The 72089-nt window shown below is 37.1% G+C and overlaps 3 protein-coding genes across 4 annotated transcripts; 1 reads left to right on the forward strand and 2 right to left on the reverse strand.

The window, feature by feature from the left end:
* The first annotated feature begins 37265 nt into the window (after nucleotides 1-37265).
* Nucleotides 37266-46525, forward strand: LOC104231058 (rhomboid-like protein 19). Of its 2 annotated transcripts, none has more exons than XM_009783982.2 (8): nucleotides 37266-37471; nucleotides 37576-37710; nucleotides 43931-43991; nucleotides 44402-44568; nucleotides 44859-44964; nucleotides 45079-45281; nucleotides 45378-45518; nucleotides 46223-46525. In XM_009783982.2, exons 2-8 carry the CDS (start codon nucleotides 37583-37585, stop codon nucleotides 46323-46325), a joined length of 909 nt encoding a protein of 302 aa, XP_009782284.1. In that variant the 5' UTR covers nucleotides 37266-37471; nucleotides 37576-37582; the 3' UTR covers nucleotides 46326-46525. The 2 variants fall into 2 exon arrangements, with proteins under 2 accessions (XP_009782284.1, XP_009782285.1); XM_009783983.2 differs by having other exon boundaries at nucleotides 37275-37471; nucleotides 37582-37710.
* Nucleotides 46526-47110: 585 nt separating this feature from the next.
* LOC104231060 (MLO-like protein 6) lies at nucleotides 47111-53972 on the reverse strand. Its single transcript, XM_009783984.2, has 15 exons — nucleotides 53695-53972; nucleotides 53444-53501; nucleotides 53186-53340; nucleotides 52991-53107; nucleotides 52848-52908; nucleotides 50842-50930; nucleotides 49782-49856; nucleotides 49581-49675; nucleotides 49409-49458; nucleotides 48804-48844; nucleotides 48533-48706; nucleotides 48136-48171; nucleotides 47969-48036; nucleotides 47728-47788; nucleotides 47111-47638 (listed from the first exon to the last, which is right to left on the reverse strand). Exons 1-15 carry the CDS (start codon nucleotides 53806-53808, stop codon nucleotides 47234-47236), a joined length of 1599 nt encoding a protein of 532 aa, XP_009782286.1. The 5' UTR covers nucleotides 53809-53972; the 3' UTR covers nucleotides 47111-47233.
* A 10031-nt stretch (nucleotides 53973-64003) lies between these two features.
* LOC138869058 (uncharacterized) lies at nucleotides 64004-64819 on the reverse strand. The gene is made up of 2 exons (XM_070146648.1): nucleotides 64429-64819; nucleotides 64004-64344 (listed from the first exon to the last, which is right to left on the reverse strand). The coding sequence occupies exons 1-2, from the start codon at nucleotides 64817-64819 to the stop codon at nucleotides 64004-64006; spliced, it is 732 nt and encodes a 243-aa protein (XP_070002749.1).
* Nucleotides 64820-72089: the final 7270 nt, after the last annotated feature.

Below are 72089 nucleotides of genomic sequence, written 5' to 3' on the forward strand. Positions count from 1 at the left end.
AGGACAAATCGATTGATGACGTCTAATCCGACACATCTAATTAAAGCATAGCAAAATCAATTGCAATAATAAACTCAACACAAATTGGGGTAGAATCGCATAAGAATTATGTGTATGCTAAGGTGTCAAGGTATGGGAAAACTTGATAATTCTTAAATGTAGTCTCCTAACAAAAGAATATTTATCAAATTACTTCTAAATTACTATTCAAACTAGGCTAGAAATTTTATTGAACACGTAAAATGCAAGCAAAGGTAGTTTATTTTCTAATAAGAGAAGGACCAGGTTGTAACCTCAATATGGAATAATTAGTTCATGGGCGTACTTAGCTTGCCTAAATATTTTGAATTAGTGATTATAGTTCAATTATTATATATCCACTAAAATTTCCAACTCTAACAAGCTTATCCCTAAAGAGTTCTTCCAAACCTAAAGGATTGTATTAAAAACTAATTAATAATGGCCCAAGTGGAAATTTCTCTATTCGTAGTTTAATTTAATTAATCCAGATTCATTAATTTTGTAGTAAGCATAAGTGATTGCCATTTGTTAACTACCCAATCTAATTTTCACTTTTCCCAGCAAGAATCAATAATAAGGGCACAATCTATGTTTGCAGTTACCAGATTAACATTAAAACATGAAAATAAGTAGATAATCACAACTCAATTAATGATAAGCAAAATAATCAATGCCCATTCACACTGATGTCATAAGAGTTTACAACCACAGCTATAAATCTTAGTTACTCATGTTAAAGATAAACGTTATTAGTTAAATTAAGAAGATAAATATGATTAAAAATAAGTAAGAACATTCAAATACAATGACAAAAATTCTTCAAATTCTTGCTAAACTAGGTTAAAAGTTATTGTCTTACACCAAAAAATAGAAGATGACCTTAGTAAATTAGCTAAGGGTCTATTTATAGTCATCTAGAAATTGTGAAAAAATTGCCCCCCTCCCCCCGGTCACCAATAGTGAAGCTGATTGATAATCGTCTCCATATTTTATTTTAATGCTTCAGGTGTAGGCTAAGCTTTAGGTGACTTTGTATCCTTGTTTGTGGAGCCATTACCATTCATGGCCTCGTGGCTAAATATCTCCACGATTCAGATCATAGAACTAGGTAGATGTCACGACCCAAAATTTTAACCAACAAGGATCGTGATGGCTCCTTGTCACGACCCTAACTCCAATCCTGGTCGTGATGGCGCTTCTCGTGAAAACAAGGCCAGTCAGTTTAACCCAATTCATCCTTTAAAGTAGTTAATCAACACAAAAATAGTCTAAACATCATTTAATAATACCGAATAGCGGAAATATCGATAACAATGCGGAAAATCCAACCCGATACAGCCCTAACCGGGGTGTCACAAGTCACGAGCATCTCTAAACCATAATACAAGTTTGTTAAAGTCATAACTAGTACAAATGTTTGAAAGAAAATGGAATTGATAGAGGAGTAGAGCCACGGGGCTGCGAACGTCAACAACTACCTCGTAATCTCTGAAAGTCGCCTGGAACTGGAGGAATCAGCACTCAAGAGCGGTACCAGCTACGCCTGAATCTGCACACAAGGTGCAGGGAGTAAAGTGAGTACTCCAACTCAGTGAGTAACAAATGTAAATAATGACTGAAAGTAAGAAAATACGTAAACCACAAGGCATTCTATAGTGAAGCAGTGAAAATCACTTTAAAACAGTAAAAAACTGAAGAGTCAAGTAAAATCCCTTTTCAACAAGTAGAACAAGTAATTGACAGGTAAGTAAACAAATAGAAGTTCACCCCTCGGGCACAGTATCAACAAATCCGCCCCTCGGACAACATCTCAGAACAGTACCAGCCCCTCGGGCTCAATCTCCCATCACAATGGGTACCCACGCTCACTGAGGGTGTACAGACTCCGGGAGGAGCCCCTTACAGCCCAAGCGCAATAACAAGTCATCTCTTGTTACAATCAGATCCGAAAAATGAGAAATCAATCAAAATGGACCTGAATTGAATCATGACTATATAAGCTATTCTGATATTAAGAGATTTAATATAGATTTAATTCGTGGAAGCGGACCTTTGATTTCCTTGGACCACGTAAGAATTCGTCGTCCGATTGAATCTGCTTTTTCCTGGATGCTCTATAGGAATCCATCGCTATTCCTTTCCTCCACCGATAAAGGTTCATCCCGAGTCACAAGAGCAATCTCTTTTTTTTTTTGAATTCTTTTTTCTTTTCGTTATGGTAATGCAATGCAAGAGGTCGGAAATCAGGTTGTTTCTGATGATGAAAAGAGCTTTTATCTTATGTGAAATTTATGAAAACCCGAAATGTCGGTAATGTTAGAAGACGACCTACGGCATCTGATGGTCAGATGCCTACGGTCGGTATATCTTTGAAAGCTCAGACGGAGAGAATAAACGGACTCCTCGAGGGCTACTTAAGCCACTTTAGTGCAAACCAGAAGGACTTACGCTGTTGGATGTTGCTCAGTCCTGCTATAACTTAACAACCAAAAAGCTCTGCGTCGAACTTCAGCCTCAGTGTATCCTCACAACTAGGCCACCAACCTTACTCAGTCCGAAAATTATCACAAGCCCCTCGGGCAATAGTAAAACAGTATTTCTCAGCCCAAAATATCATTTAAAATATCATTTAAATCTTAAAACTAAGTAAAAATAGCTGAATAGTAAAACAGTGGAAAATAAGATGACAGAGTTCAAGTAATAAATCAAAACAGTGAGGAAATAGTAATAAAAATCCCCGAAGGGTTCAAATAGTTGGCACGAAACCCAAATATGACAATCAGCGCAAATCATGATGATAGCAAATAAGTTTCTGTCAAATACGCGATAAAATCATCAATCGGGACGGTCCAAGTCACAATCCTCAATAGTGCACGACCCCACTCTCGTCATCAAGCGTGTGTCTCACCTCAATATAGCACTACGATGTGAAATCCGGGGTTTCAAACCGTCAGAGCATCATTTACAATCATTATTCACCTCTAACCGGCTAAATCTCTAGCTCGCGACACCTTTGCCCCTCGAATCAAACTCCACGCGCGTCAAATCTATCCAAAATCAGAACGAGGACCTCAAAATATGCTAAGGGAACAAAGCCCAAGCAAAAACAATCAATAAAGGGCACAAATCCCAAAATTAGCAAAACCCGAGCCCCGGGCCCACTTCTCGAAACTCAGAAATTTTTACATCAATAGATTCCTCATATCCCCAAGAGTCTATGCATATCAAGAATACCAAAATCGGAGTTCAAATGAACCCTCAAATCCTCAATTTAAGGCCTCTGAAACTCAAGCCCAAATCCTCCATTTTTAGCCCTTTAATTCCTTTAATTTCAGTCTTGATCCATGAAATACTACCATAGAAATGTGTTATAGGTCCAAAATCCTTACCTAACGAAGTTCCCTTGAAATCTCCCTTCCAAATCGTCCAAAAGCTCTCAAGCCGAAGTAAAAAATGGTGGAATAACTCAAACTCGCAAAATGAAATAACTTATATGTTCTGTCCAGGCCTTTCCGCATCTGCGGTACCGCATTTGCGGTCTAACCTCCGCTTCTGCAGAAATCACTTAAGGGACCAAATTCTACATCTGCGATACACCCTCCGCATCTGCGACTCCGCAGGTGCGGCTATCCTGACTGCTTCTGCGGTCCCTGACAAACTCCTCCTCGTCCGCTTCTGCAGCCATTCCAACGCATATGCGGCACCGCACCTGCGGTCCCCAAACCGCAGGTGCGAAAATACCAGAAGCAGCAATATCAGCTGCTGCAACACAATTCCAATTTCTCTGTTAACCACCCGAAATCATCCCGAGGCCCCGGGACCTCAACCAAAGGTACAAACATACCCCAATACCTTATTCAAACTTGTTCCAATCATCAAAACACCTCAAACAACATCAAATCTTCCAAATCACATCGATTTCAAGCCTAAGTTTCTAAAATCTTCCGAAATACGCTTTAGATCAAAACCCCAACCAAACCATGTTCGAATGACCGGAAATTTCGCACACGCATCCCAAATAACACAATGAAGTTATTCCTACTCTCGGAATTCCATTCCAACTCCTATATCAAAAATCTTGCCTACCAACCGGAAATCGCCTAAATATCAACCTCGCCAATGCAAGCATGTTTCTATCTGAACCTCCAAAACCCATTCCGGTCGCACTCCTAAGTCATAAATCACCTCCCAAAGCTAACCAAACCATCGGAACTCACATCCGAGCCCTCTAACACATAAGTCAACATCTGGTTGACTTTTCCAACTTAAGCCTTCTTAAAAGAGACTAAGTGTCTCAAACTTCACCAAACTCATTCCGGACTCGATCCGACCAACCCGATACCACAAAACACGGATAGCGAAGCATAAAGAAGCAGAAATGGAGGAAGCGGTGCGGTAACTCATGAGACGACATGTCGGGTTGTCACATCCTCCCCAACTTAAATAAACGTTCGTCCTCGAACGAGTCAAGAAACATACCTGAAGCCTCAAACAGGTGAGGATATCTGCTCTGCATCTCCTGCTCGGTCTCCCAGATAGCCTCTTCCACGGGCTGACCTCTCTACTACACCTTCACTGAAGCGATTTCCTTTGACCTCAACTTCCGAACCTGATGACCCAAAATAGCTACTGGCTCCACATCATAGGTCAAATCATCATCCAACTGAACCGTGTTGAAATCCAGAACATGAGACAGATCTCCAATATACTTTCGGAGCATAGAAACATGAAATACCGGATGCACACTCGACAAGCTGGGTGGCAAAGCAAGATCATAAGCCACCTTCCCAATCCTCTAAAGTACCTCAAAAGGCCCAATGAACCGAGGACTCAATTTCCCTTTCTTCCCAAATCCCATAACACCCTTCATGGGTGAAACTTTCAATAGAACCTTCTCGCCAACCATGTAAGACACATCTCGAACCTTACTATCAGCATAACTCTTTTACCTCGACTGTGTTGTACGAAGCCTTTCCTGAATCACCTTCACTTTATCCAGAGCATCCTACACCAAATCAGTCCCCAATAGCCTAGCTCACCGGGCTCGAACCAACCAACTGGAGATCTACACTGCCTCCCATACAAAGCCTCATATGGAGCCATCTGAATGCTCGACTGGTAGTTGTTGTTATAAGCAAACTCTGCCAGTGGTAGAAACTCATCCCATGATCCTCATAAATCAATGACACAAGCACGCAACATGTTTTCCAATATCTGAATAGTGCGCTTGGACTACCCATCCGTCTGAGGATGAAAAGTTGTGCTCAACTCCACCTGAGTACCTAACTCTCTCTGTACAGCTCTCCAAAACTGCAAAGTAAACTGAGTACCTCTATCTGAAATGATGGAAACCGAAACACCATGCAAACGAACAATCTCCCGGATATATATACCCGCCAACCGCTCTGAAGAATAAGTAGTACACACAGGAATGAAGTGCGCGGACTTGGTTAGCCAATCCACTATCACCCAAATAGCATCGAACTTCTTCAAAGTCCGTGGGAGTCCAACAACAAAGTCCATAGTGATCCTCTCCCACTTCTACTCAGGAATATCCATCTGCTATAGCAAACCACCCGGTCTCTGATGCTCATATTTCACCTGCTGACAATTGATACACCGAGCTACAAATCCCACAATATCTTTCTTCATTCTCCTCCACCAATAGTGCTGCCTCAAATCCTGATACATCTTTGCAGCACCCGGATGAATGGAATACCGCAAGCTTTGGGCCTCCTCCAGAATCAACTCCCGAAGCCCATCCACATTGGACACGCAAATCCGACCCTGCATCCTCAATACCCCATCATCACCAATGGTCACATCTCTGGCATCATCATGCTGAACTCTGTCCTTAAGGACTAACAAATATGGATCATCATACTAGCGCTCTCTGATGTGATCATATAAGGAAGACCGAGAAACCACACAAGCCAACACCCGACTGGGCTCCAAAATATCCAACCTCACAAACCGATTGGCCAAGGCCTGAACATCAACTACAAGAGGTCTTTCCCCAACTGGAATATATGCCAAACTCCCCATACTCACTGCCTTTCGACTCAAAGCATCGGCCACCACATTGTCCTTTCCCGGATGGTACAATATAGTGATATTATAATCCTTAAGCAACTCCAACCATCTCCGCTGCCTCAAATTAAGATCCTTTTGCTTGAACAAATGCTGAAGACTGCGATTATCAGGGAACACCTCGCAAGATATGCCATACAAGTAATGCCTCCAAATCTTCAATGCATGAACTATGGCAGCCAACTCCAAATCATGAATGGGGTAGTTCTTTCATGGGGCTTTAACTGATGAGAAGCATAAGCAATAACTCTACCCTTTTGCATCAGCACACACCCAATACAAACTCTAGAAGCATCACAATACACGGTATATGAACCTGAAGCTGATGGCAAAATCAACACTGAAGTTGTGGTCAGAGCTGTCTTGAGCTTCTAAAAGCTCTCCTCACACTCGTCCGACCATACAAATGGAGCACCCTTCTAAGTCAACTTGGTCAAGGGCGATGCGATAGATGAGAATCCCTGAACAAACCGGCGATAATAACCTGTCAAACCAAGAAAGCTGTGAATCTCTGTGGCTGAGGATGGTGTAGGCCAACTCTGAACCGCCTCTATCGTCTTTGGATCAATCTGAATACCCTCGATGGACACCACATGGCCCAAGAAAGCCAATGAACTAAACCAAAACTCATACTTGGAGAATTTTGCATAAAGCTTCTCCTCCCTCAATCTCTGAAACACAACCCTCAAATGCTCCGCGTGCTCCCCCTAACTATGTGAATACACCAGAATATCATCAATGAAGATTATGAAGAATGAATCGAGATAAGGCCGGAACACGATGTTTATCAAATACATGAACGTTGCTGGGGCATTGGTCAGCCCAAATGACATTACCAAGAACTCATAATGACCATAACGGGTCTTGAAAGTCATCTTAAGAATATCTGAATCCCTGATCTTCAACTGGTGATAACCCGAACAGAGATCAATCTTGGAGAACACTCTTGCTCCCTGAAGCTGATCGAATAAATCATCAATGCGAGGCAAAGGATACTTGTTGTTAATTGTTACCTTGTTCAATTGCCTATAATCAATGTACATTCTCATTGTGCCATCCTTTTTCTTCACAAATAGAATCGGCGCACCCCAAGGTGACATAGTAGGCCGAATGAACCCCTTATTTAGGAGTTTCTGAAGTTGCTCCTTCAATTCTTTCAACTTCGCTGGTACCATATGATACAGCGGAATAGAAATGGGCTGAGTTCCTGGCACCAGGTCAATACCAAAATCGATATCTCTGTCCGGTGGCATGCCCGACAGGTCTGCAGGAAACACATCAGGAAAATCCCTCACAACTGGAACAAAATCAATACTGGGAGTCTCAACTCCGACGTCCCTCACAAATGCTAGATATGAAAGACAACCCTTCCCAACCATACGCTAGGTCTTCAAGAAAGAGATCACTCCACTAGGAACATAATCAGTCACACCTCGCCACTCGATCCGTGGCACACCCGGCATAGCCAAAGTGACTGTCTTAGCATGACAGTCCAAAATAGCACAACATGGAGATAACCAATCCATGATGAAAATGACATCAAAATCCATCATGCTCAGTAATAATAGATCCGCTTGGGTTTCTAGACCCCCAAATAGTCATTACATACGACCGGTATACACGGTCTACAACAACAGTATCGCCTATCGGGGTAGATACATTAACAGGTAAAGCAAGAAACTCACGAGGCGTACCCAAATAACGAGCAAAGTATGATGACACATAACAAAAGGTAGAACCGGGATCAAATAATACAGAGGCATCTCTGTGGCAGACTGAAACAATACCTGTAATGATAGCATCTGAAGCAATAGCATTTGACCTGCCTGGGATGGCATAGAAATGGGCCTGACCACCCCCTGATCGACCCCCCTCCCCTGGGGTGACCCCTGGCTGGCTGACCTCCACCTCTAGCTGGCTAAGCAGGTGGTAGTGAAGAAACTGGCACTGAAGCCGACGATTGACCCCTCTGCTGGGACGAACTAGCAATATGACCAGGACACTGCCTCCACTTGTGGCCCATTCTCCACACTCATGACAACTACGAGGTGCTGGAGAAGGGGACTGAAGGGAACCCCTCGCACCGGAGTGGCTAGCAGATGCACTCCGCATAGAAGAACCCTGAGATGATAGAGCACGAGATGAACTCTGAGCTGGAAGGGCACTGAGTGATGATTGGACCTACTAAGATACATGATAACCATGACCCGAAGATGCCCCACGATAACCTGAGCAAGCTAACTGAGCAGGCCTGAATGAACGGCCTCTGCTGTGCTGAAACTGGCCCCTCGTAGGAGCACCACTATAGCTGCCAGATCCTCGAGGCATTTTGGCCTCCCTCTCCTCTCGCTCCTGACGGTGAACCGACTCAATCTCACGAGCGATATCAACCACCTCCTTGAACGTATCACCAATCACCCTCTCCTTGGTCATAAGAATACAAAGATGATAAGTAAGGCCATCAACAAATCTCCTGATCCTCTATCGATCTGTCGAAGCCATCCAGATGGCATGACGAACCAACTCAGAAAACCTCAACTCATACTGTGACACAGTCATATCCCCATGTCGCAACCACTCAAACTGCCTACACAGCTCCTCTCTACGGGACTGCGGCACATACTTCTTTAGGAAGAGAATGGAGAATTGCTGCCAGGAAAGGGGTGCTGAACCAACAGGCCTACGCCTCTCAATATCCTCCCACCAAGTAAAAGCAGCTCCTGAAAACTAATAGGTGGTAGAAGCGACCCCGCTGGTCTCCAGAATATCGGCAGTACGAAGCATCCTCTAACACTTATCCAGAAAGCCCTGGGCATCCTCGCCTTCTACGCCACTGAAGGTTGGAGGCTGCAATCTACCAAATCTCTCCAACCTCCGCTGCTCATCCTCTGGCATGACAGGAACCACAGAGTCACGAGCAGCTACAACCAGCTGGGCTGGATGTGCCCCCGGCATCTGAAGTCCCTGCACTACCTGTTCAGGTGTGCGAGCGGCGGGAGTCTGATTGCCTCCCCCGGCTTGTGAAGTAGCTACGGTTGTAGTGGATTAAACCGCCTGAGCTAGGCCAGTGCAAACCGACAAGATCTGTGCCAAGGCCTCCTGAAGACCCGGAATCACGATGGGCACAGCTGTGCCTGAACTGGTGTTATCAGAGCATCCATAGCTGGAGACAGATCCTGAGCTGGGGCAGCTGGTGGATCTACAGGTGGTGACCTCGCTGCTCTGCCTCTACAATGACCACGACCGCGTCCACGGCCTCTGGTGGCCACAGCCGGTGGAACTGGTGGTCGTCCACCTCGTCTGGTAGCTCATGTCCTCACCATCTGTGAGAGAATGGAACAATAGAAGTTTAGTACTCCGATCAATAAGTTTGCACGACAAGAATTTCAAGAATATGAAGTTTTCCTAAAGGTTCTGCAGTCTCTCGAGGATAAATATAGATGTCGCCGTACCGATATGCGAGACTCTACTAAAGCTGCTCATGACTCGTGAGACCTATGTAACCTAGGCTCTGATACCAACTTGTCACGACCCTAACCCCAATATCGGTCGTGATGGCGCCTCTCATGAAGACAAGGTCAGCCAGTTTAACCCAATTCATCCTTTAAAGCAGTTAATCAACACAAAAATAGTCTAAACATAATTTAATAATACCGAATAGCAGAAATATCGATAACAATGCAGAAAATCCAACCCGACACAGCCCTAATCGGGGTGTCACAAGTCACGAGCATCTTTAAACCATAATACAAGTTTGCTAAGGTCATAACTAGTACAAATGTTTGAAAGAAAATGGAAGTGATAGAGGAGTAGAGACACGGGGCTGCGGACGTCAACAACTACCTCATAATCTCCGAAAGCCGCCTGAAACTAGAGGAATCAGCACTCAGGAGCGGTACCAGCTATGCCTGAATCTGCACACAAGGTGCAGAGAGTAAAGTGAGTACTCCAACTCAGTGAGTAACAAATGTAAATAATGACTGAAAGTAAGAAAACACGTAAAGCACAAGGCATTCTATACTTAAGTAGTGAAAATCACGTAAAAACAGTAAAATAGTGAAGAGCCAAGTAAAATCCCTTTTCAACAATTAAAACAAGTAATTGACAAGTAAGTAAACAAATAGAAGTTCGCCCCTCGGGCACAGTATCAACAAATCCGCCGCTCGGGCTCAATCTCATAATAGTACCAGCCCCTCAGGCTCAATCTCTCATCACAATGGGTACCCGTGCTCACTAGGGGTGTACAGTCTCCGGAAGGGGCCCCTTACGGCCCAAGCGCAATAACAAGCCATCTCGTGGCATCAAATCTAGGCCCTCGTCCTCATATCAATCAAGCCACTTCGTGGCGTATATATATATATATATATTAGGCCCTCGGCCTCAAATCAGTATCAGTATATCCTCACAATTGGCCATTGGCCTTACTCAGTCCGAAAATCATCACAGGCCCCTCACGCAATAGTAAAACAGTATTTCTCAGCCCAAAACATCATTTCAAATATCATTTAAATCTCAAAACTGAGTAAAAATGGCTGAGTAGTAAAACTGTGGAAAATAACATGATTGAGTTCAAGTAATAAACCAAAACAGTGAGGAAATAGTAATAAAAATCCCCGAATGGTTCAAATAGTTGGCACGAAGCCCAAATATGGCAATCACCCCAAATCATGATGATAGCAAATAAGTTTCAGTTAAATACGTGGTAAAATAATCAATCGGGATGGACCAATTCACAATACCCAATAGTGCACGACCCCACGCTCGTCATCAAGCATGTGTCTCACCTCAATATAGCACTACGATGTGCAATCCGGGGTTTCAAACCCTCAGAGCATCATTTACAATCATTACTCACCTCGAACCGGCTAGTCTCTAGCTTGCGACACCTTTGGCCCTCGAATCGGCCTCCACGCGCATCGAATCTATCCAAAATCAGAACGAGGATGTCAAAATATGCTAGGGAACAAAGCCAAAGCGAAAATAATCAATAAAGGGCACAAATCCCGAAATTAGCAAAACCCGAGCCCCGGGCCCACTTCTTGAAACTCATAAATTTTTACATAAATAGATTCCTCATCTTTCCATGAGTCTATGCATATCAAGAATACCAAAATCGGAGTTCAAATGACCCCTCAAATCCTCAATTTAAGGCCTCTTAAACTCAAGCCCTAATCCTCCATTTTTAGCCCTTTAATTCCTTTAATTTCAGTCTTAATCCATGAAATACTACCATAGAAATGTGTTTTAGGTCCAAAATCCTTATCTTAATGAAGTCCTCTTGAAATCTCCCTTCCAAATCGTCCAAAAGCTCTCAAGCCGAAGTGAAAAATGATGGAATAACTCAAACTCGCGAAATGAAATAACTTATATATATTCTGCCCAGGCCTTTCCGCATCTGTGGCACTTTAACCGCATCTACGGTACCACATTTGTAGTCTAACCTCCGCTTCTGCGGAAATCACTTAAGGGACCAGATTCCGCATCTGCGATATACCCTCCGCATCTGCGACTCCGCAGGTGTGGCTCTCATAACCGCTTCTGCGGTCCCTGACAAACTCCTCCTCATCTGCTTTTGCGGCCATTCCAACACATATGTGGCACCGCACTTGCAGTCCCCAAACCACAGGTGCAAAAATACCAGAAGTAGCAATATCAGCTGCTGCAACACAATTCCAATTTCTCCGTTAACCACCCGAAATCATCCCGAGGCCCCCGGGACCTCAACCAAAGGCACAAACATACCCCAATACCTTATTCAAACTTGTTTCAATCATCAAAACACCTCAAACAACATTAAATCTATCAAATCACATCGATTTTAAGCCTATGTTTCTAAAATCTTCCGAAATACGTTTTTGATCAAAACCCCAACCAAATCATGTCCGAATGACCTAAAATTTTACACACACATCCCAAATGACCCAATGAAGCTACTGCAACTCTCAAAATTTCATTCTGACCCCTATATCAAAAATCTCGCCTACCAACCGGAAATCGCCGAAATATCAACCTCGCCAATTCAAGCATGTTTCTACTTTGAACCTCTAAAACCCATTCCGGTCACACTCCTAAGTCATAAATCACCTCCCGAAGCTAACTGAACCATCGGAACTCATATTCGAGCCCTCTAACACATAAGTCAACATCTGGATGACTTTTCCAACTTAAGCCTTCTTAGAAGAGACTAAGTGTCTCAAACTTCACCAAACTCATTCCGGACTAGATCCGACCAACTCGATACCACAAAACACGGATAACAAAGCATAAAGAAGTAGAAATGGGGGAAACGGAGCGGTAACTCATGAGACGACTGGCTAGGTCATCACACTCCTAAATCTCTTGCTAGGCAAGCCAACACACAAAAAAAAATATGAAAGAAATGCAACTAACAATTAACAACAAGATGATAATATAGTCTAATATCAACTCATAAGTATACTTGATAAGTTTGCGGTCCACACTATCGTTCAACCATCCTAGGGCGTGGAGTCACAAGTACATGATCTTGTAGAATTTACTAAATACACTGTCTTGAAAGAAATAAAATTCGATCTAAAAAATATAAACAGAACAACCAAAACGGAAAGATGAGTCTAAGGCATGCGAAGTGTCTGTGACTCTATCTCAAGTCATCTACGTGGTATCTACAAAGCACCTCTTGGGACTCGGCCAATACCAATGTCTGAATCTGCACAAGGAGTGCAGAAGTGTAGTATGAGTATAACCGAACTAATATACTCCGTAAGTGTCGATCCTAACCCCAATGAGGTAGTGACGAGGCTAAGACAAGAAACCTATAAATAAACAAATGCAGTTATATATATATATATATATATATATATATATATATATATGTATGTATATATATATGTATGTATGTATATATATATATATATATATATATGTATGTATGTATGTATGTGTATATATATATATGTATGTATGTATGTATATATCAAGAAATAATGAGATGACAAGTGACGTATCAAGTACAGTAACAGATTAATAACATGTGAGAGAGATAATACGTACATAAGTAAAGGAACATAAAACGGAAAAGTAAAGGAAGTTGTTACTGAGTAAACCATAACTCATGCTTTTACAACAACTCTGAATAATTTTTCAAAAGTAAACACGAAGCCACAAGGCTAAGAGTAATGATCCGACCGATCGTTTTGAGCACTTTACATTTCGTTTGGTGGATTAAGTCTTGAGTAGCTTTATATAATATATTATGACTTGTGTGTATGTTTGGTTTTTGATTTTCGAGTAGTTCGAGATTGATTTGGAAGAATGATTCTCAATTTAGATGCTTTAAGTTGGAAAAGTTGATCAAGTTTGACTTTTGTGTATTTGACCTTGGGTTAGAGTTTTGATGGTTTTGTTAGGTCCGTATGGTGATTTTAAACTTGGGTGTATGCCTGAATTTGTGTTTGAATATTTCTAGAAGTTTTTGGCTCTATTTGACGAAAATAGGCAATTTGAAAGTTTGGAAGGTTCATAGGTTGACTGGGAGTTGACTTTGATAATATCGGATTTGGATTGTTATTCGGAAGTTTGAATATGTTCCATTTGTCATTTTGTACTTGTGTGCGAAGTTTGGTTGGATTCCGGATTGGTAAGGCTTGAATCGGATGTGTGGTTCGAAGTTTGAAGTTTATGAACTTACGAAATTGATCTTGATCGACGATTTGCGATTTTGATATTATTTTGTGTGATTTGAGTCCTCAAGTAGGATTGTGTTATGCTTTGGGACTTGTTGGTATGCTCGATCAGGGTTCTGAGGTGCTCGAGTGGGTTTTTGGACCACCCGGATGGTGGTTGCATTTGGCTGAAGGTTGGTAGGCCAGGTTCAATATCTGCGGTATTTAGTGTGCAAAAGCGAAAGAGGTAGACTTGGAGTAGAGTCCTCAAATGAGGAGATTGAACAAAAAAGAAAAGTGCAGATGCAGTTAAGAGTCCGCATATGCAATGTTAGCGGAGGCTGGGTGTGTGCACAGATGCGTAGGTATTTCCGCATCTACGAGTTCGCAGATGTGAGCGTGTGTCCGCATGTGTAGTTGATCAGGGCATAAGTGATTCCCATATCTCTGATGGTATTTTCGCAGATACAGTACTGCAAAAGCGTGATTTGGTTCGCATATAAGATAGTGTTGGGCATAACATGTTATATTCGAGGGTTGAGTTATTTTATCACACTGAGTTTGGGAGCTCCAATTTGGACAGTTTTGGAGGGAATTTTCACTACTTGGATTGGGGTAAATATTTTTACTCGGATTTGATTATTTTACATGATTCCATCTTTAATTTTTCCATTTGATTGATGAATCTAAAAGAAATTTAGGGTTTTTGTTAAAAACTTTTCTAAAGTGAATAATTGGGTTTTGAACGTCGATTCAGAGTCGAAATTGGATGAAAGTAGTATGGTTGGACTCATATTCGAATGAGTTATTAGAATTTATGAGTTTTGTTAGGTTCCGAGGAACGAGCTCGGGTTGACTTTTTTGTTGACTTTGAGTATTTGCTTAAAGATTCGTCCTTTATTGCTTGGGTTTGTTTCCTATGGCATTATTTGATGTTTTAAAGTTACTTTTGGCTAGTTTCGATTCGTGCGGGATGACTTTTCTAGAGTATTGATTTGGGTTGCTTGAGATAAGTATCTTACTTAAAATTGGTTGAGGTACTAGTTAACTGAGTGAGTTATTTGTGATAGCTACGTACTATGGGTGGCTCACATGTGTGGGGTTGAGACCATATGCGTGCACCAGTGTATTATTCATGCTCAAGATAGTGTTAAGGCTATGATATGCCTTGGATTGATTGAAAAGCTTAGTTCTGTGATGTTTCTCATATTTGTACCCTTGTTGTGAGCTATTTGAACCATGTTTGAGGTCACATAGAGGTTAATCTCCTGATAGAACCTGATAATTGCACTTTTAGGATGCAATTGCCCAATTTGAGTTATGATATCCCACATTGCATATGCATACACCTTAGCATGAGGAATGACCTATTTTCATGCCTAAATCAGGAGTTTACGGGCTCTGTAGTGTCTCCATATATAGGCTTACTTATACCAGTCCAGGAGTATGAAATTTGATATTCATTGATCATGTACATGTATTCTTGTATATCTGCTTTACGTGTGATATGAAATGGACGGGTAGCACATGACCATACTGCGTAGATTGTGATTATGAACACGTGACCATGCCATGCGAATTATGATTATGAGCATGTGATCATGCCGTGTGGATTATGATTATAAGCATGTGACTATGCCTTGCAGCTTATCATTATTAGCAAGTGACTATGTCGTGCAGTTGATATTTATGGCACGTGACTATGCCGTGCAGTGTATGAAAATGGATCCATCCCCTTAAGGTCACCCTCTCATGTTTATTCTTGATGGTGTACACGTGGTTGAGAAAATTTGATTAGTGGTTTGGTTCGGTTATTGAAATTCTAAGGAAAAGTTGGCAAATGTTTGATTTGATTATTGCATTTCATCTTTACTTGTAATTTCCTTGGTTGTTTACCTGATTTATTCGCATATCGTTTTTATATGCTGGATTGTAGACTGAGCAGAGTACGTTAAATAATTGTGTGCACCAAGGTGGTTTTATCGATGATTCATGATGTGATCAAGTTATTATTCTTTACTTGTTGGAAATATGAACTATACAGGTGATTGGCGAGTATCATTTATAATTCTTTCTTCTATTAGCTCACTGAAGTTAGTTATGATACTTGCTGAGTACATGGGATTGGTTGTAATCATACTATACACTACACTTAATTATACAGATCCAGGTATTGGACTGAGCCACCAGTAGCTAAGTCTTGTTGCTGAGTTATCTTTGGAGAGACAAGGTAAAACTGCATCTCGACCGCATTCTTGGTGTCTCTTTTTATTTTTCTGTATTTACTAGTTCTGGGGGATTATTGTATCTTGACGTAGTTGTTTATATCATTGGCATTAGACATGTACTATTTCTGCTAATTCTGTTATTATTTTTCGTTATTTTGTTGGCTTGACTAGGAAGTGAGTTAAGTGCAATCACAACCGATTGGTGGTTTTGGGTCGTGACACCAAGTTCACAAGCCGAATAACAATGTAAGGAACAATAAAACCAAATAACGGTAAGACATAACCCTTCGTGCTTTTACTCTCATCTCACGTTATAATATAATAGCAAGCACCAAAACACCTTTCCTGCATATTGTCACTTTCTCTCAAGCATGGAAACATTCTTCGTGCAATGATATTGATATATGAATAAAGCACAGAAATACCCTTTGTGTACAATCATTCTTCCCACAAGAATGACAACACCATTCATGCATTTTGCTCTTCCTCACTAAGCATCATATATAACACAGTACCAAGCAAGGCAGGAAGCATAATCAATATCAATAGTAGTATTTGAATATAACTTGCCAATGAGAATTTACCAACACTTTGCACCAACAACCAAATTACAATTTAACGATTTCAATGACCAATTCTCAATAAGCTCAACATAGAAAATAACATGAATACAAGAAATCAAAGAGTCTTACAGTCTATTAAGGCATGGAAGACATAATACACAAAGTAGCATGGCACAAATAAGACTAATTTCACCCGCATTCTTATCCCATATCCAACGCAATACACTTGTCACCTTGTATATATGTCACCCCAACACATAGATCACATAGAAAATAGACTCAATTATACCCTAACTTCTTCAATCAAAGTTAACCAAAATACTTAACTCTTTTCAGAACAAGATCAATAATCCAACACTGCTTTCCCTTTAGAATAAGCCTCCAAACTACCCGAATCTAGTCAAATATTATTCGATAAGTCAAAACAAGCTTTAGAATCTACCCTTGTACGAAAAAAGTTTGATCTTTAACATAATTGGAAATGTCAACAAAAAGTCAACCAAGGCCCATGCGGTCTAAATCCGAAATTAAGATCAAATCCCGATTATCCATTTATCAGCGAGTCCAAATATGTGATTTATTTCGAGATCAAACCTCAATTTGAGATCTAAATCTCAATTTTACAAAATTTCTAGTTTCTACCCAAAACTCCCAATATTTTACTCTGTGAATTTTAGATTTGATAATGAAATTCATGAAAAAGTATTGAAAATTGAACAAACACAAGGTAAGATTTTGAACCTATGAATTTGGGAAGAAATTGCTCTCCAAAAATCGCCTCTATGGAGTTTAGGTCTTAAAAATGGTGTAAAATGAGCTAAGTCCCAAAATCTCACTCTTTTACCCAACTGCGAATATCATAATTTCGAACCCTCGTTCGCAAAAGCAAAACACTGATCGCAAATGCGATCAGTTTTTGAGCCCCTCAGATGTCGCAAATATGACACAAGCATCACAAATGCGAATGCTAGAACCATCGCAAATGCAAAATGTGCTTTGCAAATGCGAAGCAGTCCCTCTACTCGCCAGAGTCACAAATGCGACCAAACCACTGCAATTGCGAAGGCCACCCCTTCGCAAAAGCGAACATAGCTTCACAAATACGAAGCTGCCCAGCCCCTCCAACATCGCAAATGCGAGGCTCATATTTGCGAATAGAACCTCGCAAATGCGAGATCTATAGTCCAGCAACACCATCAAACATAACAGTTATGCAAAATACTCCGTAACATATCTGAAACTCACCGGAACCCCTCAGACTCCAATCCAAATATTCACACAAGTATATTAACATCAACCAAACTCACTTTCAAGCTCAAATTGCCAAATTAACATCTTAAATCAAGAATCGATCATCAAACTCAAGATTTTAAAAGTTCAAACTCAAATTTCCAACTTTTTACATAAAGTGCTAAAATGGCATCCGGTCATCCGGGGCCCCAACCAAACGTGCATACAAGTCCAAAATTATTATACAAACCTACCAGAATTGTCAAAATACCAATTCGATATCATTTACCAAAAATATTGACTATGGTAAACTTTAGCCACTTTTAAAGTCAAATCACATTTTTTTTATAAATTCACATTTTTACTTTCTGAAAATCAACACGGACCACACGCACAAATTTTAAATCATTAAATTGAGCTATGAAATGTCTCGAAACACAAAATTGGGAACTAGTACTCAAAATGAGTTATCAGATCGTTTCATTTTCTACCTCTAAAAGAAATGTTCGTCCTCGAGCGGACATAGAAATGTACCTAGACTTGTAAAAAGATGCAGGTATCTTTGCCTAATGTCGAACTCGGACTCCCAATTATCCTCCTCAATTAGCTGACCTCTCCAACACACTTTTACATAAAGAAATCTTTAGATCTCAACTTTAAAACCTACCGGTCTAGAATAGCCACTGTCTTTTCCTCATAAGCCAAATTCTTATCAAACTACATCGTATTGAAGTCTAAAACTTGTGACTTATTTTAATGGTAACTTCCAAAGCATGGAAATGCAAAATACCAAATTTACCCATACTATTCTAGGAGGCAATGCAAGCCTATATGCAACTTTCTCAACTCTCTCCAAGATGTCAAATGGGCCAATAAACTTCGAGCTTAAGTTGCCCGTCTTTCCAAATTACATCACGCTCTTCATAGGCAAAACTCAAAGGAGAACCTTCTCACCTTCCATGTAAGGCACATCGCAAACCTTCCTATCAACATAACTCTTTTGCTTGGACTGCGTTGTACAAGGCTGCTCCTGAATCAATTTCATATTCTTTAAAGCATCACGAACCAAATTTATGCCCAACAATCTAGCCTCACTGAGCTTAAACTAACCAATCGGAGAATGACATTACCTCCAATATAAGGCCTCGCATAGAGCCATCTGTATACTCAACTTATAGCTATTGTTGTAGGCAAACTCTACCTAGAGGTAGAAATTGGTCCCACTGACCCCCTCAATAGAGAATGGCCTCAACATATGCTCCACAATCTGAATGGTCCTCTCATACTGCCCGCCCTTCTGAGGGTAAAACATGGTACTCAGCTCAACCTGCATGCACAACTTATGATACACAGCTCTCTAAAAGTGTAAAGTGAACTACGTTCCATGGCACACCATGCAGGAGAATAATCTCTCGGATGTAAATCCGATCCAATCGCTTTGAAGAGTAGAAAGTCATCACGGTAATAAAATGCATCGACTTAGTTAACCAGTCCACAATGACCCAAACATCATCATTCTTCCTCAAGGTCCGCGGTAAGCCTACCAAAAAGTCCATAGTGAGTATCACCAACTTTTGAGTCAAACCACCAAGTTTCTGATGTTCGTACTTCTTTTTTTGATAATTCAAACACTGAGAGACATTTTCAACAATGTCTTTCCAATAATGTTGCTTCAAGTCATGATACATCTTTGTTACACCTGGAGAATGGAATACCGTAACTATGAGTCTCCTCAAGGATCAACTCACTCAACCCATCAATATTTAAAACACATATTCGGCCCTAAAGACACATAACACCATTATGCCCAATCACGATCCTCTTAGCTCCACCCAGTGTCTTTCAATACCAATAAGTGAGGATCATCAAACTGGTGAGTCTTGATGCACTCCAACAAAGATGACTATGCCACAGCACAAACGAGAACCCTGCTAGGCTTCAAAACATCCAACCTCACAAACTTGTTTGCCAAAGCCTGAACACCCATGGCTAATGGCCTCTCACTGTTGGTATAAATTCCAAACTGCCCATGCTATCCACCTTTCTATTCAAGGCATCAGCCACCATATTGGCCTTCCTCGAATGATATAATATGGTGATATCATAGTCTTCAATAACTCTATCCATCTCTGCTACCTCAAGTTAAGATCCTTTTACTTGAATAGATGCTAGAGACTCTGATTATCAGTATAGACCTCACATGGAATTAATGTCGTATAAATAGTGCCTTTAAATCTTCAACACGTGAGCAATGACTGCTAACTCCAAATCATATACATGGTAGTTCTTCTCATGGACCTTCAACTAACGAGATGTGTATGCAATGCCAAGCCCAATATGCGATGCATCACAATATACAGTGTAAGACCCCGAACCTGTGGTCAGCACCAACATTGGGGTTATGGTAAAGACATTCTTGAGCTTTTGAAAGCTATTCTCATACTCGTCAAACTATATAAAAAGAGTACCCTTCTATGTCAACTTGGTCAATAGGGATAAGATGATGAAAACCCTTCCACGAATCGGCGATAGTAGCCTGCCAAACCTAAGAAGCTCCGAATCTTTGTAGCTAAAGTAGGTTTAGGACAATTTTGGACTGCCTCAATCTTCTTAGTATCCATACTGATACCATTAGAATAAAAACATGACCCAAAAAGGCAATTAAGTCCAACCAGAACTCACACTTTAAAACTTTGTATATAGCTAATGATCTTTCAAGGTCTAAAATACAATCCACAAGTGCTCTCATGCTCTTCCCTACTACGGGAGTAAATTAGGAATATCATCAATGAAAATTATCCAAAGGAATCCAAATAAGGCTTGAACACTCAGTTCATCAAGTCCATGAAGGTTGCTGGAGCATTAGTCAAGCCAAATGACATTACTAAAAACTTGTAACGATCTGCCCAGTCATTTTGAGTATTTTAACTATGTTTCCCCTATTTGATGTTTTACATATGTATCTTTGTGATTATGTGACTTGTGGGGACAGTTGTCTTGGTTTCGAAAGATTTTTGGATTGAATTGGAACACTTAGTCCATTGGTTAGAGGCTTAAGTTGTAAGAGTTGATCGGAGTTTGACTTTTATGTAGATAGACCAAAATAGTATTTTGATGGTTTAGATAGGTATGTATGGTAATTTTAGACTTAGGCGTATATCCGTAATTGGATTCGGAGGTTCCTAGGTTAATTTGGTTCTATTTAGAGAAAGTTGGAAAGTTGAAGGTTCATAGGTTTGACCTGGAGTTGACTTTGATAATATCGGGCCCGAATTGTGATTCTGGGAGTTAGAATAGGTCTTTGTGTCATTTGGAACTTGTATCCAAAATTTGAGGTCGTTCCGAGTTGTTTAGGCATGTTCGACGTAACTTTTAAATTTGGAAATTTTGATTAGTTCCTTAGGCTTGAATTGAGGTACGATTCGTGGTTTTGATGTTGTTTTGTATGATTTGAAGCCTCTTGCAGATTTATGTTATGTTTTGGAATTAGTTGGTATGGTTGGATGGGGTCCCGGGAGCATCGGGTGTGTTTTGGATGAGTTGCGGATCATTTTCATATTTTGCGCAGACTTATTCTGATGTTTTTACACCTGCAATGGATAGGCCGCAGGTACGAGTCCACAGATGTGGACCTAGGGTCGCAGTAGTGAAGCTGTGCTAGAGGAGGCAGGGACCACAAATGTGTAAGGTTTGGCGCAGAAGTGATGCCGCATCTGCAATGAGGAGACCGTAGAAGCGGGTGCGCAAGTGCGATTGGGGTGACCGCATATGCGGTTGGTTGGGTTTAAGTGAGGCTTGTAGATGCGAGATTTTGGCCGCAGTTGCGGTACCGTAGAGCAGATGCAATGTTTTGGACCACAAATGCAGGATCGTTGGGCATACTATAATATTTTGAGGGTTTTGGTTAGTTTTCATTATTTGGAGTTGTGGAGCTCGGCTAAAGGAAATTTTTGGAGAGTATTTCACTGCAATTGAAGGGGTGAGTGAAATTTACTTGATTTTTATGTCAGATATTGATTATCCATAGATTATTACACCTAGTTTCTGTGAATTAAAGGTGGAATTTGGGGGGTTTTGACTATGATTTTGGAGAGTGAAAGTTTATGATTTGAGGGTCGATTTGAGGTTGGATTTGGATGAAACACACATATTTAGACTCATATTGGAATGGATATTCGGGATTTGTGAGTTTTGATAGGTTTCGGAGTGTGGGCCTGGGGTTGACTTTTAGGGTTGACTTTGCATATTTGAATCAATATCTTAGCTTTATTATTTGGAGTTATTTTGTATGGCTTTTATTGATGATATTAAGTTATTTTTTATTAGATTCAGGTCGCTCGAAGGTCGATTCACGTGGGAAGGCCTATTTGGAGTATTGATTCACGCACTTTGAGGTAAGTAACATGTCTAAACTTGATTTGAGGGTAAATTTCTCTATTTGCTATGGTATTTGAGATATGTTGGGGCGACGCACGTGATAGGGTGAGGGTGTACGTGCATTGAGGTTATTCATGGATCAAACAGAGCTTAGGTTATTATATGCCTTGTTTGTTAACATCCCTCGTTATATCCATATTTTCTCTACTTGTATGATTATTTGAGGTATGATTCATGTTAGAAATCTTGTTTAGACTATGTGCTTATTTGTTAGACATGATAGGGCTCATTCTTCTATTATGAGCTGTTTGCCTTAATTATAGACATACTCTCAGTCATGATGTTATATCTATGTATGATATCTCTATCTCAGTGTATTCTTACTGTGATTTATCACATGTTGTTGATGCCTCATATATGTAACACTGTTGAACTGAGTACTGTGATATGTGGTTAACTGAGACTTAAGTGGTTGGTGACTGAGCTTGGGCCTTAGAGCCAATTTGGTATTGATTTTAAGGTGCATATTAGGCTATGTGGTACTGACTAGGGGCCGACGCATATACAAAGGCCCCACGATTGGGCTATGTGATATTAATTATTGGCTTATATTCGATCAGCGCTTGGGCAAGGATTCGCCCCTCCGGAGTTAGCTATTAATAGTGAACGCAGGCACATAATCATATGTATGTGCTTGAGTGAGGGACTTATGTCAGGCACCCGTGCAGTGCCTGTACATGTGCTGAGATATAATATTCTTGATGAAATAATCGCGTTATTTGTTAATTCTAGCATGTTTACACGTCATGCAGGTGCCAACTTGTGATTCTCCTTTTATATTTGGTGGTACTAAATGTACTTATTTGGTATTTTGTAGGGGCGAATGATGTTACATCCTGCATTTTCATATGTTAAAGTTTTGTCGTAAGTTAATCGACGTAAGTTCGGGGATGAGATTATTTTGAGATTTTAAGCATTATGCTATTCCAAACAAGTGATAAGTAAATTCGTGAAGGTGAGAGGGGAAGCAAGTCAAAAAAAATGAATTTTCGTCCAAGTTTGGCATTTTGGGATAAACACACGGCCCGAGCTAAAATATTTGATATTTATGGACTAGTGCCATACAAGGTACCATATGGACATAAGAGTAAGGTGTATAAAGTGTATTAAAAGTGAGTAGTATTTTAAGTAAATTGAGATAATTCTTAATTATATGGGTAATTGGTTAATTATTGGATAGTGGAAGATTATCAAGTTAATCAAAAGAGTAGTGGTTAATTAATAATAATTTTGGATAAGGTTTAACGTGGCTGCCAAAGCTTTTATATAAGGGTGACTCTTTATTTCACATGAAATGTGGCAAAAAAATGGAAAATCTTTGGCCAACTAAGCCATGAGTGGGGCCCACATCCCACTTAGTAAAAAGCTTATCAAAAATCAAGAAATTATTCTTGAATCAAAATATAACCAATTTCAAAGATAGCAGCATGAATTCAAAGATCAAAATAGAAACAATTCCAACGCTAGCAGCATGAATCCGACGAGGTTTCTTGAAAAAAATTCCAACGATGTTTCTTAACATCATATCAATGTAAAATTTTGCGGTTCTAAAGGAGTAGGATGCATGCTTTTCCAAGAATATCGTACAGATTTTTTCCTACTCCAGGTATGTTAAGGCTAAGCCCTTCTTTCATTTTAGCATGATCTATACGATACAAATGAAACAAGAAAATGCATAACTTCCATAAATGACTCTATTTGTAGAAATGCTAGAAATTATAGTATTTTTCCTTATCAAGACTTTGTATTCAATTAAGTATTTCCTTCTTCCAGTCAAGAGAGCAGAGAGACTCTATATACAGTATCACAGTATTTTCATTACCATCGAGCTATATTTGATGGGCAGGCCCCTATTGGGCAACCTCTGATCAGATGGTAAGTTATATATCAAGCCTACTGTGGCTGAGCGCCTATGAGCAAGCCCAGTTGGTCGAGATACAGAGCCTAGTATGGCCGAGCGCCTATGAGAGAGTCTACTACGGCAGAGCAGTTATATATGTATACCGAGACTTATAGGGTCGGACAGCTATTTTACTTACTATATTGAGAGAGTTGAGTCAGTATCAGCAGGTAAGCATATCTTCAGACGTACTTACTATATTATCAGTTCAGGTTTAGCTTTCAGTATATTTCCTTACATACTCGATACATTATTTCGTACTGACATCCCTTTTCTAGGGGCGCTACATTTCTTGCGTGCAGGTTCAGACAGACATACCGGTAGACCTCCTCATTAAGTGTTGCCCGAGTTCAGCTTGATCGGTAAGCTCCATGCCTTTCGGAGTTGTCGGGTCTAGAACCTTATGTACATCTTGTATATATATGTATATATGTTATAAAAAGGTCGGGGAACTGTTCCAATTACAGTATATCCATCAGTAGAGGCTTATAGATATATCCTATCAGTTAGTGCATTATGTTGGGCTTGCACGCCTTGTAGGTATATTTGGTTGGTTTGTCAGTTGTAGTAGTTATGATGGCCTTGTCTGCCCAGCTTTATATTGATATTTAGTCAGCATTCGTAGTTGTCTTGCAATGTGGCCCATGTCCAAAGTATGACATCATATGTTCAGAGTTCCTTAGTCGCAAGTTGGTACGCAAGGATAGGTGAGGCACCAGGTGCCGGTCTCGCTCCCCAGGTTCGGGGCATGACAAAAGTGGTATCAGAGCAGTTTCGTCCTAGGGAGTCTACAAGCCGTGTCTAGTAGAGTCTTATTTATGGGTGTGTTGTACACCACACTTATAAGCAGGAGGCTATAGGGCATTTAGGACTGCCACTCTTTCTTCTTACTCTAGATCGTGTGGTAGAGCTCACTTATAAGAATTCAAATTCTGAACTTCTATTTTATTTGTAATAAGACGATGCCTACATTCAGAAAGATGATCGATAAGAGATATAGCTGTGGAAGTTTTGAGTTAGAGGAACTCGATTTTGCATCTTGCTTATGATGAGTAAATGAGAGTTCTTCAACAAATCATGCGTGTACTAAAAGGTGTATGGTTCTTGATAATGAGCTTTTAGGAAAGAATACTTATCCATTCTTACAGTAAAAAAGAATAACGATCGAAAGCTAGACACGAGTTGCAGTAAGTAAAAGAAGCAAGCTGAAGAAGGGTACGAGGTACCCAGTTAATAAAGATTATCATTATTTACCATTTAGGAAGGGAGATATAAGCATTTTGAATTACCTTCAACAGTAATAGATGTACGTACAATCAGCCACACCTATCTCAATCATGCCCTATAGGAGCTAACAGATATGGTTTAAGAGAAGGACATGATAGCAGGATCTGGCTGGGGTTAGAGTAACCCAAAATAATGAATGAATGGTTTGCGTTAGTTGACATTTCTAAAGGATATTACAAAGGTGCTAATTGATCTCCGTGTGAGATACCTAGATGGTGCACTCTAAAATAGTACAGCTAGATATGAGTACGACAAAGACGTGCACTGGAATCCTGGAAGGGGAAAATATAACCTTAGTGTGGCTCCCGTCCCCAGTAGAGAAAGAATGTTTGGAAATTCGAAGAGCCAATGGATGGAGCAAGGGGAGCTAAAAGCAAAAGAATGTTTTGTTCGAGTTTTCAGAATAAAGTAATAGATAGAAATATTAGCAGGTAAGTACGAAGAGGGATAATGAAGCATTATGAGTGAGATATGATACATGGATGACAACAGTAGAGTGTTACAAAATCTATAGTCAAATGAAGAAAGAGACGAGAGATGATGGGCCTTAAGACAACAAAAGAATATAGGCCATACAATCACATCCTCATTTCAAGAAATAAGTTCGCGACTCTAACGTGATTAACAGAAGGAAAAGTTAGACCCTAGAGTAATAGAAATCGGTATGGATTAGTGAACAAGATAAACTAAACATGAATTAGGAACTGAGTAATTTGATAATAGCCAGCATCATGAGAATTTCATATTGCATTCCGGCAATAATAGAATGGACAATAGAAGAAGATCCATGATGAATTCAGAGAATGGTCATTCAGGGAGACGCTTCCCTAAAGCAAGCAATATGAGCAAAGTTAAGCTTAAGGGACTTATGTGCCAGTTACACTAAGTATCACCATCACGAGTAAGGAATTTTATTATCCTTGGTACAGAAGGATTACCGCAAGGCGAGTAAGGGTCATGGATGATGTGAAAGGACGCCAAAGATGAAGAGGAAAAACATCTATAGGCAGGTCGTCGTAGCTCCAACTCTTAGTACTCCCCTAAAGGGGGGAATATGGAATGATGTGGCATTAAGTCAGGATTAAGTGGATCTAGTAACTATGGAATGATAAAGGAAGAATGCGATAAAAAAATGAGAAAGGGATGAGATTGCACTTATTTAAATGTTACAGATATGTTATGACTCCAGAACATTATGTAAGCACGACGTCAAGAAAAAGAAGTAAGGGTTCCTGCTCTGGATGTTATTGATATATAAGGATCCAGTACATGAGGTAAGTTAAGAAAAAGGAAATAACCCAAGAAAGATTACGCGGAATTTGGAATATGAGAATGGGCCGACGAGTAGTTAGTAGTTGATTCAGGAAGAGTCTAGTCATGACTAGACAAGATGTTACAGACAAATCAGCAAATCATGCAAGATAAATATAGTAAACCCCAACATGGACAGTTCAGCCTCGCAGTAATGTCGTTATAATACTTTAGATATACTTAAATAAGAATCGGAGTAGTTAAAGGTACCATATGAATGTTACGGGGATAAAAGAGAGTGTCACTAGGAAGACTGTCAAAGTATCAGTTCAGAAGCAACCCTACAAGCACAAGGGCATGGAGGTAAGCAACTGCGGATAATTATAGGCAAGGAAGGACATCAAAAGGTCCGTAATAAGCTCACAGCTTCACAAGAGTTAAGGGTTCTCCCTAAGTAATACCAAAAAAAACTAGCTGAGGAAATAAGGGAGAAGACTTCAACCTAAGCACGAGGACTTAAAGAGGAAATGATCGTGTAACAACAGTCTCACAACAACATTGTAAGCACTCAGAAGGGAAGTGGCACCTACCGTGGTTAATGAACGGGAAGTAAAAATTAAAAGTAAAATTTGAGATCATATGAGTTGCACAAAAACTCTGGCATGTGTAGGCACTAAGATAAGCTAAGTATGGACGCAATAAGGGGGCAGAAAGACCAGGAAAAGTAATAGCTTACATTGAAAGAAAGCTAAGATGGAACGAAAGATTCAATCAATGATCCAAAGTTGGTTACGTTATGAACACACTTAAGGGTTCGGAGTTTTATACATGCAACATATACAGCCGTAGAAGATTCTGGTATACGTTAAAAGAAAAAATTGAGCCCAGGTCATAGACGAAGGATTAAATTGTTAAAGAACTGTATCATGCATATTCCTCAATGCCCATGAAAGGCTAAACAGAATAACTAATACCATAAACCACAGATCAGGAGATAACCTAAGCCTACATAAAGGCCGATCAGAAGAAAGAGGAAACTTAAGAGTTACATCAACAAAGTAAATCAGGAATCTGATTATTGCACCCAGAAAAACATCGTGATTGAGAATATTACAGAATCACTCTTAATATCAAAGGTGCACGAGAGATAGTACAGTAGCCATATTTTATAATGGCTCTATGATAAAGCCAGTTAGAAAAATTCTAGCCTCATAAGAAGTCAGTATGAAGCTCCCACCAAATTATGTATGCCCGGAGGTGCAAGTATTATAATAAAGCTTCAAGTTGTGAACGTGAATTATACATATGTGGAAGGAGGGACATGAAAGTGAAAGAAGATACGGTGCAAGATTTTATGGTAAGGAAGGTAAAGGGGAACACCATACAAGATACTCAAATGCAGAAGGTTATAAATAGTCCATACTGCAGATAAAAGGCTAGGAGCACAGGGATTCAATATCTAAGAATGATAGCAGCATCGTCGGTGGCATACCTTCCAGCCTATGGTTTTTAAGTACCGAAAGGTCTAATTAGAGAGTAAAAGAAGAGTTAGAGACAATGCGATGTCTCGCTTGGGGTCCTAGAAAAGCATGAGGAAATCGATCGCAAGCTAAAGTACGATAAATCGGTAGGTTTTAGGAAGACAGGAGTAAGGATAATAAAGGGCGAGTGAGGAGTTGACAAGAAATGTATAAATCCTCGGAAATTAACCCCGAGAAAACAAGGGAGCTAATGGTTTCTCTAAGTTATAGAAAAGTGCAGTATAGGCTGAACGAACTAAAAAGAGTCTAAGACTAGTAGCATTTAGAAAACAAATGGAATGCTACCCTGGTAGTAGAATGAGGGTGTGATTGTGATAGATAAAGGATAACGTTTGGGTCTTCGATAGAGTAATGACTTGAAAAGGATTTCAGGAATTGTAAGGGACTAAAATACCCATATAAGGTGAGTCACATTGGGACACTATAAAGTACGGTTATGTAAGTATAGTATCACCCATAAATGGATCAACCTAATTACTCCAGATGTCCCCGATGAGACGTGGGCCCTAGCGGCAATGTATTACGTAAGATGTTTCAAGTTTTCAAGTGATGGATTGTAGATCAACATTAAGGTGAATCAAAAAGAAACAGATACAAGTTACAAAGTATGACATAAGATTAGGCCATCATTCTTAAGATAAACGGTAATGAATAAGCATTAAAGGATTGAGATTTTTACCTTTAGGATAAGAGACAAAAGCAACCTGGAGTTGGTATCATACCTCAGTAGCGATAAATTGAAGTAAGGATTATGGTATAGTATGACCTATCTTGATGCAGCAAAGTCATACGAAGGGATGAACGAGTCTATGAAATAAGGTATAGCAATATTCGTAAGTTCAACAAAGTACCGAGCGAAGAACTTCAGTATACCTATAAATTCCCAGAGGGACATCTTGTCAAGCTCTGTATATGTTCACAAAGTAAAGCCTGGAGATTTGCTAAAAGCTGGAGGAAAAGGGAGACAGGAGACGCATAGGCGCACTTACACGGTCATAGTCGCACAGGCTGCATGATATAAGGTAGCAACAGTTACAAGACTGGAAGGATTCCGACCATAAGTCGTGGTGTGAGAAAGGGGCCTAAAGGGGGGAATGCCCTGACCTTTGAATTTAATCACAGAACAGTTGCCTAGATGTCAAGGAGAGTAATAAAGTATTCGAAAAACATAGGCTATGAAAATGATAAGAGCACCAGTCAACATTCGAGGACGGATGTTTCAAAGGGGGGAATGATGTTACATCCCGCATTTTCATATGTTAAAGTTTCGTCATAAGTTAATCGACGTAAGTTCACGAATGAGATTATTTTGAGATTTTAAGCATTATGCTATTTCAAACAAGTGATAAGTAAATTCGTGAAAGTGAGAGGGGAAGCAAGTCAAAGAAAACGAATTTTCGTCCAAGTTTGGCATTTTCAGATAAAACACGGCCCGAGCTAAAATACCCAATATTTATGGACTAACGCCATACAAGGTGTCATATGGCTATAATAGTAAGGTGTATAAAGTGTATTAAAAGTGAATAGTATTTTAAGTAAATTGAGATAATTCTTAATTATATGGGTAATTGGCTAATTATTGGATAGTGGGAGATTATCAAGTTAATCAAAAGAGTAGTGGTTAATTAATAATAATTTTGGATAAGGTTTAACATGGCTGCCAAAGCTTTTATATAAGGGTGACTCTTTATTTCACATGAAATGTGGCAAAACATGGAAAATCTTTGGCAACTAAGCCATAAGTGGGGCCCACCCCCCACTTAGTAAAAAGCTTATCAAAAATCAAGAAATTATTCTTGAATCAAAACATAACCAATTCCAAAGATAGAAGCATGAATTCAAAGATCAAAACAGAACTAGGGGCTCTATACTTTATTACTCCTCCAGAATTCTTTTGTGATGAAAGTGTACATAATATATATGATGTTGTTCAGGATGGAGTGTGTGATGAGGACAAGCTGAAAACTATTCTTCCTGAAGAGTTGGCAGTGCATATAATTGAGCATATACCTCCTCCAGTCGTGCATGAAGAACTGGACAGTCCATTTTGAACATTAGAAACGCGAGGTAAATTCACAGTAAAGTCGGCCTGGGAGTTCTTAAGGAAAAGATGTGATCCAAGTAGTGTATACAACAACATATGGGTTAAAGTTTTACCCTTCAAGATATCATTCTTCATGTGGAAATTATGGAAAGCTAAGTTGCCCCTTGATGATGCTTTTAGGAGAATGGGATATTTTATGCCTTCAAAGTGTTGGTGTTGCTTGGTTCCACAAGAGGAAAACATTTCCCATGTGTTCTTTAACTCTAATGCTGCCACTAGGGTGTGGAAATATTTTCTATCTTGTGCAGGTCTAACATTAGGAGAAAGCTTACACCAAACAGTGATTAAATGTTGGACAGTGCAGGTGAGAACTAGATTGAAACCTATCTTCCAAGCTTTGCCATCTATCATAGTATGGGAGTTATGGAAGAGAAGAAATAGCTACAAATATGGGGATGCAGTCTCTATCGATAGGGTGATCTATCAAGTGGCTAATCTTTTGAAAATGCTGGAAAACTATCTGCCAAAGCTGAAGGTGGATAAAGTACTGTGGGAATTTCCTAAGGAGGGTTGGATTAAAATCAATACTGATGGTGCATCGAGGGGAAACCCAGGCAGGAGTGCAATTGGTTTTTGTGTAAGAAACGCACATGGTGATATTATGCATGCTTATGGAAAGGAGATTCATGAAACAACAAATACAGAGGCAGAGACATTTGCTATATTATAAGCTTTGAGGTACTGTCATCGTCGTCATCTAGGTAATGTATGGCTGCAAACAGACTCGATGCTACTTACAAATGTTATCATGGACTGTTGGGATACACCATGGAGTATAGATGCACCTGTGGAAGAGATAAGAAAGCTGCTGGAGGTGTGTAATGAGAGGGTAACTCATATTTTTAGAGAGGGCAATAAATAAATTGGCAGATTACCTGGCCAACTATGCACAGGATAGTGGTTCGATTGAGTGTGATGAATAATTTTCTCAAGTAGAATCTATGGGGAGGAGGATTGTGAATGATGATAAGCTCCAATATCCATATTTAAGAATAAAAGTTGCAAGGAGTTAGGAGGGGTGATGGAAATGAGACTAAGGGTTGGAGAAGGCAGTGCTTTTATCCATTATATTCAAATATTTTTGGAGGAGAAAATGATGGAATGGTTTATTACTAACGTTGTTCTCTTTTTTACAGGGAAAGTTACTGTGAACATTCCTTATCTAATGACTCAACTCCAAAGGGTGGTATTAGCACCTAGTGCTCATTCCCTTGGGAAAGAATCATTGATAAGCACAAGCATGTTAGCTAAGGAAAGGACAGGGCAGGGTTGTCTAATGCTAAGATTGGAATACAAATCCAGTCCATAGAAGACAATACTGCCCCTGTACGTCAGGTTAAATGAACAAGCTTCAGTGAAGAAAAATGGCTAACAAAAATGGGATCAAGGGATGTACGGTGGAGTGAAATCCTAGTGCATTACATTGTTTCAACATCCCATGAATGGTTCTATACAGAAATAACATCAGAAGACTGCTGGAATCCACATGAGAAGAGCATCAAAATAGGCATACTCGAGTTGCGATGCTGCTGGAATATAGATGCTATAATGAACTCGTGTGGCTGTGTTATGTGTTATATTTTGCAGGTGCAATAAAGGACTCAGAACATCATGAGAAAGGAATGGTTTGGGAAAGAATTGGACAATGCAACAACACGGCTGGAAAACAGCTCAATGGATATACACTGCCTAGATACTTTAAATGGGCTATTTGTGGAAAATACTGTTGGTGGAACTATACTGCTACATTAGATCGGTTTTGGGGATTTGCAGAAGATATTAATGGATCCAAAATGAGTACAAGAGCTTATGCACAAAAGTCAATACCACTAAGGCAATGCATGCGCATGCAACAGATTTATGGCCAAGCTTGCAAATTGCGAAGGAGGACTATTTGCTGCAAACGAGATTTTTGGAAGGGGCTAGTTTTTATAATGCTTTTCATCGTCTATCTAGTTACACAAGGTATACTATCATTGTTGAATACATTATTCAACTTTGATAATAGGACTTATGTCATCTTCATTAGCTATACTTTACATTTTTTATCTCTACATGACATTTGTTTCTTTGTTTTTTTTAGATATATATATCTATATATATATATATATATATATATATATATATATATAAAAAAACTAGCCCTAGGCACTTGCCTAGTGAATTGCTAAAAAAATAAAAATAAATATATGCCTAGCGTCGATCAGTAAAGAACATGCAAAGAGTTTTAAAATGACTACATTAAGGTGATATTTTACAATAAATAACTTAATATATAAAAAAAATATAGGGAGTTGTCATTTGTTAAAATGAATATTAAAAAAATGACAACTCACTCAGTATCATTTTAATTTGTCTTATATTGTTTCACCCTTATTGTGTAAAGTTTGCATTTGTACCAATTTAACTTGTAATATTATATTATAAACCGATTTATATGAAAATGTCAAAAAAGGTGATCTATTTTTATTTTTATTTTTGCAAGTTAGTTAATTCAAAGACTCTTTTTGGTTAAATTGATTCAAGGACATAATATTTTGTTCTTAACTTATGCAAAAAAATATATTTATATTGATTTAAATCTCAATGTTAGCCCATCCTAAGTTTTAGTTATTTAACTGTACATCTATATTATAATTATTATTCAATAAGAATTCTATGTTCAAAAGAAATAAAAACAAAAGGCACTGTGAGAGATTCTTTATGAACGATTAGTGTTATTCACTCTTACCAACCAATCTCTTTCTTTTATATTCTTAAAATTAAAATATTTTATTAGTTAAGTTTGATACTTAAATTTTAGAAATTTTGAAACTAATGAATTTTCAGATTACTGCCAAGCATGGTTTAATAACCAAAATTTTAGTTGATTTTAAAATATTAGAAAAATAACTAATTAATTATTTTATTATTTATAAAAATAGACATAAACCTTAGAAAAAACTCCTAAAGTTGGAAAAAAAAGAGAAAAATAAGGACTCCTAAGCAAAGAAAAGAAAAACAAGGACTACTAAACTAATAGTCGTAAATATTAAACGAAGACACCTAAAACTGCTAAATCTAAATGGTTGATATGAAGGACCCCTAAAAGTGGAAGGAAATTGAAAGTGCTGGACTTTTATATCAAAATTTTAAATATTAGAGAAATAATTATTTGATTATTCCAAATATTAAAGAAATAGTTAAATGACTATTTTTATATATTAGAAAAATAACTTAAATTTGAAAATACTTTTTACAAGATAAAAAAGAGGATCTTACCTCAATGCATAACATATAGGAATATGTAACTTCTATACTTCTTGAGAAATTTCTTTGTAGAAATCTTGGGCATGTCATAAACTGTTAATATTAAGTATATGTTATAAGCAAAAAAGAACCACAATCATACAATAAAACAATACTTAGTTGCTTAGTTTTCATACCATCTTTGTCCTTACTCCAAATTAGGGGTGACAAAATAGTTAAAAGAAAATAGCTAACCATCCCATATTATCCACTAAAAAATGGGTTGGATAATGAACTTTTTAAAAACGGACCAAATATGTATAAGAACCATATTATCAATTTAGAAAATGGATAACCAATGGGTAGCCAATAGATAACCAATGAGTAACCAATGGATAACCAATGGGTCTAACTTTTATATTTATAAAGCCTTAAATTGGGGGTTCCTTAAGTTAGGGATACTAAGAATTCTCCCAAAAGTTATCATATGCAAGAAGTCACGGATAATATGGTTACTCATATTATCAGCCGGTTAACTCGTTTTTTATTCGTATTAAATATGGATCGGATCAGATAATTTATTCATTTTTCATTACCCGTTGTCGATCCGAACTATATCCGACATGATCCATCCGTTTGCTACTCCTACTCCAAATACTCAAATTGAAGTAGCACCGGAGAAGGATCATTCTCAACTTTATCACCGACGAACTCATGGCAAATAAATTACTTGATAATAGGTACAAGCATTATTACCTTTGGCCCAAAACACACGGAAAATTTAATATTGATTCACTACTTATTCAAAAATCTAAATTAGGTTGATGAATGCATTAGCCAACCATAATAGTGTTCACGGAGAATAAACAGTTTTTAACCTCTTTAATCGTGATATTATTAAATAGTACTCCCTCCGTTTCAATTTAAGCAAACTTATTTGACTAGGTACGGAGTTTAGGAAAAAATGAAGACTTTTGGAATTTGTGGTCCTAAACAAGTCAAAAAGGCCCCCAGAGTGTTTGTGTGGTTATAAAAACTTCTCATTAAGGGTAGAATTGTAAGTTTAAGCTAAATTGTTACCAAATTTAGAAAGGGGTCATTCTTTTTGGAACGAACCAAAAAGAAAATAGGTTCATATAAACTGGAACAGAGGGAGTAATAAGCTTCATACCTATATTCTCGTATTCTTTTTTGAGATTTTTTCTTTCATATACTATATATGAAACTTTATTACCAAAAATGTGCATAGTTTCTAATTTACCCGCCCTTTTCACATTTTTTCTACAGTTATTATACCAATATTTAAATATTAATTAATAGTAGCTGAATATTCCTAATTTGTCGAGCTAAAATTGAGGAACAGAATATTCTAAAAAGATTTGGCGTAAATCAGATCAAATCATATTCTTCCAGATATTCCTATTTAGGCGCGTTACAATTATGGAAGTAAATATTTTTCCAGATATTTTCCACCATTGATAACCATTAAAAAGCTTGAAAGCTTTGAATTCAAATTTGGGTTTTCAAAAATCATTATTTGTTTGGATTGGGTGTTGTTGAAAATAATCGGGAATATGGTTTGGAGTTTATATCTCAATTTTGAGGGGTTTTGGTGAAGATTAGACTTGGTTTTGACTGAATTTCAGATTGAAACTCGAAGAAGAAGAAGAAGAAGAAGAAGAAGAAGAAGAAGAAGAAGAAGAAGAAGAAGAAGAAGAAGACATATTGCAGAAATTGTAGATAAATTGTACTTAGATTATTTGTATTTTGATTGTAGATGCTTTATTTTCTGTTTTCACAAATAAAAAACGGCTAAAATTCCTACAAATCTTCTGAAAAAACGTAATTATATCAAAAATCACAATTATGCTACAATTGGATGGGAATTGGGATATAAAAATTCAATGTACCTAGTTTGTAAATATTTTGTAGATAAATTGTAGATTATTTGTATTCTGATTGTAGATGCTTTGTTTTCTGTTTTCACAAATCAAAAACGACTAAAACTTCTACAGAACTTCTGCAAAAAATAGTCTACAATTTATCTACAATTTTTCTACAATTTATCTACAATTGTTGCAATTCTTCTTCTTCTTCTTCGAGTTTCAATCTGAAATTAAGCCAAAACCAAGTCTAAATCTTCACCAAAACCCCTCAAAATTGAGATACAAACTCCAAAACATATTCCCAATTATTAACAACACCTAATCAAAACAAATAATGATTTTTGAAAACTCAAATTTGAATTCAAAGCTTTTTAATGACTGTCAATGGTGGAATTGCTGTTCTCTTGTCTTTTTGAAGGTTTGTTCTTCTTCATTGAGAAAATTTGAAGCTGAAGGTAAATGTGTGTATGAACTTTGAAGATTTGACTTCAATTTTGATGAACTTTATTGTTCTTCATTGATGAACTTCAACTGGAGTAAAATGGGGAACCAACTTTGTTGAAGAGTTTCTTCAATTTTCTGTGAATTTAGAGGGAGAATTTGGTTTCAGAAGATGGAAAATGGTAAAAAGAACGTGGGTATGAGTAAAATGTGGGTAGGACTGAGGGGTTAGGAGAGATAAACGTGCAGAATCCTTTAATTAAGGAGTAAAAAATGTACAATTAACTATACCCTTAATTACATATGGTATGGAATTGGTAATTTGGTATACTAAGTCTAATTAAGTCAAACCTTAAACATTGAGGGTAATAAGGTTTCCTATGTGGCATATGAATGTAAAAATTCCTTCTTTTTCCTTTTGAACCTGCATAATTTTGACTTCTTTCATTGGCATATTATATTATATACTCCATATGTTTCAATTTATGTAAATTTATTTCCTTTTTGGTCTGTTCCAAAAAGAATGACCCCTTTCTAAATTTGATAACAATTTAGCTTAAAATTACAATCCTACCCTTAATGAAAAACTTTTATAATCACACAAATACCCCGGGCTCCTTTTTGACTTGTTTATGACCACAAATTTAAAAAATCTTCATTTTTTTCTTAAACTTTGTGCCTAATCAAACATGTTAACATAAATTAAAACGGATGGAATAATAAGTTTCCTATTATAATATCCTATAATTTTTTAATTTCCTTTTCTTAACCTACGATAATCCCTCTTCGTATAGGATATCTACTTTTTTGGATAGTTTCCCACTTATTTTCTTCTTCTTTTCCTTCTGTCCTACGATATTTTATTTTTTGCTATAAACTTTTTTATTTATATTTATATTTTTATCCCACTTAGGGGTCATTTGATATGAGGTATACGAAGGTATAGGGATGATATAAAAATTTAATATCACCTTAATACTCTGTTTGGTTAGTAAATCAGGTATAAGTTATTCCGATGTTAATTTTAACACCGGGATAACTTATACCTTCTTCTTAGAAATTATACAATTGTCATTCTTAATACAACATACCAAACAGTGAATAAATAATAATCCCAACATAACTTATCCCAATATAACTTATACCGGCATAACTTATACCGGCGTAAGCCCTATTCCAACCAAACGACCCCTTAGAGTGCACTTAACGAAGGATAAAAATGACGAGCGATATTTCGCTAAGGGTTTTTGTACTTTTAATATAATATAGATATATATATAAATATAAATATAGATATAGATATGTAATAAGGGTGACATTTTGATGATGTTATATGATATTAACCAACTCATTGAGATCCTATGCATTTTAAACATTGCTATTTATGAGTACTAGTAAAGAAATGATTATTGTCCAAAGAAACCGTTTTCCCTTGTGAACCCTTCACGTTAATCCCCCATCTACCTCTAAAAATTATACAGTGAAACAGGGGGCTAAAAAGAAAAAAACTTACAGCAATTTAAGTCCATCTTCTACCTCGATCTCCCAACAGAGGCAACCCATCTCCCACTCCTCTGAAGCACGCATCACCATTACACCTCTCTGCTCTCCGTAATCACTCGTAAGTTTGCGTTACATATGCATATGATCCCAATTTCTTTGTATTGTTAACCTCAGATCTGAATTTTGATTTGGTAGTTCGACAATTTGTGTGTTTTGAAATAGGGGCAGTATGACTAGCAATATGTATACGGGGTTCACGAGGCTTTGCAAGGGTCTTGCGGTTGTGCTTGTGGGCGGTCACATTGTTGTCCAGATTCTTCCTTCTGCTCTTTCCTATCTTGCTCTCATCCCTGCCAAGTATTCTTTCTATCTCCTTTTTATTCACTAGTATTTAATTCAGCTTGCTTTTTGGTTGGATCGCGAGATTTTGGAATAGGAATTAGAAACTTTATATCCAAGTTAATGGCATAACGCTAATCAAGTTTCTATATCTGTAAATGCTTCAATCGAATCTCCACTTCATGGATCATGTGCTTAATTTTTAAAAGACTTTTGTTTACTGACGCTCGTGTCATAAAGACTTGCTTGGCGAGCTGTGAAATTTTTGGTGATTTACTGAATAACTCTTTAAGAAATGGAAATTTTGGACTGGAGCATATGTTGCTTGTTGTTGTTCTTGAATTGAATTTCAATTACGAGGCAGCTTCCTTGTGCATGATTTCCTGCATTACTTTAACAATGCCATCAACATTAAACTATCAATATACTACATTTATAACCAAATTATAGCTTTAAAGTCTCTAGGACCCATAAAGAAATTGGCTTACTTTCATAGTAATTCACATTCCTCTTAGCAACAAAAAACATGATTGTTCCTCTGTATAGACTTCTTCAACAAGTTATTCGTGCAAGAAGGCATCTTTTATATTCAATTGATTAAGAGATCAATGATACATGACTATCTTTGAGCCAAAGGGGATATATAATAAAGACACATATGCTATTTTTTACCACTGGGAGAAAGAATCACCGTAATCAAGATTATATATTTGAGTTTTTTTTTGGAAACCAAACAAGCTTTAAGGCGATCAACCTTCCCATCTGGTTTTTTCTTGACTATTAACATCCAATGACATCTAATTGTAGCTTTATGATGTGGTAAATGAACTATCTTCCAGGTACCATTATCATGTAAAGTAGTCATTTACTCAATCGAAACTTGGCGTTAAGCCGTTAACTAAGCCTGTTGCTTTCCCACAATCTTTGGTGTTTGGACTATGGATTAATTTGTAACAAGAGTATGGTATAAAGGGAAGCCTGGTGCACTAAGCTCCCGCTATTTGGAGGGTCTGGGGAAAGATCGGAGCACATGTTGTGATAACTCAAGAAAATTTTAAGTAGAAGGCGAATTGCTAGTTGATTGAGTATCTTGGGTGCACAATGGAAAGAGTAGCATCATTCATTAAGGGCTCAACATGTATAGAAGATGATTCTGAAAAAGGTAATGAGTCACCAGAAGCACCTTATAATCCTTGTATCATGAGACAACAACAACAATCCAGTAATAGTCCCACTAGTGGTGTTTGGGGAGGGTAGAGTGTACGCAGATATTACCCCTACCCATGAGGGTAGAGAGGCTGTTTTCGGGAGACCCTCAGATTAAAAATAAAAGATCTGTAACAACAACAAAAAACATACAAATAAGATCAACACCGTAAATAACAACAAATAAGTGGGAAGGACAATAATTATGGCAATAATAAAAATTGAAAATAAAAGTAAAAAAATAATAAACAAAAAATAGAAAGTGTGATGGAACAATAACCGCTAACAGTCCTATATAAAACACTATCAGACTAACCAGAACAACGAAGAAAAATGCTCAACTAAACCCTAACCTACAACCCTAATGCTCGACCTACACACCTCCCTATCCAGGACCATGTCCTCGGAAATCTGAAGTTGCGTCATGTCTTGCCTTATCACCTCGCCCCAATATTTCTTAGGCCCCCCTCTACCTCTCCTTGTACCTGTCAAAGCCAACCGTTCACACCTCCTAACCGGGGTATCTAGGCTCCTCCTCCGCACATGCCCGAACCATCTAAGCTTCGCTTCCCGCATCTTGTCGTCCATGGGAGCTACGCCCACCTTCTCCCGAATATCTTCATTCCTAATCTTATCCAGCCTAGTGTGCCCGCACATCCATCTCAAAATCCTTATTTCGGCTACTTTCATCTTCTGAATATGAGAATTCTTGACTGGCCAACACTCAACTCCCTTGTATCATGAGAATATGAGAAAAAAACTTCAATTAGGTTAACCAATGGATGATTTTACTGGGACTGTCTTAGAGCCAAGCGAAAGACGAGAGTTTTCAAAGTAGGAATAGTTGGAGGAAGATTTGTGTGAATATGACTATTTCATTAAGTGGATTTAATGAGAAAGCTCCCTTAAAGGTGTCTTGTTTTTCTTGCTTTGCTTGTGACTGTTCTGAAAAGAGGATTTTGACTTTGTAGTAGATATTCTCTTTGTGAGGAGCAAACAGAAGATGTTAATCATAGTTTTCTTCGCTGGAAGGTTATACTCAAATTGTGGGGCATGATTTTTTTTCCATCTCGGGCATATCCTAGACCATGCCAAATTCCGTAATGGATTTTCTGAACTGCTGTAATAGCAAAAACATCTCAACAAGAAGGCTTCAAGATCTGGAAGACAATTCCCCACGCTATTTGGGAGACAATTTGGAAAGTTACAATTTTTGAAGGAAAAAATAGCAACATGCTTAGCCTTAAACAGAGATCTATTTTTTTGGCTAGTTTTTGGTGCAATCAGTTTTTTTTACATGATATCGATGCCATGTTAAGGATATGATTGGGAATGAGGGTATTCGGGACAAGGTGGGAGCGACTTGTGTGCCGGACAAGATGCGGGAGGCAAGGCTGAGAGGACATGTGAAGAGGATATGCACAGATGCCTAGTGAGGAGGTATGAGAGGTTAGTGAGGAGGTATGAGAGGTTGGCTATGGTGGGTCCAGGGAGAGGTAGAGGCAGGTCAGGCAGGACATGACATATTTTCAGCTTACCAAGGACATGACCCTTGATAGAAGGGTAAGGAGGTGGAGGATTAGGGTATTAGGTTAGTAGATAGGCAAGTGTGTTTCTTTTATATCTGTATTCTTTTCCCTTATTCTCGTATTTTTTGTTCCTAGATTTCTATTATTACTTATTGTTTCTTTTGCTTTGGTAATCTTAGTTTTTTTCCTGGCTATTGCTACTGCTCCTCTTACATAACTTTTTCACACCGTCTCTCCTTTTCATAACTGTTGTGACTATGATTTTCTTGAGCCGATGGTCTATCGGAAACAGTCTTTCTATCTTTACAAGATAAGGTCTACGTACACACTACCCTCCCCAAACCTCACTTGTGGGATTTCACTGGTTATGTTGTTGTTGTTGAATGATGCCATGTTAGACATTATTAATGGTTTATACAAGGTGTAACTATGTTTTATGCACTTAGTGCCTGTTTGGTTGCATCATTGAGATGTTTTAATACCGGTGTGAAATCTCCCATTAGCTATACAATGATTGGTTATCTTTTTATTTAGGCATAAAACTCATTATTACGCAATGCATTGTTTGGCTGTCATTTTTGTTGCCTCTTAAATAATACTTGTATAAGTTATGCCGGAATCTCTGTATTGTTTTAGGTGTGATAGAAGGTGGAATAAGAATACGAGGATTAGTAATTCATGGATTAAAACGATACAAAGATTTCAACATAATATATGCATTAGTAATACATGGATTACAGCGGATGAATTACAATGTAAGGATTGAGTTTGTTTACTTTTAAAAAAGAATACATAGGGGTTATTTTGTAGAAAACCATGTTGTAAGGTTTTCTATCTTTTTGGTATACTTCTTGTATATTAACACGATTTCCCCCCTTCTTTTAATGAAATTTATTACTTTATCAGAAAACATGAGGGTTATTTTGTTGCTTTAATCTATGATTTATTTGTTGATTTCGTATCAAAAAGTAATACATGGATTTAAACAATAAAATGACCAAAATAGCTCTCATGTATTAAACAATTTTTTTAAAAGCAAACAAAACACATAATTAATCCTTACATTACAATTCATGCATTGTTATTCCTTGGGTTACATTCTAATCCCTACATTACAACCCCTACATAACTAATCCTTATATTATAATCCCTGCATTACTAATCCTTACATTATTAATCCCTGCATTACTTGTCTCTAAACTAAACGACCCCTTAGTGTTGTATCATTAATAACAATCATCATTACTTATCAAAAGATGTTAACATAAGAAATTTGGAGGATAGAAATAACTCAAATCTTCTTTTTATTGGACGTAACATAGTGCAATTAGAATAGTCATCAACAAATGTCATGAAGTAGTGAAAGCCTAGATACAACTGACTCGACTTGCAGTCTAGAACTCTGGATACCCAAATGAACAACTTCAAATATAGATGTCCCCTACTATTTACTCGCCTTGAGAAAGAAGCATAAGCTTGTTTTGGAAACTGACATGGCACATTTGAAACAAGTCGAATCAGAAAGATTTGGGATCTCTTTCATAATTTGGAGATACTTAAACTCTTAGACAACTATGTAGAAGAGCAAAAGAAGCCACAAAAGTAAAAGTAACAGTCCTTTTTTGGGCGATACCATGTGCGATTTCAATCATCAGTCTCATACTCCATCCATGCAGAAGGCTTAATGCCCATCTTTTGACTATTAATGGCAATTTTCCATTTTCCTTGGGAATTTTGCTTGGGATATAACAACAAGCAACAACAAACCCAGTGTAATCCCACAAGTGGGGTCTGGATATAGTTTCTAAAAAACTTGCCTTTGAAATCTTCCAACACCTCCCCTTTATTTTAACTTTTCCTTTTTCCTTTGCCTTTGCCCCTCCTTTTTTAATATTTTATCAAACTTTTAATATCCTCCACTCAATAAGGTGGGGGAGAGGACGGAATTAAAAGTAATAAGTAGCTATTATCATGTTGTAGAATAGCAAATAGAATATTTCATTTTGAGAATTCATATAGCCAAAGCAACTTGCTCGTAGTTAAGCATGGTTGTTATTGTTGTAGTATAAAGATTTTTGCTATTGCCTCATAAGCTTCTTAATACATGGGTCTTACAGCAACGTTTCATGCCAATCGCATGTTAGAAACCACAATTTTTTTTCTCTTATGTCTTTATAAAAAAACAATATCATTTTCGTATGTCAAATACGTTTAAATGGAGCAACATGCTATGTGCGGATTCATATAGCCGACCCAAGTTGTTTGGGACTGAGGCATAATTGTTTTTGTTGTCAAATATAATATAAAGCAGCCAAGTTGCATGCATGTCAAGCTTGAAGTTATGCTTTATTTAATATTTTGGACAGGAGATCTGGTGGTGCAAAGTAACTTTTACATGCAGCCAGAAACAATTATCCCCTTTCTCATAGTGAGACTATACTCAGTAGATCCAGCCTTGACCACCTATTTATTGGAAAGGGATCTTCAATGAGTTCTCCGAAAAGATGGTCATTTCTGCTCTGTAATCCTGTATCAGTAGGGCTGGGAGATTTCTCAAAACTTGTGACCTAAGTAGGGATGGCAATGGGGCGGGGCGGGTTGAGCAATTTTTAAAATTTTTAAAGCGGGGCGGGGTGGGTTGGGGGTTTAATGCGGGGCAACTTTGAATTTTATTTTTTTTGAAACAAAGCAATCATTTCAACTACAATTTCACATTCTTCTTCACTAGCACGAATACTATTTCAATTTATAATTAACTAATTTGCATAAGTCTCACCAAAATGATATTACATAAGTTAAGATATCATTATTGATGCCTTCATAAATCTTTTTCATATGAAGATTTAGAAGTCTACATACAATAAATAAGATGTGCATCTTAATACGTTGCTGCTAGTTTGCTATATTGGGATAATAGCTCCATTTTGACCTTTCTGGATATGTACTCATAGTGTTCAGTCCCTCAATGCTATCTGTTTTATAACCATCTACAAAAATAGTTTTACAAATTCAACAAAGACAGGTATTTATCTTTGAATATATAGCAACATGTTGGTCAAAATCATGACATATAGTTTGACGAGACATATTTAACTCCTTTGATCACCAAGAATGAAATATCCTCCAAACTTTGACGAGAACCATATATTAATTGCACTGTAAATGTGCAAGATGTTCACTGTAAATGTTTATGTGATATTGTGCAAGATGTTCACTGCAAATGTTTATCTGATTCTATTAAACTCTCCATTTTAGAAAATAATAAAACCTCAAACTAGTTTGTTTTATAAAAAAAATTAAAGAAAAAAAGAAAAAAATTAAGTGGGGCGGGTTGAAATTTTTGTGGGTTTTGCCAAATCCGCCCCGCCCCACCCCATTGCCATTCCTAGACCTAAGACATCCTATACTACTAGGGCATGATGTATACTGTTATAATCTGGGAAAACAGTTGTATCCCTTCTGCTGAACTCTTTCTTAGGTTTGATCTTTTCTGTTTATTGCAGGACTATTCCATTTGCATGGAATCTTATAACAGCTGGTTACACTGAACAAACAGTGTATGGGGTATTCTTCTTTGACATTAACTAATTATGTCTTTGTTCTAATTTGCATTTTCGCTGCCATAAAGAGAAACCCAAGGGCTCACGTTTTTATCAAGTCATATTTTTTGTATTTGTTGAAGTTCGTAACTATCTCATCTAAAAGCTTAAGTTGTTAGAGAAAGAATGCTTTTGTTTACTTATGTCTTCAACATGCCATTTCACGTGCGGGCCTGATTCTTTTTTCATGGCCAAGCACGTGAAAATTCTTTTTGATAGTAGGTGGTGGTGAGACTTGAACTAGGACCATACCATGTTGGCATGTGTCACTATTTCATCTAAAATTTTAAGCTGTTAAAGGAGACTTTTATTCAGTTAATTGTCTTCAACATTATTCTTTGTATCATTCTCCTTGACATCACCTTCTATGTCCAGGCGATCATCAGCACTATCGGACTTCTTTTCCTGGGAAAGCTGCTTGAGCCCATCTGGGGTTCCAGGGAATTCTTGAAGTTCATCTTTGTTGTCAATTTTTTGACATCGGTCTTTGTCTTCATCACAGCTATATCATTGTACTACATAACAAGACTAGAAATCTACCTGTAAGTTGCATGGACTTGATACTATCAGTGATTTACTTTGCTTGCCTGGTTACTCTCCACCTCCCTGGTTATTATTTTATTAGTTTAGGGTGTAGGAGTTAGTGACTCGGAGGAGTTTCCCTATGAATTAGACCTGCTTATTTTGTTTCCGGTTGTCTTCATACTTATGGATTCCCTGTTTTGTCTCTGCACAAACACAGTTGTCTACGCTTTAGTATGAAATCTTTTAAAGTTTATAGGAAGTACTGCATAACTTCTGAATTTATGCCTCTGCCTATCTTATTTGTCAGTTATATGCCTATTTCCGGCTTCCAAGGAGTTCTTTCTGGTTTCTTAGTTGGTGTCAAACAGATCATGCCCGATCAAGAGTTGTCTATTTTGAAACTGAAAGCAAAGGTACAACCACTGGAATTACCAATTTGATTTTTACATGCATCTCCATACACTATTATCTCACAACTTAAAATGTGGTCTAACATCACTTGTGATTGCTGTTTGAACTCTTTGCAGTGGTTGCCTTCCCTTGCATTGTTGCTCTCAACTGTTATAAGCTTTTTCACGGCAGATTCTGTATCATACCTTCCAACAATAGTATTTGGGACATATTTAGGCTGGATTTACCTAAGATACTGGCAGAAGAAACCAGAGACAAAGCTGAAGGGTGATCCAAGTGATGAATTTTCCTTCTCTTCTTTCTTCCCTGAATTTTTGAGGTATTTTCCAATATTCCCTCTTGCTATGGCCTACTTCTCTTAATTAGTCTGTGTTCTCAGTAATCCCACAATGACATCTCATTGGATGTAATGCAGACCGGTAATTGATCCAATTGCAACAATATTTGAGCGGCTGCTTTGTGGTAGAAGATCTGATATTTCTAATGAGGAAACCGGCTATACTCTAGGTGGTTCCACATTGCCTGGTTCTGATCCCATTGAAGCATCAAGGAGGAGGTATAGCGATAATTTTTGTAATATCTCTTGCCAGTGCTTTATCAAAATTCCCCAGAACTGATTAGATAAGTATATGCACGTATTCTAGAAAATCCAGTTCCTTTTCATTGGATATCTGTGTTTGAAAATGTATTGATTTTTGTCCCAAGTACTAAAGAAGATGGACTAAGTTGGGTGCTAGATGCAGGACACATGGTCATAGAAAAGTGCTATCCCATTTGCAGTTTGCTCTAGATGAGAAAACTACACCTCATATTTTATTAAGAGTTTCTGACATTTATTCTATAATTGTTAGTTCTAAATTTTACACGCACTTCGTATCTTAAACATTATCAAATGAGAGTTTATCTTGGACGTGCTCCAGTCTGAAGCAAGTTAAGTCTTTCATTATAAATGAATGAGTTGTTTTGGATGCATGGATAAGTGAACATCACTTTCTATTTAACCGGAGCTCCTACAAAAGAAATTTTCTCGCGCATGTTATTTGTGAGAAATTAGGAATACTTATGTCATTCCAAGGACACAGGATGGGTTACTGAAGTATAGCTTTGTATCTCTTAGTTATTCTTCTGCTTTTCATCTTGCAAGCTGATGTTGTATATTACAGCTAGAAGGATAGTTTTTCATGTTCTTATTGTATGATGGTTCATTTAATTAATTGGTAACCTCATAGTTATTTTACGCGGTTCACTCGTAAAATGCAGGGAAAGGGGTGCCAGAGCACTTGAAGAAAGATTGGCATCTGAACGTTTGGCTGCTGGAAAGAAGGCTGAAGAATCAGAAAGAGATCCCACTGATAATGTGTAGAAGCTGGTCATCAATCAATATATTTGTAATTCACTTCCTTCGCAGAAAGTATGTTTGTCCGCTAGAAGCTAGAAGATTGTGCACTTTTTTCGCAGTGTACTCTTTTGGATTCTTGACGGCAATTTTGTCACCTGTTGTTTTATCATCCCTGTGGTGAATGTACATTTTTGTCTAGTGCAATTTTCACCTTCCTTTTTACATTTTACGGACATATATTTATTTAAGTTTCTGGACAGTCACCATGAAAGATAGCTCCTTGATATTTTGCAGATAGAGTTGTTTCGATTTCACCTGCAGAAAAAGCACCTCCATCATGCATTACTCCTTTTATATGTGAAACTTATATCTGTATGAAATATAAAGTTGCTAAGGGGAGTTTGGTTGCTTTCAACAACCATGAAATTTCAGATACAGTTGATGAAAGAGCATATTTTCCTTGAGCCGACGCTATCCGTTTTACTTTCGAGTTAATTTGAGTTTTTGTTGATCAGTGACTAGCTAATTCTACATCAAGGTTTTAACTAAAAGATTATGCTTTTCTATCAGACGTCCTATCTTAATTCTTACACCGTTATATTATGCAGTTGATAAATGGGGAACTCTTTTTTTATTAAACAGGTGGAATTACCTAAAAATATCATTTCAAGTACGACGTTTATGCTGGTTAATTTCGTTGCCTTCAAACTTAAATCGATGATCTATTTGGTTTGTTAATGGATAGATTTATATTTGGTTTAATAGTTAGATCATAGTTTTCATGCATATTAGGTTCCCTGGCCCTTACATTTCTCTGTGAAGTTATAGATGCTATATGCTTTCAGTAGATGTCTTCTGACATACAATAATTGGCGTAACAAGCAGATATGTGCTCTCTACGCTGAGACAAACAAAGAATGATGAACGTAATCTCAACTCGTTTTGTTGCCAAATGTGAATTCTGACAATGTAACCTCAACTTGATGCTGATCAGGATGAGGACGTTGCATGGAGCTGGAGGCATGGATTTCTCCCTCCTGATGATCATCATCTTTAGTATTCTCAATTTGTCTACGAGGAGAGGTTGATATTTCATTAGCCCAGCCTTCATTTTCCGCATTGGATGTTCGACTCTCCTCATTGCTATATTGTGGGTAACTGCGTAATAAGTGAACCGGGGAGGTACCATGCAACGGTGTGGCCGGTCTGCTGGAGACAGGGGTGTTGTTTCCCGATAGCCGGCCGTGTTTCACCCGCTTTTTCGCCGTGTTGTGCCAGCTTCTAAGAGCTGTTGCCACATTATCACCAAAGATTATAGGTTTCATTGATGTTCCCATCTGCAAATTTCACTAAATCTCTCAGCACTAATTTATCTTTATAACAGTTTTTATTGTGAAAAAGGAAGACTAGTTTAGTTATAGAGTACCTGTGTGACCAAGGCATAAAGAGGGAGAGTCACATAGCTGCAATGGACCTGTATGATCACCCTGAAACAAGAAACAAAAACTATCAATATAAAACGAATTAAAATATGCAACTTTAATTGTTCGAGTATTGATTGACCAATGTTTTTTAATATAGATATTTTAGGAAAATCATGTGGCAGAAAAGAACATATATGAATATGACATTACATAGATAGTGTGTTTTCTGGCAGTGAAACTTACCCCATGGTCAGCCTTATGGCTATATCTGCAGCATTCTGGTGGAAGCAAGATGGGTAACCAAATTTCCACTGAAAAGTTGACAAAGGAAAAATATTCAGGATTAGGAATTCAAATTACATTAGAAAAAAATAACACCAAAAAAGAAAATTTGTATTCCAACTCCTTACCCAACTCCAAACGAAGAAAGCAACTTGAAATGCATTCTGAAAAACCACAAATATGAAGGAAAAAATCATTATGGAATTCCAAGTTGGGAGTTTTCACTATTACTCCATCCGTCACAATTTATGTGATGCAGTTTGAATTTTGAGAATCAAATTTCTCAATTTTAAATGCAAATTCGATCATAAATTTTTTTAAAATAAGATTTATATATTTGAAAACTAAATAGAAAGTATTATAAGTCATAACGATTAACAATTTAAAATATTTATAAGGCATATGCAGATAACGCAATTAAAAAAAATTCGTTTGACTCTTAAAACCTGAACTACTGCATCATATAAATTATAGAACAAGGAATGAGTATTATTTTATTTTAAAATGAAAAAAATGGGGAGATACCTGAAAGAGCACAAAGTTAATCAAGAAAAGGACAAAGGCAGGTCGGTTGAACCAAAAAAGATGGTCACCTGTCTCCACCACTGGTACACCTCTCACTATGTCTCCCCTCTTTGAAATCCTTACTCCCATTTCTGCTATTATCATTTCAAGTTTTGTGCCAACTAGCAATATTATCTGCCCAATTATATGTTAGAAAATATATTCTTAGTAACAATTATATATACTTTCGTCCATAATAAATGAATAATAACTAAATGAACGAATTACTTACTACTAACGGGATAAATGGCACCCAAAGGTACGAGTACAATCCTGTCCACAAAGAGGAAGAGATTCCATTTAGTTTCAATTGGATATGGTTTCTTTAAATAATTCTAATGCACTCTTTGAGTTACAAGCATTTATGGGTTAATTTCAACGTTGGTCACTAACTTTACTTTTTGTACAATACTAAAGTTACAAAATTATTTTTTATAACGGTAAAGTCACTAAACTAGTTTTTGTAACAGTTAAGTTACTAAGTTATGTTTTAGTTGCACAGACAATATATATCACCGGATAATCAAATTTCCGCCACTGGAGAATGACATGGCATTGCAAGGTCATCATTTTGTCACTTTGTTTATGCCACGTGAGAATTTTTTTTTACATTTGCATAACCTATTTTAAACATCAATAATTAATGAAACACTAAAATTTAAAGAAACAAAAAAAAATAGTTTAGTGACTCTACTATTACAAAAGCTATTTTTATGACTTTAGTGTTACAAATAATTATTTAGTAATTTTATTGTTAGAAAAAACATACTTTTATAATTTTAGTATTAAAGAAAATAAGTTTAGTGATATGTGATAGGGTCAGTTAGATAGTCTTACCATTGGTAGTGGTTAGAAAATATAGTACTGTGAAGAGCCATAATGCTGGACTGCACAATAAACGAGGTTATATTTAGTAAGTTTTAAAGCAATGGCAAGGCAATATTTAATAAAAAGATTCTGAAAAAATGTAAGAGAAAAGAGAAACAAAGAGAAAGAGAGAGATGTACACCTTATTTCCACAACAAATTTGAAGTCTTTTTCAACTGCTCTATTGATGTATATCTGGAAATCAAAATTTTCTTGATTTTGTGGAGTTAAATGTGCCTGGTATGGACAAAAGTTAATTTAGGAATTAATGCATGCAATATATGATAGTATATATTATTTGGGATATTGCATAATTTTTGTATTGCAAATTAACGTGACTTACTATCATGAACCCATGTCTAAGGGTTAGATAGTCAACTTTTGCTACTGATGAGAAGAATTGTCTGAAGAAACAAACCTGTAAATATAATCCAAAACATAATGGTAAGTCACACAAACAGTTCATGAGCACTGGGTGTGTGTGTATATATATATATATCTCACTTTTTAGGTAATTCGTGATAAAATCTCTATAATAAGTAATTACTGATCGATAACTTGGTAAAACTAATACTCACATATTAAACTACATTAATATTGTAATGAATCAGAGGCGGATCCAGGATTTGAGGCTTATGGGTTCCTACCATAATTTTAGATTAATATGCAATAATAACTGGGTTCACAGTTAGAAATTTATAAATATTTAGTGAATTTCTTAATATAAATCCAGGGTCTAAGCAAAAGTTATTGGGTTCCCAGGAACCCGTCTTTTATACTATAGGTCCGCCCCTGTAATGAATCTTTAAACTATTAATGTATCCGTTGAAATGATCTCGTTTGGACATAAGAATTGTTAACAAAAATTTCTAAGTAAAAATGATATTTAAACATTAGAGTTGTGTTTGGATGTGAATATAATTTTGGGCTGTTTTTGAATTGTTGTGATCAGGGGCGGATTTAGGGGGGCGCAAGGCGGTTCCCCCTTCGCCGAAAAAATACACTGTATATATAAGGCAAAATATGTTTTTTACCTCTATATATTAAGTTTTGAACCCCCTTAACACAATCTAAAAGTGTAGTTTGGTGGTCAAGGGGGTTCAAAATCTACATAAGGTCATGAGTTCAATTCCCACTAGATACAATTGTTTTTTGAACCCCCTTCGTGAAGATCCTGCCTCCGCCACTGGTTGTGATATGAGTGAAAATTTTGAAAAACAATCTTTTAGAGTTTTTTAAATTTTTAAAATTTTTCAAAATTCATCTTCAAAATTAAAAATTTTATGACCAAATACTGATTTCGAAAAAAAAGTGATTTTTTTAGAAAAAGAATAAAATAAAAATTCTTATGTCCAAACGGGCTAAAAAAAAGCTGGAGAGATAGAGAGGGGGAGAGGACTGACTATCCAGAGCAGCACCGGCGACTTGCTCCAATAATGCAAATGCCTACGTCCAAATGACGTCTCTCTTGCAAACCTGAACCTCTCTGGATCTGTAAAAATGATAAAAATCTGAATTCCTCAGGATTTGCAAGAATCAAATCATAATACTAATAATAATTACATCCAATGGCGTATGCATATTTTTTCGTAAGAGATGTCACACTTAAGTAAATAAATACATAAATAGATTGATGTAAGAAGATCGAATCAATAAAAAGTAGGGAATTTAAATGCATTAATGTAATTATCATTAACATTCAAAAAGAAAACGAAAAAAGGGGGAAAATATTTTTTTAAAAAAGAAAGCAATAAATAAAGCTAAATCTTTGTCATTAGCAAGTAAAGATGATACTAGTACTTGGCAAGATTGATATATTTGAGTATTTTGCTAAAAGGAAAAAAGAAGCCAGCGTCACAGTGGGGAGACTCGATCCTGCCACCTACCTAATAAAATGTAAGTAGCATTTTCACGCTGCGCAAAAGGAATGCGTGTATCAATTGGCGTCATCCATTTATATTTAAACCGATTTTACCGTGCAGATATCATTTTTATACATATAATTTGTTAATTTTTTTGGCAAAGAGGTGTCACGTGACACCGCTTCACCTAATGTAAATCCGCCCTGATTACATCGTTTTAAATTAATGTGGTACCAATTGTTTGGCTTACACAATATGATTATTGACTACTATAATTACACTGCCAAAATATATTTTTTATGTTAAAGGTACACTTACAGCTAACGCAGTGATTATTATTATTAGTTGCTCGTATGTCATTGGATCTGCACTTGTTCAGAAGAAACTAAAAAAATATCTTTATCTGTTCATTATAACATTTTAAAAGGAATCATTAATTTCAAGAGGGACGTGAAAAGTGATATAAATAAATGAACTATATAAATGTCGGCCAAGTTTGTAAGAAATTAGGTATGAAAGAGGGCGAAGTTGCAACGCGCGATACAACTTGCAAATGATTTCCTACGCACATTATCTATCCAAATCCAATAGCACTTGGATTTTCACATCAACGAATATAATTTTTTTTGTTAAATGTCACATCAATTTTCACCCTTGTCTTCTTGTAGCAAAAGTTAAAAAAAGTTTCTAAACCTGTTTTTAAGTAGGACTTATCTTAATGGGCGCTTGGACATAAGAATCGTGAAATTTCAAAAAAAAAAAAATTCAAGTAAAAATGATATTTAAAAATTAAAGTTGTGTTTGGACATGAATATAATTTTGGAATATTTTTAAATTTTTGTGAGTGATCTGAAGTAAATTTTTTTTATAAAAAAAAATAGTTGTTTGGAGTTTTACAAAATTCATATTCAAGTGAAAATTAAAAATATTATGGCCAAACACTGATTTTGAAAAAATTAAAAAATAATTCAGAAAAAGGTAAAAAAAAAAAACATTATGGCCTAACGGGCCCTTATATTCACCAACCATGCACATGGATGCTCATAGAATAAATTAATTTAATAAATTACTACTCCATCTGTTTGTGAACCTATTTCCTTTTTGGTCTGTTCCAAAAAGAATTCCTTTTTGGTCTGTTCCAAAAAGAATGACCTCTTTCTATAATCGGAAATAATTTAGCTTAAACTTACAATTCTACCCTTAATAAGAAGCTTTTATAACCACACAAATACTCTGGACCTCTTTTTGATTTGTTTAGGACCACAAATTCTAAAAGTATTCATTTTTTCTTAAATTTCGTGCCAAATCAAACAGGTTCACGTTGGAGAGTACTTGTCCTCATTCTCATATAACTAATTTATTGTTATGAATAGAGTTAAGTGACTTAATAGTATATGTTTTTTCTTTATATTATTAATGTATAAAAATTAGACCCTTAATCTGAAAGCGAGAAATATATACAACTTCACTGCGACCCTAGAGATATAATAAGGGCGGGGGAGGGGTGAAGTGTTGAGTTTAATTAATTCAAATTAAAGTATACCAACCGTTGTAGAATTGGTACTCAATTGTTTTTGTTTCATCCTCCCACGCCCTCCATTTTCTCATCTGTAGTTTCAAATAGAATTATTAATAGGATTAATATAATTGACCGAAGTAGAACATGTTCACGTGGAAAACAAACTAATACCTTTAGCCTGCCCAAAGCAAAAGTTGCTATAGAGTACAATACATGAGCAACAGCTAAGACAAAGATGAAGATATGGAGCTGGTGTATTGCATATGAAGATGCAAATTGGACTTTTCCCTGCACAAAATTTTCTTTAAGAAAAAGAAAAAAGACAAAATACTTAAAATCAATAAACACAATATAATATAATTATACCTTTGGTAGACAAGGGTCATCATATTTAGACTTTGCATCTTCATCAGCCTTACAAGGATGCCAAGAATAACCAACACTTTTGGGCACACATAAGTTAGAAACTGGGGTTTGCACCACTGTCAACAGCAGTGATATGAATCCCAACAACATCAGTTCTGTAATTACGTTAAATTAAAATGTCAGTCATTACACACACACACACACACATATATGTATATATATATGAAATAAAAAAACAAAAACTCTACTTTTAATTACCCGCTTTGATCTTTTCAAGTGCTTCATAAAGAGGCTTTTTATGTTTTTTCAACAACCACTGCAAACCAAATAAATGAAGTCTCCATCAACAAAACAGACACATCGATCAAGAAAATTTTCAGCCCCTTTAATTTTTGGCAGTAATATTAATTCATTCTATAATCTGAACAAAGAATTAATTAGCAGCCTGATTTTGCAAAAGTAGCTAGGTAGAATTAAACTCCAAAAAAGTTGTAATGTAATATATATACCTCTCCAAGATGATGAATAATTTGTTCAATGAAAATGGAAATAGCGAGCAAGATGAAGCAAACTACGGCAACTGCCCAAGTGGGAGTTGCCTCCATCGACCGTTCTTTAGCCATCTACCCAAATTACTTGATAGTACGACGACGACGAAGAAGCTTTAATAATATTTCAACTGCTCAAGAAAAATGGTTTTCTTTCTTCTTCTTTTAGTACTATTTTTGAGGGGGGGGGGGGGGGGAAGAGTAGTTTGATATATGGTAGTGTAGAATATAGATATGACAACAGATTGGAGTGCGTAAATATATATAATAATATATATATGGGAAAGAAGAAGGGGATGAGAGGAAAGGTCAAATGAACAATGGAGGACTTGTTCAAAGTTGCAATTTTCAAAGCTAAGTCAAATCCTCCGTCATATTGAAGTTATGGAAAATTTTATTTTGTGTGTCACAAAACTTGTACGAAGCTTTTTTATGTCTCACAGTTTTGTGGACCCAGATTTTTGTGGATACAGAAGTGTAAGATTGTGATCCACAAATTTATGTGACAAAAAGAACCTCATACAATTAGTGTCAGTTGTATGAAACATAAAATAAAACTTCTCTGAAGTTATATACTCTCTTGGTCCACTTTTACTTGTCCACTATTGATTTTTTACAAGCTTTAAGAAATAATAAATAAAATGCATAATTTATTATGATACCCATATTAATCGATGTATATTATCTTAATGGATTTGAAAAATGATTTAGAATATAATAAGTAATTAATGCTAAGAGAAAAATATGAAAGAAATAAATTGTTGATATGAAAAATTTATTTTTAAAATAATGGAGAAGTAAAAGTTAATAGAACGATTATTAATTTGCTGCGGGCAGGCAATAATAATATAGGAAGAGTCGTATATAACACTACTTTAAAGTAAATGGTAGCGTGAGTGGGTGACTTTGTCATTTAAGTTGAAAAGTATATGCATGGTAGAATTAATGTCTGTAGGCAATCAAAGACCCTACTAATTAAGGTTCTCTTTTGACAATTGACGCATCGCTTGTACATTAGTTTTCCTATACGTCGTCTAAAATATACACTTGGATGCATCCCATTTTTTTTTCAAATTATTGATTTTTTTTTTTAATTTTATGAGTTTTTGTAAAAGATTTTCTCTCATATCATTGGAAGAGATAGAATTAAACACAAATAGCACAATTAATGTAATATGTTGTTCACCAAATTAATGAACTTATGTATGTATGCTCTTCTATTTTAATTTAGATCCTGACTTTCCACAATTAGCCTTTTATTATTGCTCAAAAATTACACTATATATATACTGAGTTTGGAATTAATCAATTTGTCACACATTAAGTTTGAATTATTTTGGTTTAATATGATATCAGGATATAGATAAATGAAGAGGAAGTGTATATATAGCACCAATAATTGGATGTATAATATGTACATACACATATTACACGATAAAAGTTATAATCACCTTGTGCTTACACTAACTCAATAAATACGTGACACACATCTTCATATGCATTTTTTGCATTGCATCATAATTAATCAATATACATTCCCATTTTAAATTATAGTTTAACCATAAGAAATTAGTTTGATTTTGATATGCACAGTGTGCAAATGTAATTTTTTACATGTATCACACTGACGTGTCATGTTTATGCCGTAGTATTTCTTTTATCTGACATTTTCAAGTTCTTTTTGAAGCAGACCTTTTTCTCCTCCAAACTTGTTGAAGGAGACTCTTGTTATAGATTGTGGGCGTAAATGAACACAAGAGAAGAAATAGTAAAAGAATTTAAATGCTGTTTGGAAAAATAGTACTCCGTAATTGTCTAATAAAGGAAGTTGTAGAAAAGAAAAGGAAGAAAACAAAATAAAGGTTGACTTTAGCTTGCAAAGAACAAAATTTGGAAATGACATTTGTCATATATGAAAATTGACCAAAAAAATTTCAGAACAAAGAAAAACACAAAAATTGTTGGAAAGAAAAAACAAATGACACAGTTACATTTATTTTACCTCCACTGCTTAATTTATTGCACCTTAACTCCTTATGATATTGGAATAAGTTAACAATCTCCCCGTACCTTATCTAAGTTGCATATCTTTCTTTTTATTTTTTTAATTTTTTTTAAGTGGTGAAGCATTTTTTTTTCCTTTTCTTTCTCAGTTTCTCCATTACATATGAGATGGGGAAGGGGAAGAAGAAGGATATTCTACTAATACCAGCTATAGCCAAACCTGTTTAACTAAAAAATGGAATTTCGGTCAAAGCTTTAATTTAAAAGAACTCGGGTTACTGATAATCAAAAGAATATATGAAAGAAAGTAATTTGGCTAGCAATAATATAATCAGAAGAAAAACAAGTAAATCAATATATTCAGATAGTATTTCGTGTCACTATAATTGATCAGTTATCTCCCTTTTATAGCTATTTGGGAGATATGCGTTTTGCCCTTGTCATAATTAGGCTATTATGAGTAATTAAAGACATTGAATGCTACGTTATACAATCATTGTATTTAATACAGATTCTCTAACATATTCAGTATTTAATGCTCATTAAATAATGTATCTGTACTCTCGTATATTGTCAAATTCATTCCCCTTGATTCCTGGACCTAAATGACTTAAATAGGTACGGGCGTCGAGTCCTTTGAATATCTGCCCGTGCCTCTTCCTTTGCCTTTGCTCGTATCTGTTGCAACTCGTGTCTCTTTTCCAGCTGTAACTCTTTGACTAGTCTACGTCTTGACACGTCATCTTTATTCCACTTTAATATGTAAACTCAATTTTTTCCAATACAGATAGTCCCCCCACTTGCCACTTATTCATCAATTGAATATTTGGGAAGTGAATTTCATTAAAACGAGAATTTTTGTCACCATTAATGCTATGACAAAATTGACGCTTCAATTGTCACTTCCATTTAATGTTCTTCACACGTGTCACCTTTTCATTAGTTCTGCAGTTTTGCAGCCCCTTTTAAGCCTTTTTCACGGCTCCACTATTCACGAAGCGTCAGTTATCATTATTATGGTACTTCCATCATTACACTTTTTCCTTTGGTGGTTGCTTATCAGTATAAATATAAATTTCTTTCTTTGTCTTTTCCACATAAAGTTTAATGAATATTCAATCTCTCAAATCCCTGTTTGCTTCTTCATCGTATCATCCTCCTTCATCATGTCTTCTTCAAATTCTAACCCTAGAAGGGTTCCCATAGTTGATACCTTCTCTAATGCCCCCATTAGAAGCAGAATGGGAGGTAGGCTTTGTAATTTAGGAGTTGTTCGCGGTTCTTCCACTCCTTTACCTAGTTCTGGCCCTTCTTCTAGAACTAGGGGTTCACTTTCACAAAGATCTTATTCAAGAGGTAAAGAACCTTCTGAACCGCTTTGTGAGCCTACAGTAGAGGAGATAGTTCCTATGAAACTATCTTTTTATCATGACAGAGAATCTCCTAGGAACCAAGTCTCTGGTTTAGATCGTGCTGATATTTATCCCACTCAAATTACAAAAGGTTTGATTTCTGTAGTTCGTAGAGACTGTCATTGGAGTAATGATTTCCCTATTATTATCCCTAATCCAAATCAAAGAATCACCTCTTACATGACATGGTTTTCTTTTGTTTACACATACCCTTTCACCGTAGGGTTTAGACCATCTATTGACCCTGTTATTCTTGAGTTCTGTCGTTTCTTCGATGTTTGTTTGGGTCAAATTGGTCCAATCATATGGAGGGCTATTGCCTATTGCATTTAACCAACATAGCCGGTGTTCCCTTTACTTTCCCTCATTTGATTCACCTTTACTCTCCTAAACTCTTCCGCAATGGTGTTTTCACACTAGTAGCCAGGAGCAAGAGAGTTTTGGTGAGCCCTGAGGATGACAAAGACTGTGGCTGGTATGCCAGGTTTGTTGTTGCCCCCACTGTTAGTTTAGTGGGTGATGATAATGTTCCCTTCCCTGAGAAGTGGAATTTTGCACGTAAGTCTTTTTAACTTTCTCGTACCTTTTTTTTCTTCAAGTTTGTCAACGTTTCTAATTTTGCTTTTTTTAGCAACCATGAGAGTTGTGGAAGACGTTCCCAATTTCGATGATTGGGTAGACAAGTTGTTGAGGACCGCACCAATGGATGGTAGGTCTTGGAAGACACTTTCTAACCGTTTTGGTTGGAAAGTAAAAACTCATAGTAAGAGCTTTTATTTTATTTCATCTTTTCGTGTATTTTTTTTATTGCACTAATTTCAATTCATATTTTTATCAGGATTTGCTATTCGTGGAGTCACTGCCGAGGCAATCGCGGCTTCCCGCATCTCTTTGGAAAGCGCTCAAGAAATAATCTTGGGTTCTTCTGCAAAAAGAAAAGCTGTTGCCGTTGAGGAGCAAGACTCTGAAGAGGAGTAAGACGGGGGCTCTTTGGTGACAAGGCCACGAGCTCGAAGACGCATCATTTTTGATGATGAAGCAGAGGAATCCCCCCATCGTTCTGTTCCTCTTGCTAAGTCTACTGAGACTTTGGTACTGATTTCTGATGATGACGTTTCTCCCGCTGCTGCTCATGACTCTGTTGAGAAGCTTTTTATTAGCGGGTTTGGTAGTGAAGGCTTAGGCCCTGTTTTAGATGAAGTACCCTTGACTTCTTTTTTGACACCCGTGCCTGTAACTCATTCTTTGCCAGTCTCGATTGTTTCCGTTCCTCCCCAGACTATTTTACTACCTCTTCTGTTCCTCCTCCAAACATTCATCGCACTGAAGTTGGCTCCTCAAGTAGGAGTGCTGCTATGAGGCTAGTAGTCATTGAAGTCCCTGCTGAGGGCAGTCTCTTAAGGAAATCAGGTCAAGCAGATGTATGGCTAGAGCCTTTAATTGGCCCAATTGAGAAAGCTAAGCTAGAGAGCCATAGTTCCTTGATCCTGATGAATGATATTGTGCACGCCACTTTGAAGGTATTCCCCTTCTCTTTTTTCTTTTACTTTGTAATTTTTCTATCTTTGAGGATTCTTATTTCCTTTTCCCCTTTTTAGGCCAACCTTATCGGCACAGAGATGATGAAAAGAGTAGCCCACTCAGATCAATTACTGCGTGATTCTTAGTTAGAGGCGTTCAATTGGAGGAAACAGTTTGAGAGCTTGCAAATTGATGTGGAGTATTTAGAAGAGGGTAAGAGTATTTTGGAGCAGCAGGTACGGGCTTTGACTTCGGAGTTGGCGGTTGAAAAGGCTTCCTCAATCTAAGCAGATAAAGAAAAAACTCGCCTTGAAACTTCCTTCTCAGAGCAGCTATCCAAGGCTAGTAAAGAAATCAGAGAGTTGAAAGCTCTTTTGAGTAAAAAAGAAGCTTATGCTGGGGAGCTCGTACAAAATTTGACTCAGGCACAAGAAAACCTTCGAGCTTCTTCTGATAAGGTGTGTGCTTTAGAAAACTCTCATGCCTCTCTCCAGACTTCTTACACATCTGCCTTGGCTGAAAATGAGAAGTTAACGAACGAGATTGTTGACTGGGAAAGGAATTATGAGATCCTTGAAGATAAATCTGCTATTGAAGTAAGTTGGGCGTTTTTGAATTCACGCCGTGATACCCTAATTGAAGCTGGCCAAGAAAATTTCAACTTGGAATCTGAGTTGGCTAAAATCAATGAAACTATTGAGAAAGCTCAGCAAACTCAATATTTTCCTTCTCCCGTGGCCGAAGCTTCCGTGAATGTTGAAGTCGATATGGGTATCCCAACTATTTCAAGCCCAGTCGAGCCAGTTGCTGCAAGTCAAGTTGAGCCCTCAACTATTGATACTCCTGCCCAAGTTGAGCCCGTTGCTGTTGATGCTCCTGCTTCAGTACCTTCAACTTCTTAGTGACCAACTTTAATTGTTTGAATATCTTTGTTTTATTCGGAAAATTGTGATCAAACCCTTGGTTTCATTTGAGGGTTTATTTTGGAAACGCAAGTCCCCAGACCTTTTCATGGGGCAATTTGTATAAACAATTCGTAGCTTTACAACTAAGTTCGTACTTAGTCTTAAGTTTTTTTTAAAAATATTAAGAAGTTTTCTTGTTATTATCTTGAACTTCTGTTTACTTTATTCTTGCCTTTATTTCTAAGGTCTTACAGAATAATTTGCATTTTTATTCTTCAAAAATGCTTCTAATAACCTCATGACTAATTAATTTAAATATGAGTTTTATAAAAGAGGGCCCTTTTATATTCTACACTTAATGAAGAAGATGTCTCAATTTCATAATGGTGTTTAACATACGATAAAAGAAATAGGAACACACATGTTTCTTTGAAATAACTTTGACAAGTTTTTATGAACCTTGTCTAGTTTTGAATAAATCTTTACATGTATTTGAATTACATCTATAACTTTCTCGTAACTGTTTTTCTTGTAACAGATTTAAAAAAGTAAAAATAATAAACACGAGGTTTTTATTTATAACCTATTTCAGTACATAACCTTTACCCTAACTATAGTAAGGTTTTCTTTGGCCTTAGTTCATGACTTCGTGACTTTTACTCTGCACTTGACTTTTTCAGGCTTGAACTTTGATTTTTCTCAATCTTCTTTGCCTTCTTTATATACATGCCAGTGTATATTATGTAGTCCCCCAAGTGTTTGAGTGTTGAAGTATGAATCCTCGAACACTTGATTATTACTCTCATTTGGTCCTTTCTCTGAAAAAGGAAAAACATACGGAACTCGGAGGTACGATTGTAGATGAAGACTGCTTAACCCATTTTGAATTTCTATCAGAATATTTGTAACCCTGGGCCGGGAAGTTTAATGTATTCCATGTGCCTTGCAGGTCGTGACTCATCATTTAGTACAAGCTTGCTTTTTGCCTATCATCTAAAATCGTTAGTAAAATTTTAGCAATTCAAAAATAGAATTTTAAAACATAGATACCTGACTGTAGGTATTCCTTAGAAGTAGTATCTCTTCAAATGAACAACATCCCAATGTGAAGGAAGTATTTTGCCATCCATTGTTTTCAGTTCTTATGCTCCTTTACCTGCAATATCATGAATTCTATAGTGTCCCTCCCATGTTGGACTTAATTTACCCGCATTAGCTGCCTTCGTAGATTGGAAAGCCTTTTTGAGCACGAAGTCCCCAATTTTGAAGAATCTGAGGTGTGATCTTCGGTTGTAGTACCGTTCTATAACTTGCTTCTGTGCTGCCATTCTTATTAATGCAGCTTCCCGTCTTCCTTCAAGTAAATCAAGATTTACACACATTTCTTCATCATTAGACTCTTCTGTTGCCTGCGTAAACCTCGTACTTGGCTCTCTTATCTCAACGGGAATTAAAGTTTCTGCTCCATAAACCAACGAAAATGGTGTTTCTCCTGTACTTGTTTTTGCGGTTGTGCGATATGCCCATAAAACACCAGGTAACACTTCTGGCCAATTACCTTTTTATTCCTCTAAACACTTCTTCAGATTGTTGATAATGACTTTATTTGTTGATTATGCTTACCCATTACCCACCGGATGATAAGGCGTAGACGTAATCCTTTTAATATGCCAACTTTGAAAGAAATCCATAATTTGAGCTCCTATAAACTGAGGACCATTATCGCACACGATCTCCTTTGGTACACCGAATCGGCATATGATATTCCGCCAAATGAAATCTTTCACTTCCTTTTCTTGCACCTGTTTGAATGCTCCTGCCTCTACCCATTTAGTAAAATAATCAGTGAGTACGAGCAAAAATTTTACCTGTCCTTTTGCTTGTGGTAATGGACCCACGATATCCATTCCCCATTTCATAAATGGCCACGGTTCAATGATCGGATGTAGTAACTCCGCAGGTCTATGCATATTGTTACTGTACCTTTGACATTTATCGCATTTAGCCACAAAACCCTCTGCTTCTTCTTCCATTTTAGGCCAATAATACCCTGCCCTAATTAGGGTTCTTACCAATGATCTTCCTCCTGCGTGATTCCTACAATGCCCATCATGTATTTCCCTCATTACGTACTCCGTTTGAGAAGGTCCGAGGCATCTTGCTAAGGGACCACCAAACATTTTTCGATAAAGATTACCTTGCTTTAAGCAGTACCGAGCAGTCTTTTTTTGAAGCGCATAAGCTTTTTTCTTATCACTAGGGATTGTACCATACTGTAAAAAAGCAACAATCTCGTTCCTCCAATCCTACGTTAAGTTATTAAAATTTACCTCATTCTTGTCGGTGTCGAGAACTGAATGAAACAAATGAATAACTGGAGCGTTTGCATCACTTGCCACGTCAGCCGCAAATGCGAGATTAGCTAGGGCGTCTGCTTCAACATTTTCATCCCTTGGTATTTGTGTAACTTTCCAATTTTGAAATTGTTTTATCAAATCCCGTACCTTTTCCAAGTACTGCTGCATCCTTGCTTCCTTGGCTGTATAAGTCCCCAGCATTTGATTAACTACGAGTTGTGAATCACTCTTGATTATAATCTAATTTATGCCAAGTTCTCGTGCCAGTTCTAAACCTGCAATCATAGCCTCATATTCTGCCTCATTGTTAGTTATAGAATGACATTTGATAGCTTATCGAATGGTTTCACCCGTAGGTGGTACCAATATGATCCCTAAACCTTCACCTTTTACGTTAAATGAACCATCAGTGAATAATGTCCAAGTTCATGGGTTAACTCCATTGAACACCTGTAATTCTTTTTCTGTTTCTAATTGCATCCCTTGGCTAAAATCAGCCACGAAATCAGCTAACACTTGAGATTTTATAGCAGTTCTAGGTTGGTATGTGATTTCGCAATTCACTCAACTCTATAACGCACTTAGCCAATCTTAGGGATAAGCAGTTACTACAACAATAGGGTGACACTGAAAGTAAGGTCTTAATTTTCTATATGGCATGATTAATGCAAGTGCAAGATTTTCTAATTGAGGATATCGTGTCTCTGCATCTAATAAAGATTTACTAACATAATAGATAGGAGATTGTTTACCTTGGTCTTCTCGGACTAAAATAGCACTTACCGCTACTTCAGAAACAACAATGTACATGAGAAGTTTTTCCTCAGCCTTTGGTTTTGCCAGCAATGGTGGATTTGATAAGTACGTTTTCAAATTTTTGAGTGCTTGCTGACATTCCTCATTCCATTCAAAATGATCCTACTTTTTAAGAGCTGAAAAGAATTTAAAGCACTTTTCTGATGATTTGGAAATGAATCTTCCCAAGGCTGCAATTCTTCCAGTTAACCTCTGAACTTCTTTTTTACTTGAAAACATATTAGGGATTTCTTCAATGGCCTTAATCTGTGCGGGATTCACTTCAATACCATGGTTAGAAACAAGAAAACCTAAAAACTTACATGATGCAACACCAAATGCACATTTCTCGGGATTTAACTTCATATTAAATTTGCGCAGAATTTGAAAAGTATCAGACAAGTGTGATATGCGATCTCTCGAATGCTGAGTTTTAACGAGCATATCATCTATAGAAACCTCCATGGTTTTCCCCAAATGTTCTTGAAACATTTTAGTAACCAGCCTCTGATATGTTGCACCAGCGTTTTTGAGACCAAAAGGCATTACTTTATAGCAGTAAGTCCCTCTGTCTGTTATAAATGAAGTTTTTTCTTTATCTCCCGGATCCATTTTGATCTAATTATAACCTAAATATGCATCTAAAAAGCTTAATAGTTCATGCCCTGCAGTTGCATCAATCTGCTGATCTATATGTGGTAGGGGAAATGAATCTTTAGGGCAAGCTTTATTAAGGTCTGTGTAATCTACACAAACTCGCCACTTACCATTCTTCTATGGAACTACGACAGTATGGGCTAACCAATTAGGATACTTTAACTCGTGGATGGATCTAATCTTTAGCAATTTTTGAACCTCTTCTTGAATCACCCGATTCTTGAAAGTTCCTTGCTTTCTTTTCTTTTGCTTGACATGAGGGTATGATGGGTCTTCATTTAATTTGTGAGTCATCACCTCCGGTGGTATCCCTGTCATGTCATAGTGGGACCAAGCAAAACAGTCTACATTATTTTTTAAAAATTTAATTAACTTACCTCTCATGCCTTGGCTAAGATTGGCCCTACATAGACTTTCTTATCAGGCCATTGAGCGAATAACACAACAGGCTCCAATTCCTCAATTGTTGTTTTCATATTTTTGTTTTCTTCTGGTTCTTGAATGATGTCAGGCCTTGAATCCACATCTGTTCTTCCTTGTTCAGTTGAGGTTTGTATTGTGGTGCCCTCAACTGTCTTCTGTGATTGCTATTTTCCTTCATTTTTCGTACTTGAATTTTCTACAGAATTGATGCCCCTAGATGTATGTTGATCTCCACGAATTTGACATACTCCCTAGGGTGATGGAAATTTAATGACTTGATGCAATGTTGAAGGAACATCATATCCATTTCATGGATCCATGGTCTCCCAAGGATCATATTGTAAGCCATCTCCATATTTACTACTTGAAACTTTGTATCTTTGACGACTCCTTCTGAAAATGTGGTGAGTGTTACCTCTCCTTTCGTCACAACACTAGAATTGTCAAATCCAGATAGAGTATGCGCCTTTGGTACTATTCTATCTTCTGCTTGCATCTCACGTAATACTCTTAACAAAATAATGTTCACGGAACTACCTAGATCAATAAAAACTCATTTTACATTAGTATCATGTACAATTAGAAGTATTACCAGTGCATCGTTATGAGGGGTTAATACACCATCTGCATCTGCATCATCAAATGTAATGCTTTCTTCCTCTATGACATGCCGCACCCATTTCCTTTTGGTAGTTGTAACTTTGGAAATTTTGTTAGCTGCAGTGTATGATATGCTATTGATGTCTTCACCTCTGCTTATAACGTTGATGGTTCTTTTGGGAGAAGGTAGCTTCGGAGGCTCCTGCCTGTTCTTCATGTAAGCTTGCTTACCTTTCTCACTGAACAACTCAGTGAGATATCCTTGTTTTAATAAATGATCAACTTCACTTAGTAAAAACCTACAATCTGCTGTTTTATGCCCATGGTCATTATGAAACTCGCACCAATGATCAGGGTTGCGCCTGTTTGGATTCGATCTCATCTCTTTTGGCCATCGTACCTTATCTCCCATGCTTCTCAAAACAGCTAGGAGCTCGGAAATGCTCACATTGAAACTATAACCCCTAAATCTCGCCTTCAAATTTCTATCATCATCTCGTGACTCATAGGTATTTCGATCGTTTCTAAATCTTGATGAAGAACCTGACTCTCTATTCCTTGATCTATGATCATACCTTTAATTGTCCTACTTTGATCGTGAGTCTTTTCCCGCAGGTCCAATGTATGGCTTGTACCTGTTTTTACCGGATCTTTTTTCGGTCTCCGCACGTCTCAAACTTACCTTTTCTTCTTTTTGAAGTCGTGGAAGAGTATCTTCTTCTATCCTCAGCTTCGTGCTATACCTATTGTAAACATCATTCCACGTTATAGCTGGGAATTCACTAAGGCTTTCTTTGAGTCGCCTTGTAGCTTCTGAGCTTTTTTCATTCAAATTGCTTGTGAAAGCTATAGCTGCCCAATTATTTGGTACACTTGGTAATGTTATTCTTTCACGTTGGAATCTGTCCACGAACTCTCTAAGCAATTCTGAGTCCCCTTGCTTGATCTTGAAAATATCTTCCATTTTTTTTTCGACTTTTTGAGCTCCCGAGTGTGCTTTGATGAACGAATCTGCAAACTCAGCAAAAGAATTTATAGAATTTTCGGATAAAAGAGAATACCATGTTAAGGCTCCCTTGGTGAGTGTTTCACCGAATTTTTTTGTCTAATACTGATTCAATCTCCTACTTAATCAAATCGTTGCCTTTTACGACTGTTGTGAATGTAGTCACGTGGTCTCGTAGGTCTGTTGTTCCATCATATTTTGGAATATTAGGCATTTTAAATTTCTTTGAAATTGGGAGGGGAGCAGCACTTGGCTTCCAGGGTTGCTGTGAATATTTATCCATGTCTATCCCTTTGATTACGGGAGGCATCCCGAGTATTTGTTCTATGCGGTCACTTTGCCCCTTGAGCTGTTTCTGCAATGTTAGTACTAAATTTTGTAAATTAGAATTGACTAAGTTACCTAGTTCCCCCTACTGTGATTCGCTGGGGGTTCTACCACTACCTGAATTAACAATCCCGGACCGAGGGTTCTCTAAAGTGTTGTTATTTGGAGTGGGTGTAGTTGGTGCAGCAGGTAACTGGCTAGCAAAAACCTCAAGAGCTTTATTGACCTGAGCAACAATTAGTTTTTGCGGAGCTTCATCGATAGCTTCAACATTTTCAAATTGAGCATTTCCATTTGTATGAGATCCGTCAGGAGTGCCTTCTTGAGACCGCCAAGGAGAGCCTCGTGGAGAAGGGACCGGGGTGTGAGTACCCTGTGGATCTCCCTGAAGTTGTTGGTTTCCTTGATTTCCTTGATTTCCTTGGATGCTGTCATTATTGTTCGACATGATTGATGCAACAAGGAAAGTTAAGCCAAAAGAGAATAGATTATCAGATTCCCGGTAACGGAACCAATTTGTTTAACCAAAAAATGGGATTTTGGTCAAAGCTTTAATTTAGAAGAAGTCGGGTTACTGATATCAAAAGAATATATGAAAGAAAGTAATTTGGCTAGCAATAATATAATCAGAAGAAAAACAAGTAAATCAATATATTCAGATAATATTTCGTGTCCCTACAATTGATCAGTTATCTCACTTTTATAGCTATTTGGGAGATATGCGTTTTGCCCTTGTCATAATTAGGCTATTACGAGTAATTAAAGACATTGAATGCTACGTTATACAATCGTTGTATTTAATACAGATTTTCTAACGTATTCAGTATTTAATGCTCATTAAATACTGTATCTGTACTCTCGTATATTGTCAGATTCATTCCCCTTGATTCCTGGACCTAACTGACTTAAATAGTTACGGGCGCCGAGTCCTTTGAATATCTGCCCGTGCCTCTTCTTTTGCCTTTGCTCGTATCTGTTGCAACTCGTGTCTCTTTGCCAGCTGTAACTCTTTGACTAGTCTACGTGTCTTTATTCCACTTTAATATGTAAACTCAAATTTTCCCAATACAAAACCTATGTTGATATCCAAAGTTTGATTAATAGTAATTGTTTTTGCAACTGGCTAGACAAAATTGGCCACGACCGTAAATAATGTTTTTTTCTCCTTTCTCCTGTTCTCTTTAGGCTTTATGTTTTCTTTCATTTTGAAAAATAATGAGTTAATTTTAGTCCCTATGTTACTCCGATCCACTGAGCTTATGTGACCTTCAAAATATTAGAGTGCAACTCTGATCCTAAGATTGACATTAACTATTGAAACAAAAAATAACTCAACTTAAGTACTTGAATTTTCTTCGTTCATTTACTAGAAGATTAATCCTAAGATACTTGTGTCAGATTAGGTGCATGTTAAAATAATACCTATAAACATCAATGTACTTTAACCATTTAATTTTATGTAGGCTCCTTGGGTGAAATAACATATTTTTTGTGTGTGGGGGGCAATCAACATTGTTTCTCTGACTATCAAACCTACTTACCATATTCCTCTATCCTCCTTATAGGGTAGGCCTTTAGGGTAACGAAAACTTATCAACACTTGATATACACCAAATCATGTTAATTGTTATAATTAAGTTATAAGTTAAGGCAAAAAAATATTAACTCATTATGATTTAGTGATAAGAGTGTATGTGAAATTATATGCCATGCATTCGTTGTTAGTGACTTGGTGTAAGATATGATTATGAGTAAAATTTTAACCATGAGTCACTGTAATAGGATGGAAATCAATTCCAGTTTCTTCCTTTCAACAATTAACTCAGAGAGCAAAATCACTATTTTTTCTTTACTGTTTCTTGCATGGTTTTGGTAATTTATTTCATCTACAGTATCTTTATGTTATTTATCAAAAGTTGTTCTTTAGGGATCTGAAAAACTATAATATCGTATACCTCCAAAAACCAAAACAATGTTTCTTTTTTATGTGGAACTTCTACCCTAAACGTGAAACGCATGTGTTGCAATTAATATTTTAATATAAGTGGAAGCAAAGGCACGCAATTTTTGAAAGTAAGTGAGAACTAAAATGATAGATATGCACGCGTTTTTGTTTTCCTAAGGAAAGAAAATTTTGTATTTAAAATTGCTAACAGAAAATGCCAGAACATTTGAAAGATTTTAAATGCATTTTTGGAAGACAAGTGATAGTATATGTTAATATGTAAGCTATATATATAAAATGAAGTGTAAGGAACATGTGAAAATATTTTAATAGCAGAAAGAGTATAAATGCAACAGCCAAAAGACACATGAGGGTAATAGGTTTGCCAGATAGAAAATAGTATTATACACTGCTAGAAATTCGGTAAAAAGCGACCACAAAAAGCGATCAAAGTTGGTCGGTTAAAGGTCAAAAAGCGACCAAAAAGCGTCCAAACACGCCTGGTCGCTATTTTGCTGGTCCCTTTATCTTAGGGACCAAATATTCCGGGTAAACAATATACCGACCAACTTTGATAGCTTTAATATTTTAATAATATAATTTAGCGACCAAAGTTGGTCTCTATATGTAAATTACATTTTTTTTAATTTATTATTAATCATGATATGACCAAACCTGTTGTTGTATGTGAAAGTAGACAAAACAAAAGAAAGAAAAATAAAAAAGAGATGAAAATATGATTTAAGCGCTTACATCGACATTCTTGTGATGTAAGCGCTTACCTCAACATTCTTATGATGTAAGCGCTTACATCGGCATTCTTATGATGTAAGCGCTTACCTCGGCAGGGCATTCAAATGCTTATAAATAAGGGTCTACATTTTCATTTGTAGATCATCCCAAAACTTCTTCTTTCTCTCTTCAATTAATAAAGAGCTATTCTTTGTGTGGCCGTGGAGTAGGCAAAAATTGCCGAACCACGTAAATCTTGTCTTGTCTTATCTTGTGAAATTTATTGTTTCTCTCCTAAATATCCTTTTCCTTCTATTATCTTGACACGCTTCCTCAACAATTGGTATCAGAACACAGACAGTGTAATCCTGGTAGAAAAGTACAGTATTGGTGCAGGTACTATTCACAAGAATAGTGCGACACTGTTGATCATCGTTACTATTCACAAACACTATTCACATAAATTATTTTTGTGAAAAATGGCATCGGAAGAAGGGAAGGTTAAGATTGACAAGTTCAATGGCAAAGATTTTGGATTCTAGAAAATGCAAATAGAGGACTATTTGTACCAGAAAAAATTACACTTACCTCTGACCGAGGTGAAACCGGAGACTATGTCCAAAACGGATTGGGATCTATTAGATCATCAAGCTCTTGGTGTGATTCGTTTGACGCTAACATGAAATGTGGCATTTAACATCATTAACGAGAAGACCACTGCAGGCCTAATGAAGGCATTATCAAATATGTATGAGAAGCCATCTGCTTCAAATAAAGTCTATTTGATGCGTCGATTGTTCAACTTAAAAATGACAGAAGGTGGATCAGTCACGGAACATATCAATGAGTTTAATACAATATTAACTCAGTTGAGTTCTGTTAATATAACAATTGATGACGAAATCAGGGCGTTGATTCTACTATCATCTCTACCGGAGAGTTGGTCTGCAACAGTAACTGCAGTTAGTAGTTCATCAGGAAGTACCAAACTCAAATTGAATGATATTAGAGACTTGGTTCTAAGCGAAGATATTCGCCGAAGAGAATCAAGTGATTCCCCAGGATCTGCTTTTAGTACCGAAAGTAGGGGGAGAATCAACCAAAGAGGACAAATTTATGGCCGTGGTAGATCAAAGTCAAGAAGAAGAGGACAATCCAAAAATCGCAAGGACATTACTTGTTGGAATTGCAATAAAAAGGGTCACTACAGTAGTCAATGTAGAGAACCAAAGAAGAAGAAGGAAGAAAATTCAGCAAATGTAATTGCTGAACAAGTCGGTGATGCACTAATTTGTTGTGCAGACAGTCCAGTCGAATCTTGGATTCTGGACTCAGGTGCATCCTTTCATCATGCAAAGAATTATTGCATAATTATATTGCTGGAAAATTTGGGAAAGTTTATCTAGCAGACGGCGAACCTCTCGACATTGCCGAAAAAGGTGAAGTTCATATAAAGACTTCACAAGGCACGCTATGGAAATTGCAAAATGTACGACATGTTCCTGGCCTCAAGAAAAATCTGATATCTATGGGTCAGATTGACGATGAAGGATATACAACAACATTCGGCAACGGATCGTGGAAGATAACCAAAGGGAATTTGGTTGTGGCACGAGGCTTCAAAAGGGGAACACTGTATGCAACTGCAATAGAAAGAGATACTATAGCAACAGTTGATCATGGTCGTGATACAACATTGTGGCACCGGAGGCTCGGGCATATGAGTGAGAAGGGAATGAAGCTTTTGGCATCCAAAAAGAAGTTGTCAAACCTAAAACATGTTGAATTAGGTTTGTGCGAAGATTGCATTTACGGGAAACAAAAGAGAGTTAGTTTCTCAAAGGTGGGAAGGACGCCAAAAAAGAGAAGCTGGAACTAGTGCATACAGATGTGTGGGGACCAGCTCCTGTAACCTCTCTAGGAGGCTCACGCTATTATGTCACCTTCATTGATGATTCCACAAGAAAGGTATGGGTTTATTTTCTGAAAAATAAATCTGATGTATTTGTTACCTTTAAAAGATGGAAAGCTGAAGTTGAAAATCAGACAAGTCTAAAGTTAAAATGTCTGAAGTCTGACAATGGAGGAGAGTATGATAGCCAAGAGTTCAAAGCATTTTGCTCGGAGAATGGGATCAGAATGATCAAGACAGTTCCTGGAACACCGGAACAAAATGGTGTTGCTGAGAGGATGAACAGAACCCTGAATGAACGAGCCAGAAGTATGAGAATACATTCTGGATTGCCGAAGTATTTTTGGGCTGAGGCTGTTAACACGACAGCTTACCTCATAAATAGGGGACCCTCTGTACCGCTGAATTTTGAAATTCCTGAGGAGGTATGGACAGGAAAAGAGGTAACTATCTCACATCTGAAATTTTTTGGTTGTGTTGCTTATGTGCATGTAAACTCTAATGATAGAGATAAGCTTGATCCTAAAGCAAAGAAATGTTTCTTTGTTGGCTATGGTGATGATAATTTTGGTTATCGGTTTTGGGATGATCAGAATAGAAAGATCCTAAGATACAGGAATGTCACATTTAATGAAAATGTGATGTACAAGGACAAGCTTTAAGTAGAACCAACCAACACCAGCAAACAGACAATGTCTGAAACAGTTGAGTTAGAAGAAATCTCAGAAAATGAAGTAGCTAGAGAGATTACAACTGATTCTGAAATTGAAGATGAAGAACTAGAAGCCGAATTTGAAGAAGAACTAGAAGCCGAACCTGAAGTGGAACCAGAGATAGAATCAAATCCAGAACCAATCTGGAATTAGGACCTGAATCAAATTCGGATTCTGTTACTCATGAACCTACATTGAGGAGATCTAAAAGAGTCACGAATGATCCAAATAAATTAACTCTCTCTCTTCACTATTTACTTCTTACTGATGCTGGAGAACCAGAGCATTTTATTGAAGCAATGCAGGTGGTAGACTCTGATAAGTGGAAGCTAGCCATGAAAAAAGAGATGAATTCTCTTCAAAAGAATAAAACATGGATACTTACGGAGTTACCAAAAGGAAAGAAGGCATTGCAGAACAAGTGGGTGTACAGAGTCAAGGAAGAGCATGATGGTAAGAAGAGATACAAAGCACGATTAGTAGTAAAAGGCTTTCAGCAGAAGGAAGGAATTGACTACACCGAGATCTTCTCTCCTGTAGTCAAATTAACTACTATCAGGTGTGTGCTAAGTATCGTAGCTGCAGAAAATTTGCATTTGGAGCAGCTAGATGTTAAAACTGCTTTCTTGCATGGTGACCTTGAAGAAGACATCTACATGAAGCAACCTGAAGGTTTTCAAGTTTCTGGTAAAGAAAACCTTGTGTGTAAGTTGAAGAAGAGTTTGTATGGTTTGAAACAAGCTCCCCGACAATGGTACAAGAAATTTGATGGATTCATGCATAAAAATGGTTTCACACGATGTGAGATGGACCATTGCTGTTATATCAAAAATCTTGATGAATCCTATATCATTTTATTGTTGTACGTTGATGATATGCTAATTGCAGGATCTAGCATAAATGAGATCAACTTGGTTAAGCAACAACTGGCGGAGGAGTTTGAAATGAAAGACTTAGGACCAGCTAAGCAAATGCTTTGGGATGAGGATTAGCAGAAACAGGTCGGAAGGAACCTTAAAGTTGTCTCAAGAAAAGTACATACAGAAG

This window comes from Nicotiana sylvestris, chromosome 5, assembly GCF_000393655.2.
Source record: "Nicotiana sylvestris chromosome 5, ASM39365v2, whole genome shotgun sequence".
Taxonomy (NCBI): domain Eukaryota; kingdom Viridiplantae; phylum Streptophyta; class Magnoliopsida; order Solanales; family Solanaceae; genus Nicotiana; species Nicotiana sylvestris.

What these genes read in the sequence shown, in the direction of transcription:
- LOC104231060 (XM_009783984.2), bottom strand. Translation starts at nt 53,808, where the DNA reads ATGGCTAAAGAACGGTCGATGGAGGCAACTCCCACTTGGGCAGTTGCC. An exon ending in TTGCTTTGGGCAGGCTAAAG is followed by an intron (nt 52,909 to 52,990) that starts GTATTAGTTTGT and finishes TTGAAACTACAG; the next exon opens with ATGAGAAAATGGAGGGCGTG. An exon ending in CTTTCTTCGTTTGGAGTTGG is followed by an intron (nt 48,037 to 48,135) that starts GTAAGGAGTTGG and finishes TCAACTTTTCAG; the next exon opens with TGGAAATTTGGTTACCCATC.
- LOC138869058 (XM_070146648.1), bottom strand. Translation starts at nt 64,819, where the DNA reads ATGGGAGATAAGGTACGATGGCCAAAAGAGATGAGATCGAATCCAAAC. An exon ending in TGATGATGCAGATGCAGATG is followed by an intron (nt 64,345 to 64,428) that starts GTGTATTAACCC and finishes TTATTGATCTAG; the next exon opens with GTAGTTCCGTGAACATTATT.
- LOC104231058 (XM_009783982.2), top strand. Translation starts at nt 37,583, where the DNA reads ATGACTAGCAATATGTATACGGGGTTCACGAGGCTTTGCAAGGGTCTT. An exon ending in CTGAACAAACAGTGTATGGG is followed by an intron (nt 43,992 to 44,401) that starts GTATTCTTCTTT and finishes TTCTATGTCCAG; the next exon opens with GCGATCATCAGCACTATCGG. An exon ending in ACAAGACTAGAAATCTACCT is followed by an intron (nt 44,569 to 44,858) that starts GTAAGTTGCATG and finishes CTTATTTGTCAG; the next exon opens with TTATATGCCTATTTCCGGCT.